We start from the raw sequence: 65,556 nt of genomic DNA on the forward strand, positions 1-65,556 counted from the left end.
TTTGGAGTCAGATACGGTCAGAAGCAACACCGTTTTTCGACCGTAGATTTGGACATCGTCATTTAGTGTCTAGTATACTCTTAAGCAGAAAGTTATCTGCCACATTTCCCCTGCACCGACCAGTGGCACAGGGCGAAGGGGGAAGGAAAGGAGGGCCACTCCTACCTTTGGTGGCGTCATCACGATGTAACCGTGTGTTTGTCCTGCTGCAGAGCACATCGGCCTGCGTTCCGTTTGACGACGGTCTTCAGGAGGACGAAGAGGAGGAACAGCCCAAGACCCTTCTGGAGGTAAGCGCCCTCAGAGCCGAGCTGGGGGGGCTCCACAGGTCCCCTCCCCGGGGCTTCACACAGCCCTGCAGCCCCGGATCACAACCATGTTTATTCTCCAACCCGATAGGACGCCCGGTTCACTTCACATCAGGATCACTCAGACCACAGCGCTCATTGTTAAGAAAATATCTGTGTTTAGATTATCAGCTGATATACCGATCATCTTTTATTTCCTAATATCGCTCTGGGCCCCTAAAGTCCAGCATCGGTCTGGCCCTAGTTTGTCTTTATGCTGTCTGTCATTGAACCGATGGCTTTATAGCTGGTAGTCAGGGTGCTGTCCATTTAACCATTTATTGGAGACATAACTTCGTACTTTTAGAACTTTTAATTAAATAACTTTCAATTGGAAAACGTGATGTAATATCGTTCTCCCAAGGACGACCTGTTTCAAGCCAAAGTGACTTCTTTTCGCAGATGCACCAGGAGAAGATGAAGGAGAAGAAGAAGAAAAAGAAGAACAAGAAGAACAAGAAGCACGGCTCTGACAGCGAATCAGACGATGAGGCGAAGAAGAAAGAGAAGCTGATTAAGGTAGTGCGTGTGTGTGTGTGTGTGTGTGTGTGTGGATGATGTGGTGTGTGTGGTTGTCTGGATGATGTGGTGTGTGTTGGTGTGTGGATGATGTGGTCGGTGTAGGTGGATGGGGGTGTGGTTGTGTGTGTGTGGTTGTGTGGTTGATGTGGTGGGTGTGGGTGGATGGGGGTGTGGTTGTGGTTGTGGGCGCGCAGTGGTGTGTGTGTCAGGGTTGCATGATTATGGCAAAAATTATAATTGCGATTATTTTTCCTGATATTTCTATTCATCATTTTGATAAACATATCAATTAGACATTCTTTGGCAACAAATGTATCTATAAAAAAACAATGATTAAGCAATATAAGTTTGCAATTCGGTTTCAACAGGCTTACAAATCTGATTTATTCATGTTTTCATCATTTATCTTTTAAATGACGGGCCATAACCCTATATGGAAGAAGAAGATGAGGATGATCACCTATCTGAGTGCATCAACCACTTGGCCCTCGTCCTGTCCCCTCTCCTAACCTCCTCCTTGGCCCTCCACTTGTCCCCTCTCCTAACCTCCACGTCTCATAGGCCCTGTCCCCTCTCCTAACCTCCTTGGCCCTCCCCTTGTCCCCTCTCCTAACCTCCTCGTCTCCTAGGCCCTCGCCCTGTCCCCTCTCCTAACCTGCTCCTTGTCTCCTTGTCTCCTAGGCCCTGGATGCGGAGTGCCAGAGGCTGAAGCGCGTGGACGAGATCATGCTGCTGGACGAGAGGAAGCGGCCGTACAGCAGCCTGCACGAGGTCAAGCAGCCAACCGAGGAGGAGATGGAGGCCTTCCGCATGAAGCGGGGCCGCGAGGACGACCCCATGTTCGCCTTCCTGCACCCCCCCTCCTGAGCCTCCTCCGCAGGGCCTCAGGGTACCGGCCCCCGGGGGGAGGTCCCCCGGTCTGTAGGGTCCGTCGACGGGGCAGCAGCCGCCTAACTCACAGGACCCACCGCAAACTCAAACCACACAGTGTAGGGGCTTCTTAAAATGATGTTTGTTTATGCTTTTATGGCCGAATGAGGACGGTTGTTGTTGTAGGGCTTTTTTGTTTAGGAGTCATTATTCCACGGTAAATGGGGAATTACCATTTGTGCGCTTTGTAAATATCAACTACATATTCATTAAAGGCCATCATTCAAATTTTGTGATACTGAAATAAATTTGTTTGTAAAATTAACCGTTTACTCATTTTTGTTGTGTTTTCGAAACAATGGTCAGCTGTATGGAGCATCTCTAAAACGTATGCAATATTTACAAAGGGTGTTTGCCAGGCAGTCATATAAGAATAGCGACACCGCGTGGGCAGATGATACATGAACTCCGCACTGCAATAGATCATCTCCCATCAAATCTAAACCAGGAAGTTTGAGGTTATTAGAAACAGACTCCACCAATGTCTATTTTGAAGGATTTGACTAGTCATTTTTCCATTGGCTCAGATTTAACGTATTAATCATCTTTCTTTTTATACCTTCAGAGCAGACCAAAGCACCAGAAGTAAAACCAATACTTCCAACCTTAAATGGATGTGGAGTAAAGTGGATACCAAAGCTCGTGGTACATTCCATTCTGTATATATGTCCATTGTTTCTTCTATCTACAACATATTTAAAAGGCTCAGTATATCAGCAGGCCATGCTTTGATGCAAGGACTTAACACATGCATTATGTTCCCCTAATACTGTTGTTTCCCCCTTCTGCTGCCTGCTGCCAGCTACAGCACATACACATCTGTTAATAGTCATAGAATAAAGCAGTTTCGCCCCATCAAAATGAATAGCTTCTCGCTATCTTGTGACTCACTTCGAGCTTAATCTAACCTCTGATATGGATTATAATGACTAATACTTGCTCAAACAATGACGCACAGTTTAGGGCTTCGTTCCATGTAAAAAATTTCAGTGGGCCACTTTGATAGCTATCGGAAGAAGCATATGACATCACTGTCAAAGTATTTTACTGGCAGTGTTTTCAGCAGGGCGGATGTTAGGGTTTGCGTGATTCACTGTTGGTGAGTCTCTTTAATGCTCTATCACACCAGTGTTATCTATCCCCAATACTGGAAAATATCATGTCCGAAACTTGGCAGACGACTACTGAGTAGCGTTGCAGAATGTCCACAGCCTACAGTTCTCCAACTGGTGAGTTGATATGCATCATAGCCTCTATGTTCTCGTACGGCCACTACGCCCTCAACCCGTTCTTCCATTGCTCAGATTGTTATGCGGCATCAGGGGATTGCATGGAATGAATCATAACATTTTCTGTAAATATACTGCATACAAGCTACAAGCCTATGCTTTGCTCGGGTGTTGCCAGTCTTCCCACTTTTGTACCGTATGCTTTATGCACATTATTGGGCATACATATTGACCCATCTTTAATACCGGCCAGCCATAGTCCAATCTCAGAGGTCCATGGTCGTGCTCTTCCTTCCTCAGGGAGAGTGACGCTCCAGACATGCATGCTGCTGTGTTTGGTGTCCGTGGCATCCTGCCAGTCGCCGTCGCACACGCACAGGAGAGGACGGAACCTCACCATCCATTCCTCCCAGCTGGTGTGCAGTCTCCCGGGCCCCCAGGGGCCTGCGGGACAACCCGGAGCCTCTGGATCTCCAGGGGCTATGGGCGCACAGGGGCCCCCAGGGAGAGATGGCCTGGATGGGAAGGATGGAGAGAAGGGCGACCGGGGCGACGCAGGTGAGGCCTCCGTCCATCTCGCGGTCTAACGTGTCGTGGTTACTGCAGCGATGTGCATGACTCCGTTAGTTACCGTAACGCTGATCGCTCTCCTCAGCTGAGCCCGGGAGGCCAGGGAACCCCGGGAAGCCGGGGCCGAAGGGCAAAGCAGGCGTGATCGGCAAGGCCGGGCCCCGGGGGTTCAACGGGCTGCGGGGCACCCCAGGGGTGACGGGCAAGCCCGGGAGGAAGGGCCCGCCGGGCGACGCGGGCGTGGACGGGGCCCCCGGCGGCTGCAGCTGCGGGGACAACAGCGCGCGCTCGGCCTTCTCCGTGGCGATGACCAAGAGCTACCCCCAGGAGCGGCTGCCGATCCGCTTCGGCCGCATCCTGCTCAACGAGGGCGACCACTACAACGCCACCAGCGGGAAGTTCGTCTGCGCCTTCCCCGGGGTGTACTACTTCACCTACGACATCACCCTGGCCAACAGGCACCTGGCCATCGGACTGGTCCACAACGGGAACTACAAGATCAAGACGTTCGACGCCAACACGGGGAACAACGACGTGGCGTCGGGCTCCACCGTGCTGCAGCTGCGGCGCGGGGACCAGGTGTGGCTGCAGATCTTCTACTCCGGGCAGAACGGCCTGTTCTTCGACCCGTACTGGACGGACAGCACCTTCACCGGCTTCCTCATCTATGCCGATCGGCAAAAGCAACTGCCGAAAGCAACTAATGCTGAAGATTTGAATTAGGCTTATTTGTTGTGTTTTTCTATTGCTTCACAGTATTTACGTGGTTGATTTCCATAGGTTGACCACTTTGTTGCATTCAAAATGTTTAGGTGTAGGTGTGTTAGCGTGTAACTGCATAAACTGAAAGACATGGGACGAGGTCAAATATAATCGGACACCAGATGGCGCTCTGCTCTTGGGACCTGGAGGGATCGAAGAACGGAAAAACGTACTAATTAAAACTAAAAACGATTAAAATCCCAAATGGATAGACATACAGACAGACAGCGTATCATAAAGACGGACCGTCAGACAGATGAATAGATAACATTCCGTAATTGAATAAAATATAATTGAATAAAACAAGATTAGCCTATTCAGAACTTTGTACTCTAAAAAGTCCCATAAACTAGCGTGTTTATTAAAAATAAATTATTTATTTACTTTTGGACATGGTTTTTCTCGCGGACGTCGTAACCGGACTCTCCAGTATCTTTCCCCGGTGTTTGTAGTCCGGATATTGTAGTCCTGTGTTGGACTACAACTCCCGTGACCACCACCGTTCTCCACGTCGAGCGCACGAGCCTCCCTCGCGGCAGCAGCTGGCGGTACTTTGTTAGCGCGGCGCCGAGGCGGCGGACGGGAAGATCGCTGGGAAAAGTGTCAACACTTTAGGAAAACACCGGAGCAAAGCGCCCGTTAGTCGGTACGGAGGTGGCGTTGTTCTGACCGCCTGACGGAGGATTCGACCCACGTTTTAACCGACCTTCGGGGGAGATTACCAAGTTCCCCGGAGAGGAATCCCCCGTCCGGGATGCGGGACTGAGACAAAGGGTCTGGGGCTTCCCGTCGGGCTGGTGAGTGGCACGCCGCGATGGCGACTAAAAGTTTACCAGGCTGATTGTTGATGGGAGAAAACCAGTGTGGATTAACCTAGTACGATGAGCTGTTTTCTGCAGTTTTTTTTACCCCCGGGAAGCTTATTATGAGCAGTGTTTTTACCAGTATGGCAAGTTGGGTGGCATGGCTTATAGCGTCTTAGAGGTCGAGTGGATGAGACGCGTGTGGTAAATATAGTATAGTGGGTTCGTCCTTTACCAGTATAAGGTGGACCAGTATAGAAGGTGTACTGGTCCTTCACGCTGGCCACCCAGGGATACGACATCAGCGGGCTGCTGAGGTCCTCCCTGCCCGTGGAAGTGGTCAGAGGAGGGGTATGGAAATGTAAACTTTCTGATCAAATGCTAAGAATCCTAAGACTTCTAAATTATTTGTGGTGAAATCCTCTGCTTCTACTTTGATTAAAAAAAACAACAACATGCACTTATGTTGTATCCTCCACTTGGACAAAATACATCTTGGATTGGAGTGTTGCTCAACTCTTGACAACAATGTGTGTTTTTCCATCATGGTAATCCATTGGTATGGACACGTTTTTGGGTTGTACTTCTTAAACCACCTTTCCACTGGGATTGTAGCCCATTGTATGGGTGGACGGTCAGCTGCTGGGGTATTTACACACATGTACCGTTGTATTTCAGCAGGAATAACTTCATCCTTTGGGCTTTCTCTGGATGGGAGAGATGGAAAGGGAGTTGCAATGGTGGAAGGGACAGCTCGCAGCCGATATCCATCAATCCCTCCGCATCAAGGTGAGTCTTAACGCTCTCAGTCCAAACAGTTTTCTAACAGAAATGCTATGAATGGCCCAGCCTGTGTTTATTTATGTGATGTCATGATAAGAAACCGTTTTGTTCGAAGTGTAAACAAGCCCCTTGTGTTGGGTTACATGAGAACTCGGAAATGTAGTACATCACACATGAAATGGTGAATTATTGTGCTTCAAAGGGAAGCAACCGCAATTATTACCAAAACACACTCCCACCAACACACCAAACATAATGTTTTAAGCTACCATAGGTTCACCACAGCTTTTTACAAACGATTCAGCCTTTTATCTTTCGGTGCTTTCTGCACATCCCAACCATTTTCCATTCAATTGCAAACTGCTTGGTACATTTATTTAACGGCTACAGCATAAAGCCTTGGGGCATAATTCTCTCCACATCATCCAAGACCCATTAATTTAATCTAACCACTGGTATGTTCTTGAAGGGCCACTGCTTGTTTCTGCACACTGGTTCAGGTTGGGTTAATAGACATTGTGAGCAGGCTTACGTTGTCTGACTCAGTGAGCGTGTGTACTTTACCTTTACAGGCCGTATGTAATACAGTCCCTTTTGTTTGTAGAGCCCTATAGCCTCAGATGCTAATTATATGCTAATTATTAGACAAGGTACCGCTGAAGCACACTTCCCACCAGGTTACATGACGGGATAATAAACATAGCGGGCTGTTGAAAGAGGCCAACGCCACTGTCAGATCTTCACACGATGTTCAACATCTCTGTGGTGGCTTCTCCGCCGCCACCCACACGCCATCCGGCCATGCTGACGCTGGCTGCCGTGGCGATGAAGCCCTGATGGGGAGATAGCAGCGGCGTGCGGCATGTGGCAAATTATCAGACATGCAAATCAGGCCGCAGAGGCAGCTGTGGAATTCTTAATTACAGCGGCGCGTCTCCACAAAGGCACCTCGCTACCCCCCCCCCCAGGCCCTCCTTTAACCCCCAGACAGATGGGGGTGATGGGTCTCTGGGGTGGAGGGGGGAGAGGGCACTGCGGAGGCACAGCAGGAAGGGTTCTCCTTTTGGAGGAGTTGGTCGGGGAGGGGGGGGGGGGGGGTGTTTATCTGGATTCCATTGAAGTGCCGGTCTGACGGTCACAATGGTCTCAGAGCGATCGCTTTACCCTCCCGTTTGAACGTGCTCGTCGACAGAACATTTTCTCAGTGGGTAGCGGGTTAATGGTATACTATTGATTAATCAGCCGATGTTGGATTCTATGTTTAGCGCGAGATTAATCACACGCTAGAATTAGTGTGATTACAAGGTTCCCAAATTGCAGATGATTGTATTTTATATGAAAGATGGGACGGCTGCTTGGTTGGTTAAGTGTTATGACTTAATTATGAATTCAAGTGAATAGTAATGACCCAACCTGCTAGGTTCATTTGAATATGCTGTATTTGTTAGCTTGGTTATCACTCGTTGGTCCAACGGTGGAGATTTACATGAACAAACAATCATTTGTTTACAGAACCAACCCGCCTAAGAGCAGGGGCGTTCCTGTAGCACGGTCTATCAATCGTGCTGATATTCGGGGGGGGGGGGTCACCTTGTATGTTGACCCCTGAATGGTTATGCGAAAGAGATCAGCGATCCCCAATCTGTTTGATCAGCAATCCCCAATCTGTTTTCAAAGCCAACGTCCCGTGGTCCTGGAAAGAGTCCAGAAAATATAACATGGTTTAATAAAAATGTTTGTTTGTGGATCATAAGCTGCTTACCATTTGGGTCTTTGTAAAATTCCCAACACGCGGGTCAGTTTGTTGTTTTTCGCCCACCAGCCAGAGAGTGCTGGGTCCCCCTCCTCCTCGGTACCCAGCTAAACGGGGGTTGATTTAATGGCCATGCCCGCCGGTGTCTTCAGGCCTGCTGTGAGACACTACCAGCTAATTGAACATGAATAGGAGATGTGGACTGGATGAAACCTCATCCTATCTCCTGCTCCCAACTCTCAATGAGGGAACCATTTCCCCCCACGCACACACACGCACGTTCACATGCACGCACACACACGCACACACCTAGATGGCTTGCTGATCGCAGACCCCTGCAAGGACCTTAATTAGCATGTCATGATTGCATGGATACAAAATGAGATGGGAAGTGAGCGGCTGCTGAAGCTTGATGAGGAGTCTTTATTGGGAGACAAAATGGTATTCAGAGTGATCTGCATCTCCGGGCCATCTCCCGGCAAACGCGGATTAAGTGTTTTTACGTGTCATTAAAATATAAAGGAATTGCAGGCACTAAGTTTGAAATATGAATGTCAATGTGTACGACCTCAAATTAAATGTCACTTGCCCGACGGCGATATTCCCCCTTAAAAAAGTGAAATTCTCGAACCCAGGTTCTCTGTATCAGAACAGGACGGCAGGAGATGAGCGCTGCTGACTATTATCATGCATGGACCATAACAACCCCCCCCTCCTCACCTCTGGGCCCCTCCAACCCCCCCCTCCAGGAGCTGAAGCTACCGGCGTACCGGGCGCTCTCGCCACAGATCGGGATGCGGCGGTACTTTGCGGACCTGCTGGCCATCCTGAGCAACCGCTACCAGCTGTGCCCCACCGCCCGGCACCTGGCCGTCTACCTCCTGGACCTGTTCATGGACCACTACGACGTGGCCATCAAGCAGCTCTACGTCATCGCCCTGTCCTGCCTGCTCCTCGCCAGTGAGTCCCGTCCCCGTCGCTCTGTACCCCTACCCCCGTCGACGGGCATCTTTTGTGGGGGATGGTTTGTGTGGTGGGCGTACTCCCCAGTACGGGTCCCAGGTGAACCCCGCTGTTGGCAGGGTTGGGGATCGTTTGGTGGAACAGCCGCTTGGTTGTGGACCGGTCGGGTGTTGAAGAAGAGAGTCTGGTTCTCAAAGCTGTCCTGTGACCCGTTTTAGGTGATGGTTCTGAGAGGCTCGAAGCTGTTGGGATGTTTGGAGCACACCAGAGTCCGACAGGACGCAAGGCAACGTTTAGCCAACGCTGGTACGTTCAGCAGTGAGGCTCATCAGCATCCATTAGTGGCGCTCCACTAATCCCCTGCTTTCTCAATTCTGGGGTTGTCATTTCCATAATGTATTTTTAATTGTCCGCTGGAGGTGAGGTTATGGCGAGAAAAGCAAAGCTCTAGAAGTCTGCATGTGCACGTGCCCTTCCCTGGGAGTAGGGCTGGCCCTCTCTGTATGTATGACGCCTGCGTTGGCACCAGCTGATGCCAAACCTTAGATCCTGCCTTTGATAAAACACTTGTAACAGCTTCCATGGCTCCACTACCTGTCGTTCAGTGTCCTCTACTCCAAAGGTGGGCGGCTGGGTTACTGCGGCGGCTACAAGAACGCACAACAGCCTTTCTTCATTTCTCCTGCACAAGTCCTATGTGGCTCTCAATTTATTTCCCCGCTGGCCTTTGGCGGGACTATAATGGGCTTATCACTTCAAGTGTCTCTGTGTCTTCATAGAGATAGATGCACGGTGTGCTGTGTTCGTTTGCATGGTAGAAAAAGAGGTCCAGGAAAAGGGGAAGACATTCCTGAGCTCCGTCCATGTCGCCGGTCTGCCTGCTGGGAGATGTTGTCCAAGGCCTCAGCCACCGTGTTCAGCAGCCGTGGTAGTGGGGCTCTTCTTCAGGGGTTTGTTAATAGGTAACAGTGTTTTGCGGAGGACCCCGTTGTGTTCTCAGCTTTATGAACACACATACACACAGACTAACTTATGAAAGGAAAGGCAAGGTTGTTTGTTATTTCTGCCTTCTGCTAATGATGCTGCAAGTGTTGCAGTGACTCCCCATGATTTACCGTCTGAAGCTTCTATACATTAAAGCAGCCCTCGGCATCATGGGTAATTAGACTAATGATGCCGTCAGAGAGGGAGTCTGGGGGGGGGGTGTGTGTGTGTGTGTGTGTGTGTGTGTGTGTGTTGGGACACACGCCGGCTGTGTGCAGATGAGACTCTGGTTGAATAAAATTGAACGGAGCTTGAAAGCGGCTCTGGTTTAAAGTAACGTCATGAAGCGCCGAGAATAGCTTTGAGATTCCACTCGCTGAGTGGGGGAAATATTATCAACTCAAACTGGTCAGAAGACCCTTTGATAAATGAAGTCTTCTTTTTTAAGCTGTGATTGTAGCTTTCTTTAGCTCTCTTTCTCTCGCTCTCTCTCTCTTCCTCTTCCTCTCTCTGTCTCCTTCTCTCGCTCTCTCTCTCTTCCTCTGTCTGTCTCCTCTCTCTCTCTCTCTCTCTCTCTCTCTCTCTCTCTCTCTCTCTCTCTCTCTCTCTCTCTCTCTGTCTCTCTGTCTCTCTGTCTCTCTCTCTCCTGTCTGTCTCTCTCTCTCCTGTCTCTCTCTCTCTCTCTCTCTCTCTCTCTCTCTCTCTCTCTCTGTCTCTCCTCTCTCTCCTGTCTCTCTCTCTCCTGTCTCTCTCTCTCTCTCTCTCCCTCCGTCCGTCTCTAGCGCCCTGTTGCTCCGATGTCAGAATCCTCCATGACTCCCGGGTATCTGAGTCATGATTGATGAAGGCTTGAAAGCGCTGCTGGATTCAAAGTTGTCTTTGGTTTGCATCTGGCCTGAGGTGCTTTGGAGCCCACCTATTGAACCTGCTCCCCGGACCCTCTGCCTTCTCTTTGACAGACGCATTGTCTTTGTTTAAAATTCCACCAGCTTCCGAGCACGGACAATTAATCACCAGCTCTATTATTATATTTCAGTCACTGTTATAACCCTGGGGGCTCGCTCTCTGTGAGAGATTTTATGCGTGTGTGGTTGCGTGCGTGTGTGTTTTGTGTATGTGCGCCTGTACGAGCATGTGTTGGAGACGTCAGGCCTCCCGAAACAGTACCGAACGTCCTTGGAAATACAATGTAATCTGTTGGTTTGTTCCAAAACCGTGCATGGGGTTGGATGGACGTGGCAGGATGTTGACTTTCCATTGTGTTGTGGTCCCATTGAGGCCCTGATGCATAGAGAGCCCATCACTCCCGCTGACATCCCCGCGCCCCGTCCCCCGTCCCCTGCAGTCCGAGGGCCGCTCACTGCGGCCATTTGTCCCGCTCGGTGACCTCATGGTCCGTGTGACTCATTGTGTACGTCTCCAGCCCCTCTCCTCGCTGTAATCAGCCTCTCTCTCTCTCCCTGGGTCCATGGAGAGGAGCAGAGCCCGCCGCTCGCTGCTCTGTTTGTAGACGGGCTGGGGTGGCACCGCGCCGGGCGCCAGCCCCAAGGCGGTGACGCACGGGACGTCGGCCACGCCGCCACCTTGTGCCGTGTATCTGCCGGCGAAGGACCTCAGTTTAAAGCCGTGTTCTCTGGTTACTCTGCTCGTTTATCGTGGGGACCTTTCTTCCGTTTCGTGGAAGTGGAATCAAATCCCAATGGTGGACAGAAGTGTGTGCGTGTGTGTGTGCCCGTGCACGTGCGGGCGCAAGACTATCATCATATGTATCAATGAGTGCAAAGTATGAAGTAAACAGTGGAAGGTGGAAAGAGAGCATTCAGTGTCTCTTTGCAGACCAGTACGATACGGTGGCCGGGACAGAGCTCGCACACACACAGACCCCTCGGCCCCGGGGCCCGTAGCAGGAGGAGGAGGAGCCCTGAGGGCTGGGGGGCACCTGCCATATGCTCTCCGAGTCAAAGCTCAAACAAAAGCCCCACGACACTAGCGGAGCAGCTAGCCCCATGCCGGGTGGGGGAGGTGTGTGTGTGTGTGTGTGTGTGTGTGTGTGTGTGTGTGTGTGTGTGTGTGTGTGTGTGTGTGTGTGTGTGTGTGTGTGTGTGTGTGTGTGTGTGTGTGTGTGTGTGTGTGTGTGTGTGTGTGTGTGTGTGTGTGTGTGTGTTGTTTGAACCCCGCGAGCAATGATTACTAAATGTCATTGCGAGTGGCATGACAACCGTCAGAATCTGCTTATAGGATCGCGGAGGCATTCCGCATCGCTGATTGTTCCTGATGCGGTCGCTTGTTGTGCTACTAGAGAATTGTTTTTAAGGGCGAGGGCCAGAGACAATCACATTTTTATTGTCCTTGCCTTGTATTGTGTCGTCATGAGGTGGAGATACAGACTTATCACCCGGATTTATAGTTAGAGTGAATTACGGTCGGAAGATATGCACTCCAAATTATCGAAGATGAGCGAGAACTAGTTTACTTATATTTTTTAGATTAGATTAGATTCAACTTAATTGTCATTGCAAGGAAGGAAGGAACACCAGTCAAACAAAATATTTCCTTATATGTCTGTGTAACGCAGTCAGTGTGACTGTTAAATAGAATTTTGAATGCATAACGGAAATCAATAATGTGAAGAATTCCCCTCAGCGATCGTTATCATGAAGGCTCTCTGTTCAGCCGGCCCTAGGGGATGTAGACCAGTGGACACAGAGCAGGAAGTGGATGTCTCCCAGTCCCAGCTTTGGACAGAGCCACCAGGGGTACCAGTGGGACCAGTGATAGCAGTGGTACCTGTAGTCCCAGTGGTACCAGTAATACCAGTGCTACCAGTGGTACCTGTAGTCCCAGTGCTACCAGGGGTACCAGTGCTACCAGTGGGACCAGTGCTACCAGTGGGACCAGTGCTACCAGTGGGACCAGTGCTGCAGCAGCATGAGGGCCGTGGTGGGCCCACCGCCGCTGCCCTCCATGGCCTCTCACCCCGTCGCTGCCGGGTCATAACAGCCCCAGGAACGGGGTAAATGCAGGCCCACGTCCCTGGGGGGCCGGGGAGCGAGGGAGGGGGGCTTCAAAGGCAGGTCGGACGCTGACGTTAAACAGTGTCGAAGGAGGGGGGGCGGGGGGGGGGGCACTGGAGCAGTGAGATGGGACGTATTAGGAATGAGGGGGCTCTGTAGGCCGCTCTGATGTCAATGTAGATGTATAGCGGGCGCCCCCCCCACTGTGAGCCCCACTCCCCCCCCCCCCTTTCCCCATTACATGGTCCGATGGTAATTCTGATGGAATTACCACGCAAGACCCCCTTAATTAAAATAATTATATCTCGTCTGGCAATTACTGTAATGCATGTCCGTGCTTCAAATTAGGCATACTAATGCAAGTTTCAGATGCGGCCAAATCACCCATTTATCTGCTTATTAAAACCCGTTCAGTGTGTTCGTTATAGTATGGACGGTTATCGTTGGTGTTATCAGTTGACTGTTGAGCTGCGCTGTCGTTCCCTGAGGCCCTGTATGGGAGGGAGGGACACACACACACACACACACACACACACACACACACACACACACACACACACACACACACACACACACACACACACACACACACACACACACACACACACACATACATTCCTTGTCCATGTCACTCCACAAAGCAGTCCCTTGGCTCTGCGCTGGCAGAGAGCGTACCCCCCCCCCCTAGCCCTTAAGGGGGGTCGGGTCCCTGAGATTCTCCCCGGTCACCCAAGCGTTGGCGTTGGGGATCAGAGGTCGGCCTGGGCCGGCATTGTGTGAGCCGTGGGGGCCAGGGGGTGACAACGCGGGGGGGGGAGGGGAGGGGAGCTGTGGTCAATGTCACACCAGTAGAGACACACCAGTAGAGACACACCAGTGCATAGAGACACACCAGTAGAGAGTAGACACACCAGTAGAGACACACCAGTGCATAGAGACACACCAGTAGAGACACACCAGTAGGGAGTAGACACACCAGTAGAGAGTACACACACCAGTAGAGACACACCAGTGCATAGAGACACACCAGTAGAGACACACCAGTAGAGAGTAGACACACCAGTAGAGAGTAGACACACCAGTAGAGACACACCAGTGCATAGAGACACACCAGTAGAGACACACAAGTAGAGAGTAGACACACCAGTAGAGACACACCAGTAGAGTAGACACACCAGTAGAGACACACCAGTGCATAGAGACACACCAGTAGAGAGAGACACACCAGTAGAGACACACCAGTAGAGACACACCAGTAGACTAGAGACACACCAGTAGAGACACACCAGTAGAGACATACCAGTAGAGACACACCAGTGCATAGAGACACACCAGTAGAGAGTAGACACACCAGTAGAGACACACCAGTAGAGAGTAGACACACCAGTAGAGACACACCAGTAGAGACACACCAGTAGAGACACCAGTAGAGACACACCAGAGACGAGCCGCCACATTAAAAGAGGTTCTAAGGCGGGGAGTAAAGCGTCCGTACGATTTTATTTTTATACTCCGATCTAAAAATAGGGCTTGGGTGACGGAGGACGGAGGACTGCTGATGGCTGGGGTCTGAGGGCTGCTAATGGCTGGGGGCTGAGGGCCGGGGGGCCGAACGCTGGAGCTCTGCATTGTTTATTAAGCTGCTGGCTGGTTTCATTATTGTTGTTGATATCGGAGCCAGCGGGAGATTAGGCAGAACCAAACGGCCCCGCTGAACACACAGCCGCTGACACAGTGACCCGCGTGGGAGAGCTGCTCTCGGGTTACTCCCCCGCCTCCCCCCCGCCAGCAGCAGCACACCTGGGCGGGAGCCCCTCCGTCCCACTCTTACCTCTCCACGACCCCCGACCTCTGACCCCGCCCTGACGGTTCAACCACCTCCTCCCTCCCTCCCTCTCTCGTTTCCTCGCTCTCTCGTCGTTGTCGTCCGAACCCAGCGGCGGCCGGCTCTCGTTCGTGTGCCGATGTGAAGGCAGCCGCCGTGAGAACGCAGGCGGCGTTCCTGAACGCAGTCGGCGTTCCCGAACGCAGGCGGCGTTCCCGAACGCAGTCGGCGTTCCCGAACGCAGTCGGCGTTCCCGAACGCAGGCGGCGTTCCCGAACGCAGGCGGCGTTCCCGAACGCAGGCGGCGTTCCCGAACGCAGGCGGCGTTCCCGAACGCAGTCGGCGTTCCCGAACGCAGGCGGCGTTCCTGAACCCTGATCTCAGGGAGCATGCCGCTCCCCTGTCGTCACGCCGGCTACTCTCCGGAGCGTCTGGCAACCTGCATTCCAGGTGGCGGAGGAATGCACCCCCCCGTCCCCGGCGCAGGGATGGGCAGAGGAACCCGGAACGCCGGGACCTTCTCTGGGGAAGAGCTCCGCGGGCCGTACCACTCAGCCACACCTCTGAGGGGTGGCCTTCGAGGGGTATCAGTGGATCTGCTCGCTGCTTTGTCTCCCGAGGGTCCGGTAGTAAAGTGAGTCGTCACTGTAGATCAAAGAGCACCGTGGGGACGGGGGGGCGGCGGCGCTGAGCTGGGTTTACGGGGGTGTCTGTGTGTGCCTAGTGGTCTACAGGCAGACCCAGGCCTAGAGGACACGGGGCATGTGTGGACAGAGCCCAGGGTGGGGGGGAATAGCCCTCTTTACCTCTTCTGTCCAAGGGTTTCCGGTTCTGGTGTGGAGACACCATTACTGCCTGTGTGCTAATTGCCCCTCTGGCTGCTTGGGCCTCTGACACCCCCTCCCTCCCTCCCTCCCTCCCTCCCTCCCACCCTCTTCCCTCCCTCCCTCTCTCTCCCCCTCTCCTGCTTCCTGCTTTATGGTAAAGCAAATTATCAGCAGTAAAAGTCACGCTGGAGGTGGCCCGCCTCCCCCCTCCGCCTCGATGGGTACGCGTGAGATCCTGAGCACGAGACAAGAAGCCGAAGGTAGAAGCCAGCAGGTTTACAACAGGGCCGCTCGTGAAAGCTGGTTTTAAGGCTGAGGCCGTCAGCAGTGTCGTCCTCTGCACTTTGGATGACATGTTAACACGGTCTCAGAGTAGAACCCACTCCCAGCAGTGTCGTCCTCTGCACTTTGGATGACATGTTATCACGGTCTCGGAGTAGAACCCACTCCCAGCCGTGCAGTCCTCTGCACTTTGGTGACATGTTATCACGGTCTCGGAGTAGAACCCACTCCCAGCCGTGTTGTTTTGGCGGTTGGTCTCTCAAAGCCGGTCCACGTATTTGCTTAAGTGATTGTGAGTGACGCATTTGTTCCCCTAGGACACGGTTGTGTATAGGCCCGTGATTACTTGATACTTTGCACATTTCAAAGTAGGTTAACGGCTGATTATGTGCGTATGAAAGGCTGAGCCATGACGGAAGAAACAGGGATCTCTTTCCCTCTGAGATGTGCTTTCCTCTATGGTGGTGTCTGTCTGGCATGTTTTCAATAAGCCGTTGCTTGAGAGAAAAGGCAGGAGCCGTCAGGTGGAGCGCACCGTGTACGCTCAGGACCTGAAGCTGCTCCACCATGCAGAGTCACCTGCCCCCTGCGACCCCTGGGCTGAGCTCTGCTTTCAGTGCGGGGGGGCGCGGGGGTTCTGGGGGGGGGGGGGGGGACCCTGCGCCCGCGTAACCCGACTCCCCCGCTCCATCTTAAAGTATAGGGGGGGGGGGGGGGTGACCCGGGGATTAAAGGCAGAATCGCCGCCCTTCATTGGCTGCACGGGGCCCGGGGGCTGTTGCCATGGAAACGGAGAATGTCTTTTCGGGAGCGGGGAGGGGTGGCCCCCGGGTGTGCCGCCGTGGGCCCCCCGAGAACGAGAGAGCGCTGCGCGGTCGTTCATCGCGGGGGGGGGGGGGGGGATCAGGTTGATTGGCTTTGTTTTGAGGGCCGTCGGGAGCAGTTGTGTGCGACAGTCAAGTGCCCCCCCCCCCCCCCCCCCCCCCCACTGCCCTGTGAGCCATTGCTAGCTAGGACGCGTTGCTCCAGGCCCGGTGGTTCCATGACCAGATGGTGTGTGTAAACATCTACTTAATTGTCGAGGCAGGAAGCAGTGACCGATGGCACTGCGGCCGATTCCAGAGAGACCCAGAAGCACATGTTGTGCTCTTTGGGCTGGGGAGTCAGACTGCCTGTACGCTGGAGCCCTGGGTCCGAGCCCTGGCTAACCCTAACCCTAACCCTTTGTTGTTTAAACTACAACGGTGAAGCACCGTAGAGTTGTTTATTGGAAAGCGCTTTGGATCAAAGGATCCCCTGGGTGATGAAGCACTGCGCGCAGAAAGCGCTGGAAATGAATCATAATTTTCCCGGCTTCACAGCACGCTGAACCACGGTTTACGCTACAAGCCTATGGTTATGTTTTCCTAATCTAAGGGTAGGTATACTATCAACATACAGCTGGCCGGGGAAGCCTTTGAAGAGAAAGCCCACGCCTTAACCTTGAGAAGACAGCTCACACACCACCATCTAATAGCCTGGGTATCCAACAGCACACAGCACAAAGGGCCCGCTAACCAGCCCTAAGGTTTCACTGACCTTCCTGTATTGATCAACGTTTAAAGTCGCTCCGTTACAGATGGAGCCAGCCAGGATGCCACCGCAGTAATTACCCCGAGTCCGGCACTCCAGAAATGTAGATTAATTGCTGTTCTTGTCAATCTGCTCACCAGAGATTGACGATCCGTATATTGAGCCTGATTTTCACTTGCTTGTCTGAGCTTGGATTCCTCCGTTTAGGGAATGGGATCATTTGGAAAACGCGTATCATGTTAACTGATTCGAGCTGGCCTATACCTTCCCTCTCTTTGTACTGGGTGGGGGAGGTAGAGAGGGTTGGCTAGTAACCGGAAGGTTGCTGGTTCGATCCCCGGCTCGGAGTGTCGAGGTGTCCCTGAGCGAGACACCTCACCCTAACTGCTCCCCACGAGCTGGCATGGTTGACACCGCTGTGAATGTGTGCATGAATGGGTGAGTGTTAATAATAATGTACAGAGCTTTGAGTGGCCACTGGGAAGATGAGCGCTATAGATAGATAGATAGATATCTATCCATATCTACAGTCCATTTAGCATTGATATACCTGTGTCTCTCCAGGTAAGTTTGAGGAGAAGGAGGACCGCGTGCCCAAGCTGGAGCAGCTGAACTCGCTGGGCTTCATGTGCAGCCTGAACCTGGTGCTCAACAAGAAGGACCTCATCAAGATGGAGCTGCTGCTGCTTGAGACCTTCGGCTGGAACCTGTGCATGCCCACGCCGGCCCACTTCATCGACTACTACCTCCACGCCTCGGTGCAGGAGGGCGACCTGTACAACGGCTGGCCCCTCTCCTCGCTCTCCAAGACCAAGGCCTTCATGGACAAGTACACACACTACTTCCTGGAGGTGTCGCTGCAAGGTGAGCAGGGGGGGGGGACATCCTGGAGCTCTCTGCTGCTGGCCGGCGCTCCAGGAGTTCATTCACAGTATGGGGGCTGAGGATTTAACATGGAGGATAGAAAATCTAAAGCCTTCGGCTTTCAACATCTAAGGGTGTCGTTGCGCCTTATTTTTTCGATAACCAAATCAAAGCTAAATGCTGGTGTGGACTTCAAAAGCGTTGAAACCCTTTTGCTTTTCACTTCATCCAGTGGTTGTGCTAAACGGTATCCAACAGTCATTAAAATAATCCCGTTGAAGTCCGAGAGTAGCATCAGGTCACACAGGATCAGCAGTGCGTCTCATGTGTTTCACCGTTACTCTCTTCTATATCATTGTGTGAGTCTGTCACTGGAGCTGTTCCTAAGGTAACTCCTCCTCCTCCTCCTCCTCCCCCTCCTCCTCCTCCTCCTCCCCCAGACCACGCCTTCCTGAGCTTCCGTCCGTCCCAGGTGGCGGCGGCCTGCGTGGCTGCGTCTCGTATCTGTCTGCAGATCTCCCCCAACTGGAACACGGCCCTGCACCTGCTGACGGGCTACAGCTGGGACCACCTCACGCAGTGCATCGAGCTCATGCTGCTGTAAGGGAGACGCACGCACACTCACTGACACGCACACACTCACTCACGCTGCTGTAAGGGAGACGCACGCACACTCACTGACACGCACGCACTCACGCTCACACGCACAGTAACTCTCACACACACACACTGACTCACTCTCACACATGCACACCCGCACGGACACTCACTGACACGCACGCACTCACTCACGCTCACACGCACACACGCACGGTAACTCTCACACACACACACTGACTCACTCTCACACATGCACACCCGCACGGACACGCACACACGGACACTCACTCACTCACGCACACACGCACAGTAACTCTCACACACACACACACACTGACTCACTCTCACACATGCACACCCGCACGGACACTCACTCTCTCACTCACACACTCACTCACTCACTCACACGCGACACTCACACGGACTCACTCACTCACTCACTCACTCACTCACTCACTCACTCACTCACTCACTCACTCACTCACTCACTCACTCACTCACTCACTCACTCACTCACTCACTCACTCACTCACTCACTCACTCACTCACTCACTCACTCACTCACTCACTCACTCACACACAAACACCATTACCAGCTCTCCTCTTTCCTTCGCCAACGTGTTGTGTACGTGTTGTGTACGTGTTGTGATGTTTTATTGGGCTGCACAACCATGGATAGTGTAGACTGTAAGTCCATCCATGTGACATCAATCCGCAGCCATTTAGTGGTTCTGTTCTCCGCACACAATGGACTGCTACGTCCGCGCCGGTAATCGTGGTGCATTTGAATTTGTAAGTATATGTAGGAGGAGGAGGTTGATAGGGCATCATCTGTGTTCTCATTAATGCATTCATCCAAGCTGTTGCCATGGTAGTCTGCCCACTCTGCACACCTAGCCGTCGTAATGAGTCCCCCCCCCCCCCTTCCTTCTCCCGTTAGGCTCCTTATGTCGCCTTGCACTCAGAGCACTTAAAGGTTAGCTGTTGCCACCACACTGTCCTTTAAATGTGTGCCTAGAGAGCCCCTTTCATGGTGACAACGCCCCCGTGGAAACCCCTTTGACTCAGCCGGCTGTCTCTGAGGTGTCATTGTTGCCTGCGTTCAGGTTTCAAACCCATTCTGGTTCCTGGGCTCCGCTGTGTTGGGTCCCAGACAGAGGCCGTGGTCGTTGTTTTGTGTCCCTGTTCTAACGACCTCTCCCCGCGTCGCGCACCGCAGGGCCCACGACAACGACGTCAAGGAGGCCAACAAGACCAAGTCCACGGCCCCACAGCGCCTGGGCTCGCTGCAGCTCCAGCCCCAGCCCGCCCACCTGTCCCCCGTCTCCGCCCTCCAGCGGCCCGCCTCGTCCTCGTCCACGCCTCAGCCCATGCTCTACCAGCCCGAGGGCTTCCCCCACCTGTCCCAGCACTCGCCCTCGCTGTCCCAGCTGCAGATGATCGCCGACGCGCGCGCGCTGGGCCCCGTGGTCAGCGTCTCCCAGGACTTCCTCCAGGGCCACCGCATGGGCCTGCTGGCCGCCGCGCCCTCCATGACCCCCGGCGGCGCCTTCCCCTCCTACCCCGGCCTGGGCTCGGGCCTGCAGCCGGGGCCCCGGCCCCTGCCGCTCCAGGGGCCCATCTCCATGCAGATGGCGTTGGCGGCGGAGCCCCGGCACTGCCTCACCATGGCGTACAGCGGGGGCTACCTGGGCGCCCACCACGGCTTCACGGCCGGCTGCTTCGACAGGTGACGCCAGGAGACGGAGAGGGACCCGGCCACCGGGCAGGAGTGCGCCCCCATGTACCCCACGCAGCTCCCGCCCCCCATCACGCCCCTGGCCGACCTCCTCGCCCTCTCCGTCAGCAGCGTGCCGGGCGGCGCTTGGCCCGACTCCTCCTCCTCCTCCACCTCCTCCTCGTCCTCGTCCTCCTCCCTCTCCAAGCGACGGCTCAAACGCAAGCAGCGTTCCCGCGGCAACATGGACCCGGTGGAGGTCATCACGCTGACGTGAGCGCCGGGCCGACGGGCGCGCTCCGACGCCACAGCGACACCCACGGAGGCCCCGGGGGCGGGTGGCCCGCCGGGCCGTCTGTTATCACTGTGAGCGCGGTTGGACCGCCGAGCCCGACGGAAGAGGACACGTGGAATGATCTAGACTATGTACGGTTATCTCGCTGCTTTAAATCTGATATTAAATCCAAAATGCATTAACCAATAAGGAGAGGAGAAACAGGCCAGTAAATAACGCATTTCTTTTCAACCCTCCACAAATATCTATATGCTTTAAAGGAGCCCGTAGCCGCATGGCCAGGGAACAAAGAAGCTACGCCATTTAATTAAATTACAGAATTCCTTTATGCGCCGGTCTGTCGACGTGAATGAAATGCCGCTCGGCTTAGATGGAGCTATAGAGGTGGAGCTATAGAGGTGAGGCTATAGGGGTGGAGCTATAGGGGTGGAGCTATAGGGGTGGAGCTATAGGGGTGGAGCTATAGGGGTGGAGCTCTAGGGGTGGAGCTCTAGAGGGCGATTGTGATTGGCTGCACCAGCCCTCAGACGGTGCAGTAAAGGTCCTTCCTCAGTTACCAGCGTGTGGTGTTCCATCACGGCTTGGTGAATCTCTCTGGGATCTAATCTCTTCTGCAGCCCCCTCTTCCTCTGCCCATTCCCTGTTGCACCCAAAGGACAGCCTGTACGGTCAGCCACCGCCCGCATCTTCCAGGACCTTGCCGTTAAATATCACCAGAAACACTCAAAAGACATTCGCTGAAATGGCAGGTTGGGATTGGCTACTAATGGGGACCTAGACATTGGATCTATAGCTACTGATGTACATTGGCTCTATGGCTACTGATGGACATTGGTTCTATAGCTACTGATGGACATTGGTTCTATAGCTACTGATGGAGATTGGTTCTATAGCTGTTCCAGGGGACATGGCCGTGTGGTTCTATAGCTACTGATGGAGATTGGTTCTATGGCTTCTTATTGACATTGGTTAAAGCTGTTCCTGGGGACCTGGACATTTGGTTCTGGGGTGTGTACATATGAAATGCTGCTGCCTTCTTATGAACTGTTGGTTCTGTGTCTGTGTTATTGACTCCAATGTTTACATGAACCACAAAGTTGCAGGGACTTGAACAAATTACTTGAATATGATGCCATTGAAACGTGCTGTAGCTTTTATTTATGACACAGCTTTTTCGCGATATTCCTTTTTTTTTCATCTTTTTTTCTATATATTTTAGTGTAGTTTGTTTAACCAACCATAGTACCACACCCTGTTTAAAAATATAGTTTTTTTGCTGTGTGCTATTGTATGACAACTGTATAATTAAACTCAGGTCTAAAGGTAGCCACTACTCAAAGCCCCCCCCCGTTCTATTTAGTGTGCTTTAATTGGATGCTAATACAGCACCCATGGGGTCTGGCGTATCGCCCCTCCTCACCCAGAGCTCCACATGCTGCTGAGACGTCGATGACGAACTGCTGAGCAAGTCTACGAACCCCCCCCCCCCCCCCCCCCCCCTCCCCCAAAGGCCCTATATATTCGCATCGCCGTGGAAACAACCCCGGAGTGAAACGGGTTGCCATCTGCAGCTGATCTGCTCAAATTGCTTCCACGGTTTCAAAAGCGGGCAATTGCTCGTTTTTTTTTTTTCCTCCTCCACTTCCTGCTCCCCGAAGTATAAACACATCCAGATTCCCAGTGTTGTTCGGCAGCAGTGTTGGGCCCCGTCCGTTTCCATGGCGACGGCTCCCCCGTATCCCAGCAGCACCTGATGTGCACGGCGAGTTGTGTGTGTTTGTGTGTGTGTGTGGGTGGCGGCGGTAGTGGTGGTGGTGGTGGTGGGAAATGAAAAAAAAGAAAACCCGACGGCAGTAAACGAATGCTGTGGCCGAGCCGTCTCCTCTTTTAGAAACTGACACAACTGTATTTTCTCTGGCGGCCGGGTGCCACTTTTCACACCCGCCAGAGGACTCAATGAGCTCCGTGAAAAATAGGTTTGCCCGCTTCTACTTACGGTTCCAAGGGTTGCCGGAGACAGCTCACCGTGCTAGTGCCTTGTCCGGCTGGTGGTGGACGACTGGGGTCATACAGCCAGAGACGACGTTGTAAAATGTAACGATAACACTACGACATGACCTCCCGCTCTGCCTTCCACCCGACGCACCCACCTATTCCAGACAGATGTTTGTGTTGTTTTATAAACCACTGTTGAGGACATTTTGTGTACCTTTTCTTTTTTTTACCAGACTTTTTCTCCCGTATTTTTAATGATTTATTTTTTCATGGTTTGTTTTTTACATTCCTTTATATAGGTGCATTATAGTTTTAAGCTTGTTTAGTTAAAGCTTTATTTCACATTGACGTTGGTATGAACACGGTTTTTTAATGTTTTTATTTAAGACAATAACCTGCTCTCCCTCACTAAAAAGAGCAACCACCCACTGAATTCTGCAAGGTGCAATATGTTTATTATCTGTTGTATAGCATTGTCACAACCATCACTGTGTATTGTTCACCACTGGTAGATCTTTTATAATTTATTTTGATAACTGACTTGACCTGGCGTCGATTGATCACGGCCAGCGGCTCTGAACGCACCACATATGTTGCATATTGCAGCCCTTTTCATTGAGCGATCAGGTACACACTGATTTTTGTTTTTCCTTTCTATTCCGATCAAGACACCACTCCACTAAAACACAAGACGTCTCTCATGAGAGGTCTGGACGGCACAAACTTTGTATTTTTATAATATTTTGTTACCATATGTTAGTTTGGTTTAATGTGACACATGATAAAGGAAACGTTTTTTTTATCGATTGTGGCATGGAAAATAAAAAAATAAAAAAGATTGAACAGAACGTGCAAAGCAATGAAATAATGTTCCAATGACATGTCTTACGAGATGTGTTGTGCCACCCCCATAACCCCAACTCTTAATGCAATGGTCTGGGTCAGACCATTCCATTAAGAGGGTGGTGGCACAACAAATCTCTTGGCTTAGTGGTTCAACAGGTTTAGAAACTAGCTATAGGCTACTTAGTGACTAATGATCTATAATGTTGTTGCAAGCTTTTCACCACAGCCACAGAGCATTTAACAAGGGAGTGCTGATTTTCGCAGTCCTTTCACTTTGGATTACTAACCAAAGCCAAATGATGACATTTATAATATTAATCCCTCGACCCGTGGATTGAATCATTTATGGTGAAATGGCATTAGACTACTCTTTTTAGGGTGCTCAATAGGTTCACTTAGTTTCACTTCTGTGAAGGTAGATGTAGATTTGCATTTTGTTTGCTTTTAGTAATCAGGATTAAATCGTATGGCATTTAAATTCCATGCTGAGCAAATGAGTAGGCCTGTCTAATCTGTCCTCTGATGAGCTAATTTAAAGCATGTATTTCACATACCCATGTTCATCATAACAACTGGTAAGATGATGTAACGGCCTAAATGACAAGTAAATTTAGAGAGGTCAAAGTCAAGTAAGGATTATGTAGGCCAGTGTGTTCACCATAACAACTGGTAAGATGTAACGACCTAAATGACAAGTATAATGAGAGAGGTCAAAGTCAAGTAAGGATTATGTAGGCCAGTGTAGCCTGGATTTTCGATGTTTTTCGTTAGTTTTAGATTTTATTTCCCAGGCAGGCACTGGTCGGGTTGGGGACAGGCGTCGCGGTGTGTTAAAGCTCTCTAGGGTTGCATGGTCCATGTGTTAATAGGGGGTTGGGGGTTTGAGAGAGATGGGTGTGGGACCGTCAGTTTGATAATGGATCTCTCCTATTTTACTTCCAGCCTTTGTTTACGATGCAAAATTGCAAGGGGTGCGGGCTTCCTTTTAATTGGTCTTTAATAATGGAGGGGGGGGGGCCTGTTCCTCTTCTGTGGTCGCCGCCTCAACACACGTGTTGGAACCCCTCTCCGACCACCACAGGCCGATCTGATAATAGATGCGCGTATCTTCCGATATAGCATTACTGTCGTTCACATTCACATTGTAAATCAGAACATAAGTAGGCTATCCCATTCCAAACGATGAATCCCTTGCTGCTGTAACCAGTCCATCCCACCCAGGTGAGAGCTGGCTGCAGCAGTGGTGCATGGAAGACGAACCACTGTGGTTAACAACAGTCAATATTCTGAGCTAAAACAAATCTTATTTTCCTTGCCGATGTATTCCACGATGGAAACTTCGGCTCCGACTTTTATCCAGGGTCGACGAATGAAAAGCTTCCATCTCCAGGCTGATCATGTTTAGCCTCATCGACCCCGGTGGGCTATGAAGTTGTTGCAATGGCGCCGTTTTGTGGTGAAAGGATGACAGTACACAGCTTTACAAAACAAGAGTCCAACGCAGAGAATCCCCAGCTCTTCATGATAATACCATACATGGGGTTTACATGCAATGGAATATATAGACACCACTGACCACTGTTTTGTTTGCCTATGTCTGCGTAAAGACATATTAATGGGGAAAATTTTGAATATAGGCTATTTTAAATTTTATTTGGGAAATGAATGATTTTCCCAAACAGAAACAGCATTTTATGAGCGGGTGAACTATCAAGAACGAACACACGGAAAAAATTGTGATACATTAATAATGAGATAAAATAAATTGAAGAAACAACATAACTTTGATTTATGCTATTTATTTGTATTTTCGGCCCATTCGCTCTTCATCCCGACCTACCTAAATGTTTCCGTCTCTTACTTCAAAGAGCTGTGTACTTCAGTGAACAGTCCTCGAAGCGGAAAAGATAGGAACATGACAAGAATAATTGCTGTGCGTTGTGCCATGTTCTACTTCTGTAACATACAGAATTTGTCATATATCTTGTTATCATCAAAGACGGCTCTCTGTCGGAAACGGAAGTCCATCTATCAAAAGTCCCTCCCTCTCGGCTCCAATATAAAAACCCAATAGTGTAGCTGAAAGTCCCGCCCCCTCTCATCTCCTTATTTTATAGGTCCATGGGAGGATCCCGTTCCAGGCTTTCCGTTGTGGGATGAAAAAGTCTGGCAACGATGTTAAAAGTTATATTTGTCCCAATTGGAGTAGATATTTTTTTTGTTTTTCATCGACATCGGACCACATCAAGAAGATTACAATGAGATATCGTTATATCAGATCGTTTTTAATTATTTTGTCATATCCGATGTTCAGGTTGATCAATAAAGTTTTCAACGACATCAAAGCCACCACGCATGCCGCTCGTCCGTATTTGTTCACCTTTAGCATATTTGATTTTGATAGCGTATAGGCTAAGGTTAAAGATAAGTAGGATTTCGTATAATCCTTCTTTTGATTCGGAAAAACCTTCTTCATCAAATACCGCAAAACTACTTGCAAGCTGATCTTCATTTGACAGGTGCGTCACAAGCCTGCAGCCCCGCCCATCTCAGGTGATTTACCGGCCCGCAGTCCCACCATCTCAGGTGAGTTACCGGCCCGCCGTCCCTCCCACCTCAATGCTCTGGCCTGATATTTAGGAGTCCGAGCAGCAAAGCTGCTTTGTCCTCTATTGTTTCTATACCGTTCATTTTCCTCCAAAATTTTGTAAAAGTCATATTGCATCCTATACCGTAAGTCGAAAAACACTTGAATTTTGTCATTGTATCTACGACTATAGGTATACCATTAACACAGATCTGTACTCTTTTAAGAAAGCCCTTAATTCTCTTGAGAAATGTGTGCTTGGAGTTTTCTTGATGTTTTGTGCTTATCAATAGACATTTTCACCGTCTGAATGAGGCTTCATGTCGTTCAGGAATGTCAGTGGCTGAACGCGATTATGCTTTGTTCTTCTTAGGTTGAGAGTTCGAATCCCGATTAGAGAATTATGAACAAGCTGAACATGACATTCCGCCATTGCTACAGACAATCAACATTCCGGCTCATGAGTTTCCAAGAATCTGACTGCCAAGACATAGTATGGCATTAAGGGGAACTTCTTCTTAACCATTTTTCCTTCATAATTAACTCTGTCATATTTCTATTTCTTCCGTCAGTGTTCTTGACTGCAAATGTTTAATTTCCCCAGAAAATGAGTTTTCAGGTATATGCTTTTAAGATAGCCCTTAATTCACATAGACATTTTCACCATGTGAATGAGGCTACATTTCAAGTTTTTCAGTGACTCAATGCGATAATGCCTTGTACTGGTGAACCTTAAGTTGAGAGTTAGAATCCCGATCAGGGGCCGTATTCACAAAGGATCTTGGGGCTAAAAGTAGGTCCTAACTGGCGAATTTAGGAGTAACTCCTAAAAATAATGGGCGTGTCACTCTTAAATTTAGGACTCCTAACTTTTTTCACTAAGAGCAATTCACAAAGTATTTTAGGACTAAAAGTAGCACCTAAGTCTAGGAGAGCTTAAAAGTCCTCAAGAGGACTCCTAACTCAGTAAGACCTATTCACAAAGAATCTTAAAATGCCTGCGAGACGAAATGTTAGGGTATTCAACTTATTGTGGAGTTAATGCGCGATGCAATAACATCCCCGACTAACAGGAATAATCCGATTAGTCCCGAAATAAAATGTTATAAAAATTATAAGTTATAAAAAAATATATATAACTTCTAAAAAATAAAAATAATTGCGCCATCAAAAGACAAGGACGTGTTCGTCAATAGGAAGAAAGTGCATTCCATCAACACGCAGGTTGTTTTTGATGCAAATTTTAACATAGCCTACTGGATGTTGTTGCAAAGTGGCCTGGATCTTCAGCTACCCATGATTCGCGCATTTTAATGGTGAGCGGTCTGAGGCAGCTTTTTGAGATGTAGGAGTTGGGTGTCACTTGCTGGGTGACAGTGTGACTATCCATGCAAGACGTGGCTCTAGACAACCTACCTTAATCCACAACCGGGAGCACAGTTAAAGTGTAACATGTAAGTGATTACGCAGATTACGCTTAGTCCTATGCGTAAAACACATCGTATTGGCTCTTTGCGAGCACACAAACATACACGAAATGTTGTGGAGAGAGGAATTGGGCAGATGAAACGTCGGTTTCATGTCCTCCACGGCGAAATACGCCTCACCCCAGAGAGGGCAAGCACAGTAATCACTGTATGTGCCATTCTACACAACCTTTGCAAGCGGAGGAATATTCCACAGCCAGACGATGACGATGATGATGATGATGGCGATCAACAGGACAATGAATTTGGCCGTGTGGAACCGAGTGGACTGGCATTTAGGGATCACTTTAAAAACACATTTTAGGTAAACACCTTGGCAAAAATCAGTCAACACTTGTGTAGTTCATAACATTTATTTTCTTTTAAATTTTACGTATTTTTATTGTTTGCTTTCTCTCTCTCTTGAACGTGCAGGCTACAACGTCATTATCGTGGTCTGCACAAAATTGTCATCATGCGTGTATTCTGCTAACTGCACTATAACTACTTAATAGGAATTCATTTCTAGCCTAGGCTATTTCCTTGTTTTTCGGTGATTCAGTGGGCTCGCCTGAACAACCAATCACCGAACTGACTGCTTCTAAACTCGTGCACGAGAATTGACGTAATCCATAGCAACGGCGCGTCACTCTTAGTTCACTCTTTGTGATTTATCCTTAGTAAGAGTAGGTCTCAGCGGCTTTGCGAATAACTTTTAAGAAAAAACTCCTACGTAAAATGTTTTAGCGCGAGTTAGGAGCACTCCTAGCGGTAAGATAAAATGCTTTGTGAATACGGCCCCAGAGCATTATGATCAAGCTGAACTTGACATTCGGCCATAGCTCTGCAGCCCACTCACCTGAAAGCCGAGGCACAGTATGGCATGAAGGGGAACATCTTTCCTTCATGAATATATGTCATATTCACATATCTCCATATATATTTTCAATTAGTGTGTGTTCTAGACTTTTCATTTAGCTTGGACCCCGTTAATCACTGCTTGCGCTCATATTAATTTGTTTGAGTTTGCTTAATAAGTGAGAACATTTTAAAGTAAAAGACAACCAGAATGTGAGTTAATATTTGAATGTGAAGAAATTGTATATCTTCTGCCTTTAATACTTTTATTTTGAAGAGCATTGTACCTATGTAAATACCTTGGAAATAGTAATGCATTCTTGTCGATGCAACGACAGAGAGAGCACCGTGTCGAGAGTGATTATATCTTCTCCCTTTTTCAGGGTGTTACATCAGCGAGACAAACATTGAACCCTTCCGTCTTCACCGGACTGTTGGGGCTGTTGATCGCTACAAATAATCCAAAGCAGTGTCTCCTGCGCATTCAGCATTTATATTTCTAAACAAAAAAACGAGGTCCATGATAACAAACGATTTAAAACTTGTATTACTAAAATATACAAAAAAGGGCAGCAGAGGTGTATACATACAGCGACCGTACCCTGGTCTACAGTAGTGGTTCCCGGGTCTACAGTGGTGGTACCCAGGTTTACAGTGGTGGTACCCAGGTTTACAGTGGTGGTACCCATGTCTACAGTGGTGGTACCCAGGTTTACAGTGGTGGTACCCTGGTCTATAGTGGTGGTACCCATGTCTACAGTGGTGGTACCCAGGTTTACAGTGGTGGTACCATGGTCTATAGCAGTGGTACCCGTGTCTACAGCGTTGGTACCCGTGTCTATAGTGGTGGTACCCAGGCCTTAAAAAACATAATTTGTGTTTGTGTCACTCAACTATTCCTCTCGTGCCCCTCCTCTGACAGCAGCCGGATTGTAAAACGCATCTCAGAATGTCATCATCAGACATCAGCCCTTGGACAACTGCGCATTACCTGAAGCTTAACCTCAACAGTCCTGAGCTCCTCTCCGTACCAGTCTAGCTAGCGTTACCTGATGGAAACTATCCATCGTAGGCCCATTCATGACAGCAAATATTAGTATAGTCAGATGCTGGGGACGTGCGAGCACGCACTCTCTGTGCCGGCAGCATCGATGGCGTCCCAGATGGCCAGTCCTTTGAGCCTCACCCCCCTGGGTTAATCGCTGAACCACGTGATCCTCGAAAAGATGAAAAGACAAGGTGTGGTTGTATTTGTGCCCCTAAAGCGCCCCGTTTTGGTTAAGTGCACCTTTTGTTCCTCACAGCTTCTCTAACACCGCAGTGGAAAGCAGATGCACTGAAGGGTAATGTACAGTGTTTGTTTTTCCAAGGAAGATTGGGATCGCCAGCTATAAGCCAATGAGCTTACACAGTCTTCATCTAGCGCTCAATACATTGACTGTGAAGTCATGTAATACAATCTGTACACACACACACACACACACACACACACACACACACACACACACACACACACACACACACACACACACGTTGTAAACAACTTACTGGACCAAGCCCATCATAAGTTGACACCCACTGCGTTATTTCGTATAAATACCATATTCGACATTTGCTGAGTCTGAGAGCTTCTACCATCTGGGTGGTCAAACTGTGGTTTTAGTAGCAGCTGCTAATTTCTACCTTCCCCTCATTCCCAAAATGATGAGGACTGTGGCTCTAATTCTGGGAATGGTTGCGTTGATGGAATCAAGCGAGGTAAGCAGTGTTTTTCTTGGTTCGGTTTCTGCTAAAACTCTGCGATATTTAGAATAACTTGTCCAATAGTCCAGTGGCTGTGTTCACGTATTCACAATTCGGGAATACTTTTCTGATTTCATATGTATGAAAATAAAGCTTTTATTGTTGCATCGTGGGTGATGAGATGAGATGGCCTGCAGATGGTAAAACCAGATGAGAAAATAAAGGTTATGTATTTGTGTTGTTACCAATGATACTAAGTCTGGTTCTTCAATGCCATTCCCTAGTCCAACGGTGGAATAAAGAAGACCTTTTTAATATGCACTTAATATTGACTTGAATATTATGGATTTACCATTTGTCATTTCTAATCCTTAATTAATCAAATAGGAACACATTTCAAGTTAAAATCATGTCAAATTAAAAATCGGAAAACTAAAGGGGATCAGGTATTTGTTTTTACAAATGGTCTTTGTAAATGTATACTTTATTTGTTATATTTAGAAAATGATCACTTTTCATTTCTATGATAACTTTGGCTCCTAATGAGTAAGTTACCAACTTTCCAATTTCTATTTGGATTTGCAGGAAATAGACACAAACACCACTGTGGCCCTTACAACAACAGGAGCTCCTACTACCATGGCAACGGGAGCTCCTACTACCATGGCAACGGGAGCTCCTACTACCATGACAACTAGAACTCCAACTACCATGACAACGGGAGCTCCAACTACCATGACAACAGGAGCTCCAACTACCATGACAACGGGAGCTCCAACTACCATGACAACGGGAGCTCCAACTACCATGACAACGGGAGCTCCAACTACCATGACAACGGGAGCTCCAACTACCATGACAACAACAGCTCCAAATACCATGACAACGGGAGCTCCAACTACCATGACAACAACAGCTCCAACTACCTTGACAACGGCTGCTCCAACTACCATGACAATAAGTGCTTCAGCTACCATCACAACGGGAGCTCCAACTACCCTGACAACGGGAGCTCCAACTACCATGACAACGGGAGCTCCAACTACCATGACAACGGGAGCTCCAACTACTATGAAAACGGGAGCTCAAACTACCATGACAACGGGAGCTCCAACTACTATGAAAACGGGAGCTCCAACTACCATGACAACAGGAGCTCCAACTACTATGAAAACGGGAGCTCAAACTACCGTACTGCAAAACTCTGGTGGTCAAACGGTCCGAGTGTTTCTTCTGAGCTCTGTGCTGCCACTGGTGCTGACCAAATTCTGCCTTTAAGATAAACAGCGCCCCCCTGTGGCCAAATGGAAAGTGACGCATGTGTTATATTGAATGTTCTGAGAGACTGATTATGGCGTTCCCAGTTGAAAATAAACATTTGTGTCAAGGAGTTACTTAGCACACTTTAGCACATCAATCTGGGCCATTGAGTCTATCACTATTAATGTCACCTCACAAGTTGAGCACATAAAGGGAACACTACAAGTTTGAGCTAACCAATAAGTTAAAATTATGGAATATGTAAACATATGCAGACCTTAATCGCAATACACGTAGCATAACATATATAGATTGTAACAGTAGCGATGCTTCCCCTATGTATGATTTCTTAGCTCAGCTTGCCTCTCACATTTTCAAGGAATGCAGACTTATGCAGGTTATGATACCAAATCAAGCCCACACTTTATACTGACGTCGGGGGAATATAATTAATTCTATGTTCTTAAATGTTTTCTGTATTTAATTCTAGTTCTGTTTTCATTGCTGTCCAATAGCTTTGTTTGATTGTATGCTTCTTTGTCAAAATAAAGTATTGAAAAACAGTAATAGTCTTATGAATAAATACACTTAAGTCATGTTCTGCACATTTTGCATTCATTCTCAAACATACTTGTTTAAATTTTTAACTCCCTAAAATAATAACCTCTCAATATGTACTTACACGTGTTTCAAACAGAGGCTGTATAAAATCACTTTCTATCCCTCACACAAGGTCAAACTCAAAGAACTACAATTGAGCGAGAATGGACGCAATCTTGTCTTCCACCTAGACCAGGGGTCTTCAAACTCAACTTACCTTGGGGCCCCTGAATGTAGAGTCTGGGTCAGGCTGGGCCACATCAAGTATTCCACAAAAAAAAGTAGCACAACTGACCCAATCTAAGTTAATGATCGGGCTATAATTAGATCACGTTGGCTATTTAATCGCTGACAACAGGGGACATTGATTGGCCGAAACCGGGACATTTTAGCGTCCTTTGGCTTTTGTCGGGACTCAGGACACGCAACTCAATATTGGGACTGTTAACCCTTTTTGATTACATTTCTTAAAAGGTTAACCCTTTTATGGTAGGTCTTTGTATTGCTCAGATATAATGCTTAAAATGTGATTACTCCTCATGGTTCATAGGTCAGTATCTAAGTTCAGGGTCCACTGACGTCCTGCGCATATGTAACTCTGCAGGCCGAGAGCTCTCCAATAATGGGATTAGTCTTATTCTCCATAATGTAAACGTCTATACATCTTGTGATCTGACCGGAAAAATTGACGTGATGCTGAAGAAATGTAATCAAATCTTATTTGCAGTTATCTCAATTATTAGGCCATGGTTTTCCACTGGTGGTCGGTGAAATAAGACTTTTCAGGTAAAGCCCTTAATTGAGAATGTGTGAGAAATGTGTGCTTGGAGTTTTTTTGATGCTGTGTGATTATCATTAGACATTTTCACAGAGTGAATGAGGCTAGATTTCAGGTTTGTCAGTGGCTCAATGGGATAATGTATTTTAATGGTGATCCTTAGGTTGAGAGTTTGAATCCCCATTAGAGCATGCTGAACATGTAATTTGGCCGTTACTCTGCAGCCCACTCACCTGAAAGCTGAGGCACAGTTACGGCATTAAGGGGAACATCAACATCTTCCTTCATAATTATATATCATATTTATATATCTTCCATTTATATCTTCCATTAGTCTGTTCTTGATTTAGGCCTACATGTATTCTCCTCGTTTCCCTACAGTATGCTGCACATATGTGAAAGTAGGATTGTATTTATTTTATATTGATGGAACATAATGCATCTATTCATAGTGAGAAATTCTATGCATTCTCTTGAATATACTTATTAATGAATTTGCTGATGCGGCCTAACATACAAACTCTTTAAAGTACTCAACAAAATTGTTAGAGGTTTCAAAGTTGTAGAATACTTTGATTTTAACAACTTACTGGATGTTTAAGTATGCATGAGATACTAAAGTAGTCTTCACGCTGACTGATGGATTTAAGCAGTTGTGTTGATGTGTTTGTTGGTTCCTTCTAAAGGTTAAGACATTCGACTGAACGTTGTCAACTGTTGAAAAGCTGGTGATGACCCTTGAAGGATGTAAACAAAGACCTTTATTCAGAGTACATGGCAGGGATGAGTATCACATGAATCATTGACCTTTGGGTTACATTTTCCTCAAGATGAACCACGTGGCAATGTACTCATACCCATACATTACATTTAACTTCCACTTGTATAAACATAACCGGCAAGGTTTATTCAAGGTTAAAGGTTTATGCAAAAAATAATTCCTGTCCAAACTGACAAATAAGGTTGTATCGTATAGATTGCATAAAATGGGTACCATTAGCTGGTGTGAATCTGGAAAGTACTTGTTAAAGGGTAATTCCGGTGTAAAATGGATTTGGGATATGTTTTGTATGATAACGAGTTGAAATGTTCGTTTTGGAGCACAAAAAACGCATATAGACGCTTTCTTCAGTTGGCTGTTTTTAGCCGATTCTATCGAAACGCTATAACCTTGGAACGATGGGGGCACTGGTTATGGTAAAATCTAAATCGCTATTTTTAACCACTTAAAAGGCTAAAAGTAGCCAGACACTTCTTTGGTAGTATAATAAGGGTCTTAACATATAAAACGAGGCATTGAGAACTTTGTAAATGTACATATTGTTTATTAAAAAGGACATTTTATACACACAATACCATCAGTAGATCACCCGTCTACGCCATTTTGTTTTTAAGTCTCGATAGGTAGACTGACGAACACAGAGATTGTGACATCCGTCAGCAACACACAAACTTGCCAATCTACTTATCGAGTCTTAAAAACAAGTCCTTTTAAGAGGTTTAAAATAGCGATTTAGTTTTTACCATAACCAGTGCCCCCATCGTTCCAAGGTTATAGCGTTTTGATAGAATCGTCTAAAAACAGCCAACTGAAGAAAGCGTCTATATGCCTTTTTTGTGCTCCAAAACGAACGTTTCAACTCTTTATCATACAAAACATATCCCAAATCCATTTTACACCGCAATTACCCTTTAACGGACGGCGACGTGGAATAGTGTCCAAAGCATTTTATTCAAGGAATTAACAGAAGAATTATAAATGTGTGGTTTTGCCATCTCTATAAAGTTAACTAACCTAGCGAGCCAATAACACTCTGTGGTTCCAGCCAGACCGAGGGAGGTCTTCGTCTGGGATGTGAGGGAAAACGTGATGTCAGCCGTGGTTTCTTTTGCACGGCCAACGTCTGGCAGACCCGTCGTGGCGGTACAGGACCGAGACTGATCTGGGGAGCCTCATGTCCTGGTGTTGACTCGCTTGAACACCAGGCCCGTGTCTCCAGGAGTGGTGCAGTTCTACGAGTGGTTCAGATACACACAGGAATAATACGTTTAGAACGCTTAAATCATCGACTGACAACGTTCAGGACTATCGCTGTTCTTAGTTTGAACCTTTGGGTTAACGAGTGTTAATGAAACGGTTATGTGAAGGATTGTTTACATACAAGGAATCATGTGGCACGAAGGAACATCAATATGATCCGTATTCTTACCATTTCAAGCTTGTCTTCAACGATCTCTGCTGTAAACAAGTACTGGGGGAATTGTATTTTGATCTTCCCACCCTCCATGGTCACATTAGCCTGGAAAGAGGAACACATAGAGAAGAGTTGTTGTGTTAGGCTCTGCACGTGTGTGTGTGTGTGTGTGTGTGTGTGTGTGTGTCTCTTTGATTTTTTGGAACCCCTCCCCTCTTATTTGAGGGGAATTATCACATGATTATTGAGCTGAACAGAAGTCCATTTGTGTTCTACCATTAATGACATACAGTTACTGCAATGCACGTTGGGACGTGTGTGTGTGTGTGTGTGTGTGTGTGTGTGTGTGTGTGTGTGTGTGTGTGTGTGTGTGTGTGTGTGTGTGTGTGTGTGTGTGTGTGTGTGTGTGTGTGTGTGTGTGTGTGTGTGTGTGTGCGTGCTGGCGCGCTGTGCACCCACCGTGAATTTGGCCCCCGTCATTGTCTGTAGTTCACACTCCTGTCCGATGGTGAACTCGTTGGACCAGGTCCAGTTGGGGATGGACTGGGTCCAGGTGAAGTGGTCGCCATCCTGGACCACCTCTGTCACTACCTTGTGGTCCGTCTTAGCACTGAGGAGGCCTGTGTGAGAGCAGAGGGGGGTACCAGGGGCTTTAGAGAGATCTACAGCACACACACACACACACACACACACACACACACACACACACACACACACACACACACACACACACACACACACACACACACACACACACACACACACACACACACGAATGAAAGCTTAAATGAAGGTACCAATGGCTTCCAGGAACTGCTCGTAGTTCTCCTGGCTCTCCAGAATGTATTTCCCTGTGAAGGCCATGTTGTTGGTGAGGAGCCGGCGGGAGAGTGGAGCTTAGAAGGACGCTGAGAAATGAGGAAAACTTGAACCAGGGCGTGTCTCTCTCCCGGATGCACTCCTTGTCTTTATGCGCTCGCTGAGTCACTCCCGAAACATCCTTCCCCCTTCTGAGTCCCAGCCCCCACAGGCCAGATGTCAGGCGCTCATTGAGAACATTGACTTGTGCAAACATTCAAAACCAATTTCACTTCCCAAAGAAGTGATGTAACGTTGGTACAGTCAAATCCAACCGTCACCCGCAGAGCGGAAATACCTGGGGGCTTTTTTTCCCCTGCGAAGTTGTGACAGACGAGGATGTTGACGATTATGTTAAGTAGTACAGAGGCAAAAGAATGCTGTTAAGCATCTAATCAGAAGTGCAAAACAGTTGCAGAATTTGTACATGTCGTGAAATAAGTAGTGAGTAAGTACAAGTCATGCCCGTAGAAGATGGATACAGAATGAGGTGTGAGCTAGAGATAAATACAGTAAATAGCCAGGGAATACAGGGAGTAAGCCCTTGCAGGTTGCTGCATGTAGTTCGCGTAGAGCTGCTCTAAACCAAAGCCATTATCACAGAGCATGCCCTGACTTCATTTAGAAGTCAGAAGTGAAGTTAGATTTCTCTCTGAACATGGTTCAGTCCATAGGAGGAAGTGGTGGTTGTTGATACCTTCATCATCATTCCCCTTTAGATAAGCACATTGTTGTCTGTGTGAATGAAGATGTAAAGGAGAGGGAGATAATAATAATAATGTAATAAATGTTATTATGGTGTTCTTTTGATACTCGTGAACATGGTTTATATTACCTTTGGGAAAAACACTAATGGATTAGGATTTGATTTCTCTGCCATCCACCCCTTTTCAAAGCAGAGCTGCCTCGTTCTTGTTTGATACGTGTTGCGGAGATGTGCTGGGTCAAAAATATATTTGTTAATAGAATTCCAACGCTCAGTCGCTTTCTGTTCCCTCCCTCTGAGCGGCGCGAACAAAGGGAAGGAACAGTCTGTGTCTCACGGCTTTATTTAGCTCGACGGAAGAGCACTCCCACTCCCTTACCGACGCCCGCCGGGCCCTGTCGTCTATGTTCTCAGCACGAGGGCACACAGAGCTCTCTGTCCTTCAATCTATGAACAAGAAGCCTTTCCCAATTTCACAGATCCATATATATTCAGATGTTCTGTAGCACGATGCAACCTGAAGGGAAACTCCTTAAAAGGAGAAGATCTGGTTCGTCAAACCATCGTTACCATCGCTCCTTTGGTCTTATTGTAAGGTGCTTGTCAGTCGATTCGTTGTATTCGTTCTTAAACTCCTACTGAAGGGCGTACATTGATTCTGAAAGACTACAGTGTTATACTGCCGTGGTTTACAGTAGTGGCAGGCGAGCTTGTGCTAATCGCTGCTCGGCCGAATCTGAGAAAGTCCTTTGGAGTAATATTGGTAACGGATGTTTTACTGAATCCAGGGGGGAAGGTTACGATGGTTTGATCCACAGGACTGCTACTGCCCTTTAGCTGAAGATCTTCAACTACAGCGGACTGTAGTTGAGCTGTAGAGGCCAGAAAGCCTTCATGGAATCACACTCACCGATATAAGGAGGAGACGTCGAAGCAAGAGGCCCTCTGTGATGAGCTTCATCCTCCTCTACCTCCTTCTGACTCCAGCCCTCCTGCAGGGAGTCCCCATGAGTCCAGGGTGTTTGAGTGCCACTGGTTCAGCCTGGTGAGAGATCATCTGACTGTGTGTGTGTGTGTGTGTGTGTGTGTGTGTGTGTGTGTGTGTGTGTGTGTGTGTCTGTGTCTGTGTGTGTGTCTGTGTGTGTGTGTCTGTGTGAGAAAGGGAGATTATAACCACAGTCGTAGTTGATTCATCACTGAGTTATCTTGGCGTTACTGACGGTAATTAGATCGATGTGTATAGGAGTAACTGACGGGTCATTAGATTGATTGAGTTTACCATGTGGTTGGTGCTAGCTAGACACTAGTATCCTTCACCATAAGACTGTACTAACATTAATATAAGATGTCACATTCATCTTTCCATCTTCTGGCAATGATTGTAGAAGAACTTTTAGGTTCTTCATCCCAATGGAAAAATGAATGTAGAGCAGGTCCTTAATGCTCTGAAAGGTTTCCTGCTAGGAGGCAGTTTGACTTCTCGTACTGCGTGTGTTACTGTCTTCCCCATGTGACAAGACGCCCACATTCACAACAAACCAACCTCAGGCATGCAGGGATAAACCGGGTTATACTTTATTTCCACAACATACCATGAAAATATCAAGGAAGAGAAACTCAAACACCTGTTACAGTAAATCCACCCATGTGTACAACTGTGTCTCCACAGATTCATAAGACAGGCATGGATCCAATCACCAACACGACTTAAAATGATGTGCCGGATGCATTATGACGCCAAGTTAAATAAGTTTCCTTCTGAAGTCTTCTGTTCAACACTATGCATGCACTGGACTCTCTCTTGACTCTCCAACCCCGTCCGACGCCGCCGTGAACCGTAAACCCCCCGGGGCGTGGCGGTCTGTCTCTGAACTGAACCGGCCTACGAGCCACACTCAGGGGGAGCCTGGCTTCCTCTTCTCTGTACAGTGGCAGAACATACAGTAACACAGGCCGACTCACACCGCGGAACACAGCAGCTTCAGTTTAACCGTCTGTAGTGGATAATCCCCGGGGGACCACACACCCTCTGTCCCCCACCTCCCTGGACCCCACCCCACCCCCCCCCTCAGCCCGAGTCCTCCCGGGTCCTCTCGCCTCCGTCGGGGCCGAAGGAGAAGGAGAACACCCCGCAGGAGGTCTCCGTGGCCTGGCCCCCGTCTCCCGCCCCCGCCCGGAACGAGCGGCCCTGGCATGCGGCGGTTGGGCTCCCGGGCAGGTTACCGTGCGTGGCCGGGCTCGCTCCTCCACCTCCTCCTCCTCCTGCACCTCCTCCTCCGCCCCAGACGTAGTGGCCCTCCCGCCGGGGGCAGGGCGGCAGCGGCGTGGTCATGTAGCTGGGGCTGGGGCTGGCGGAGGACGGCAGGGTGCGCTGGCTGCCGTTCAGCCCCCCCGAGGTGGGCTCCGCGGAGCCCTTGCGGGAGTTGGCGGAGGAGCTGAAGTTGGAGGAGCGGTAGTTGTAGGCGCGCCAGCCGGGCTGCTTGCGGCGGTGGCACTGGCAGCGCAGGATGCGGATGAAGGCCATCTTGAACTCGCGGCTGTAGCAGGGGTAGATGATGGGGTTGAGGCAGCTGTTGAAGTAGCCCAGCCAGAAGATGACCTTGAAGAGGGCCTCTGGGGGGCGCAGGTCTGTGTTGAAGGACCCTGAGAGAGAGAGAGAGAGAGAGAGAGAGAGAGAGAGAGAGAGAGAGAGAGAGAGAGAGAGAGAGAGAGAGAGAGAGAGAGAGAGAGAGAGAGAGAGAGAGAGAGAGAGAGAGAGAGAGAGGGGGGAGAGAGAGAGAGAGAGGGAGAGAGAGAGGGAGAGAGGGGGAGAGAGGGAGAGAGAGAGGGAGAGAGGGGGAGAGAGAGAGAGAGTTGCAGTCAATCAACTGGTATTTACGTTAGCCAACGTTCTTGAATAATGAGGGCATCGAGGAAGCCGGCGCCTCGTCCAATCGGAGGGACTGTTCAGCCGGGTGTGAGCTCAACAGGCATGATACAGAATCCTCTGATCAGGCCGAGGGTTGTTCAGCTGGCTGCGGTTCACATGTTTGCTCAGCAGGTGGCAGCGTTGCACAAGCTGAGAGAGAGGGTGCACGTGCAACGTGCAATTATGAAGTATTGTTTTCCCTTGACCTCCCAGTAGGTGTGTCATGGCAGAGACTTGCAGACTGTTTCTAACAACACACAGGGCACCACGGAAGGACCCATCATTCCTTAGTCGGACCGCTGCACTTTAGTTGGGGATTTTATCTGATATGGGGGGGGGGCAGACTTTGAATGTGCCCTAAACTAAGCTAAACTTCAGGAATAAAGAGGTGAGGCAGCTCGATGGTGTGTTTACCTCTGATAAAGTCTTATTTCTTTGAACACATGCACAATGTATTATGATTATAGATATTTAGACTTCCTCACAGATGTTTGTAACCGAGAAATAGAAAGGGAGAGAGGGTTTCAAAAGGGAGAACGGATGAGAAAAGAGAAGAGCACATTGCAGTTGGATTGGCTCTGTGGATGGATTGGACCATTTTGGTTTCTTTCTAAATCAAAGCATTATGATTACAACCAATTTCCTGCCACATTTCTGTTGGGGGTAATGAGTGTGACTGGACTCCGTCACGGAGGTAAACAGTAAACACCCTATCCCTCCCTGCTGCCACTCTCTTTATACCGGGGGCCAGCCTCTATATTCACAGGGAAACTAATACATAAATAATCAGTGGCAATGGGGAAAGACTGCAAATGGGAACTGTGTGTGTGTGTGTGTGTGTGAGTGAGCCGATCCTGATTTAAGTCACAGGGTAGATTGACAATGTCAAATCAAAAAGGTGTATTTTGGGCTTTCGCTAAAATTACACGGATTACTCATTTTCCTTTCTAACCGATGAAGTTTTGGCCCGGAGGATTTCGACAGGCGCAACATGTGGTTCTGCCACCCACGAGCTATCTGTAGTCTGAGGAGGAACAGCCAGACACCCACTGGGAGCAGGAAGAAGATGGCCGAGGAGTGTGTGGGCACGTTGGGGGCTGGCCAGAGACAGGTCTGATTCACGTAACATGTAGAAGAAATGTGTGTGTGTGTGTGTGTGTGTGTGCGTGTGTGTGTGTGTGTGTCAGCTACCCTGCTTCGAGCACATCGTTGAACACTCTGCCTAATTATCTTCATTTAAAATGTCCATTTTTTAAGAGGTTTTAGAGAGTATTTTACCCGCAATTCATTCAGACTACAGTTTAAAACTAATGGCCTGTTAATAGAGCAGTCAAGTGGAATTGAAGAGATTTATTAAATGGCCAGGCTTTCATTTCCATACCAATCATAGGCATAACTTAATCCTGCGGTTATGTAATTGTATCAAAGTGGCAGTGAAAATAGCATGTGAAAATACCGACCAGTTTGAAGAATTCAATTTATCTAAAGTACAGAAGGCCAAGACACATACGGAGAGCATTCCCCATCCTTATCTCACAGCAGGACCAATCAGAAGGCACACACACGCACACATAAACATACAGCTGCACACGCACGCAGGCACACGCTAGAGCACACGCACTCACGCATGTGCATGCACGCACATACGCACACACACTCAAACACATGTGCAAACATAAACTGGTGAAAAACACATTCACGCATACACACACACAGATACGTGCACATACACACACACATGCTCTCATTGAAGCAGTACATTGTCAACATTCTTCCTTCTTATGCTACCTACTCATCAGCATACACATGATTATCCACCAGAAGAATTACGACAAGGTCAGTCAAAGAAGATGACAGAATACTCCTAAATCCCATCTCTGTACAGCCGAGTCAGGGGGGCCAATGGAAACAACCCGATCGATGCTGTTGGTATCGGAGGGTGGCTGGTTCTGTGTGACCTTGATCCCACTCTACAGGTTATCCGTACAGAGTGACATTTATGTGTGTTGTTGTATTGGATCACGTCTCGAGTGTGTAACAGTAGCACAGGAACTGGCTCGGGGCGCTTGGAGGACGTGATGTTTGAGCATGGAGCGCCAGGTGAAGATGTAATCGGACTATATTGGAGCATAGCTTCTGAGGGGAGAGACTGCTCTGAGCCCAGACCAACATATGAAAGGGGCAGGATAACTCCTTGTTTCCTGTTTTGGTTCCAGAGGTATTCTTCCGAAGAGACACTTATCCGCGCGAGTGGACGAAGCTTTCAGAGCGGGGTCTCAGTGCGTGTTTCTACAGCGGCCCGTCTGCACAGTGTTGATTTAAAACCTTAAACTCTTCCACGGACAACTGGTGCTGATTGGTCTCTGGTCATCGCCTCACAGATCCACTGATTCCAGCTCTGGATTGGTTGAAGAAATGCACATTTACATTTAGGGCATTTAGCAGACGCTTTTATCCAAAGCGACTTACAACAAGGACATTTGTCAGAAGAAAGAGGAACAATACATCTCTGTCGGTACAGGAAAGATATTCATAACAAAACAAGTGCTAAGGATTTACAGTTGCTAGGTGAACCCCTTCCCCGTACACAACAAGATAGCTAGGATAAGATGCTACACAATGCCAAGTTCTATTTTTAAGTTCCAGGACGTACAACATGTGCGTACATTAAGTGCCAGGACGTACACCATACAATATGTGTGTACATTAAGTGCCAGGACGTACAACATACAATATGTGCGTACATTAAGTGCCAGGACGTACAACATGCAATGAGTGCGTGTGAGGGGTGTTTTCAGGAGAGTAAGGCAGGGGGAGGGGCAGTGAGGGGGGGGGGGGGGGTACGGGAGAAGGCAGAGTCCAGGTGAACTCTGAACACATTGAGACATGAAGCCAAGGAAGAAAAAAGATCCTGAGCTCCTCGGCCATCAGAGATTAGATTAGCCATCTGCAGTCGGCCTTGTGAGGCCGTGGGCAGGTGCAGCAGGTCCCGTTCATACTCCCCACTAACACGCTTCAGGGATAAGGTCCGGACTCCACAGGGAGCTGGACTGTATATGAAGGAAATGTACGAGGAAACGACGATTACTACAGCAGGGTCTCTGAGGGACCATCAGAATGGCATGAGACCCGCCTGCGAACTGGCAGAAGCCATGCACACCCGCGCACACACACACGCACGCACCCACGCACGCGCGCGCGCGCGCACACACACACACACACACACACACACACACACACACACACACACACACACACACACACACACACACACACACACACACACACACACACACACACACACAGACACAGACACACACATACAGAAACACACAAACATACTGAAACACACACACATACATGCAGAAAGACACACACACATACACATACAGAAACAAACACATACAGAAACAAACACACACACACACACACACACACACACACACACACACACACACACACACACACACACACACACACACACACACACACACACACACCCAGACGATGGCTACTGCTGGTCACGGTGGCTGTTTTAAACAAACTGCGGTCCGGGGATCTACATAAACAGAGGCTTTGTGTTGAGTGAGAGGATGTGGTCTGAGTGCGCCGCAGTGAGTGTGTTTATGTGTACGAGTACAGGTTGAACCTGTGAGGATGCAGGGGCTTGGCGACGGGACAATAGGAGGACAGACGGCCGGAGGAGCCATTGTTGCCGGTGTTTTCTTCACCGACATCTTCCCGCGGAGCCTCTGAGCTCCGCGGGAACATCTCCGCTCGGCTTCCTGTTATTTGTACTTCTGTCCACACTTACGTACGCATGACCTCATACTGTACGGACACACACACACACAGACACACTTAAGCACAGGAAGTTAAACGGATACACATGCACCTGCCCACGCACACACTAACTCACACACACTTAAGCACAGAAACTGAAATGGACACACACACACACACACACACACACACACACACACACACACACACACACACACACACACACACACACACACACACACACACACACACACACACGCACGCACGCACGCACGCACGCACGCACGCGCGTACCAATAACCACAGACACAACAGGAATTGACGCACTCCCGCACAAACTTACAGACCCCCTTAAGCACAGAAACCGAAACGGACACGCATACTCACACACATACATACTATACATACATACATACATACATACATACACACACATATACATACATACACACACCCATATATACATACATACATATAGACACTTTAGAAAAGCAACTTAAATGGACACACACATGCATGCATGTACACATGAACGCACACACAACCACAGACACACACCTGTGCACGCACGCATACACACACAGCTTGTTGCATCACCCCAGGCACGCGGTTCAGCGTTCATGATGCGACCAGACAGAGGTATAATTGCCGTCTCAAATCGCTTGGCCATTGAGTTATTTTGAGCGCCAGTGTTCTGGATACTGATGAGGGCCCGGCCCCTGGCCCCCCTGGCCCCTGGCCCCCCCTGGCCCCTGGCCACCGCTCAGCCTTCTCGTTAGGCCGTTATCTCTCTGACACTTTGCTGTCTTATTATTCCTGAACCTCAAACACCGTTTCAATTACCCCTGGAGCACAGGGGCCAGCCTCTCCGGCACGGAGGCACGCACATGTGCACACACGCACACACATGCACACACGCACACATGCACACACGCACACACATGCACGCACGCACACACATGCACACACGAACACATGCACACACGCACACATGCACACACGCACACACATGCACATGCAAACACGGAATGCACAAACAGAGTAACACGTGCACAGGTGCATGTGCACACTCGCACACAGACACAGTAGCACGTGCACAGATGCATGTGCACACAGACACGCACACACGTGTGCAGACACACACAGGGCCGCAGTGTTATCAGCTAAATAACCCCCGCACATAAGCAGGAGACACATCTGCATTACGCGTTCAAACCAAATGTTGGTTTCTCTGTCACGTCTGTCACGTCTGTCAGTCTGCGGCCCGGTCGATTAACGAGAAGCACTCCAGAGACGTTACTGTAGCACAGGGCCTTCATTCATCAAAGGAATAGATGTACCCTGGGGGAATAAGGATTGTGCTTGAGTAGAATCCACAGAGGGACCTGAGCATCAATGAGGACCTGAGAGCCTGAGGTCTTAGGCGTTTCCCCAGAGAGCTAGACTGTGTCCGCGCATAAACACCTGGTGAGGGAAATATATCGGTTGATTATGAAGCATGCAAATGGACTAGATGTGGGATCGAACATGGAATACTAAGTGCCATGAGGGAAGACAGAGAGAACGCCGTATCCGTTGTTGTATTTTAGTTGGATGGGTGTTGCGTAACACAAATGCTTTGTGTTTGCATAATGTGATGAAAATTTCTCGCAGTTATTGGTAAAAAAAGAAGAAAAAACGTTTTCATTTTTTCGCACACACTCCCGCCCTCCACCCCAACCCTCACTGATCAGATAATAGTAGATAACGTAATAAAATAATTGAGCATCCTTTTAAAAAGGCTCTTTCTCCCCAGCCTTTCAGCAGTCACTCTCCTGACTGACTGGCCCGGCTGCCTCATGTCTCCGGGTTCGCTCCGCCGGGACAATGGAGGAGCCTTGATGGGGCGGACCAGAGTCGCAGTCGCCACAATTAATCAATCAGCAGAAACAAAAAGTTAATTGCTACATTTTTTCAGGCAGACTCTTGCGCCGACAGATATTGCTCACGACATTAGCGGAGATGCAGAAGATAAAGACGGCTAGTAATGAGTCAGGGCAGAACATCTCTCTCTCTCTCTCTCTCCCCCTCCTCTCTCTCTCTCTCCTCTCTCTCTCTCCTCCTCTCTCTCCTCTCTCTCTTTGTCCTCTCTCTCTCTCTCCCTGTCTCTCTCTCTCCTCCTCTCTCTCTCTCTCTCTCTCTCTCTCTCTCTCTCTCTCTCTCTCTCTCTCTCTCTCCCTGTCTCTCTCTCTCTCTCTCTCCTGTCTCTCTCTCTCTCTCTCTCTCTCTCTCTCTCTCTCTCTCTCTCTCTCTCTCTCTCTCTCTCTCTCTCTCTCTCTCTCTCTCTCTCTCTCTCTCTCTGCTTTATGTGGGTGGTAACTAATGGCGGGTAGAGCACTGCCCACTGCCCCCATCAGACAGCCAGCTCTGGGGATAACTCAGGACGATGCGCTCTAAACACCGGCACCCTACAATCGAACCTCGACACTGACAAGAATCTCTCTGGGAAATTACTGGTTGGTAATGCACTCGCTTCCCATCGCCGTGCACAGTGTTGTACGTATGGCATTCCACGCATCCACGAGAGCCAGTTTACCGAGCCAAAAGTGTAGGGGTGTGTTTCGTTGTGAAAATGGCAGCCATATGTCAGGGCGCTATTGTTCAATCATCGTTAACAGTAGCAGACCGGCAGATGCTATTCCAGGAGGATGGTGGATGCGTCTCAAAAACAGACCATTCCTTAAACACTCCCAGCTGACGGGCGTCCACATCATGGGAGATCAGCCCGCCGGAGATAAGGGTGGAAGGGTACATGGGAGTGTCCCGCAGGCCGGGGTTCTGATGAAGCGCTCCGACGCGCCCCTGCTGTGTGACATCAGGGGGATCTGTCACGGCTGTAATGGGGACTGCTACGTGCCCCCCCCCCCGCTGCTAGGTGTCTGCGCGCTGCGTGGTGTAAACACGCGATAAGAGTCGGATTAGGGCCCGCCGGAATCGCTAGCACGCTTCGATAGGATTTGTATCCCTCCCTCCTGCACAAGTGTGTGGCTGTAAACGCACACGCCAGAGTTCTGAGTTGACGTTACAAATTGGCAAGCAGGCCCCAACACACACTAATGCATGTGCACGCTCACTCACACACGTACACACGCATACACAAACACGTACACAAACACACACGAGTACATGCACAAGTATACTCGACCACACGTACATACACACAAGCACACATATGCATACATACACAACCACATGTACACACATACACACAGACACACACACACACAGACACATTCATTCACACGTACAATCATGCACACATACTCTCATGCACATATACACTCATGCACACGTACACTTACACACACCTATACTATGACAAATGTGTAGAAACACACACATTCACCCACTTAAACACACACGTGCACTCATGCACATATTCGACCACACGTACACACACACACACACACACACACACACACACACACACACACACACACACACACACACACACACACACACACACACACTAGGGACTGCTCTGGGTTAATAACATGGCCACAGGGGTCTGGGACTCGTTGGAGGACGACGGCCCTGGCTGTCTCTGTGTGTTCTCCCACCCTCAGGTCACTACAGTAAAATACTCTGCATATTTTCCTGAACACCCTTTCCCCTCTCCGAGCCGCCGTCCCAACGCCTCCGTTACGCTCCGCATTCCACCGCAGCCGAGGACTTTCCATTTCCTCTGACGTTCCCTAAGGAACATCAGAGCCACCCGGACGCATCCCGGGTCGCCCGTACGGGCCCTGTGGCCTCAAGGTTGTGGAGGGGGGCCTCTAGTGGGGACCCCCAGTAACCCCCCATACCGCCCCGGTCCATGGCGCTATCGGACTGGGACATCTGTTTACTCACTAACGCACTCCTCGGGGAGGAGGGGGGAGGGGTTGGAGGACCCTGAACTAAACCTCTACAAACGGACCTCTCTTAGTAGTGACGCCGTCCTCAGTGTTTTGAAACGCGGTCGTGTTCCACCTCAGAAGAGAGAACCAGAATTAACGAGAGTCAGGATGAATGAAGACATCAACGGAGGGCAAGCAAGCCACAAACAAAACGAATTATTATTCACGGGCGATGAGACTACAATAATATAAAAGCAGTACATGAATATATCGGCAGACCACAGAATCTGAAAATGAACTGAGGCTCACCTCATAATCAAAACTGTTCGGGGTAATTGCTTTTTCTTCAGCACTTTGCTGAACAAACGCCCCTGGGAAGGCCTGCCACCCCTAGTGCAGCTGATTAGAACGAGTGAGCCATAACCAACATTCCTCTGGAGATATCTTATTTATGTTTACCGGGGTTAGAACCAAATGTATGGCAAAGCTCCAGAAGCAACATCAAATCCCTTCAGAAGTAATTAACTGATAAGTGCGAGCGACAGAAAGGTTTGATACACGGAGATGTGTTGTTGTTCTTGTTGTTATTTTGGCTCTTATAGCCCAGCCTGGTGTGCACCTACCTATGGGCAGCGCCAGGAAGAAGGGAAGCCAGCAGAGCGTAAACATGCCCACCACAATCCCCAAGGTCTTGGCGGCTTTCTTCTCCCGGGAGAATTTAAGAAGTTTCAGAGTCAGGGAACTTCGCGCCTGATTCGCGCGGCCCTTCCCGGCCCCGGAGCAGCTCTGGTCCTCCTGCACCTGAGAGCCCTTGTGGATCCGGAGCGTCAACTCTCCCGAGTTCATCCTCTCCCGCAAAACGCCCGCCTCCAGGTTCTTTGTGGTCCGCTTGGCGACGATGTACACCCGGCAGTACATGGCCAGGATCACCACCAGCGGAATGTAGAAGGAGCCCAGCGAGGAGAAGAGTGCGTAAAACGGCTCCTCCGTGATTGGGCACACCGTATCGTCCGGCGACGGGGGCTGCTTCCACCCGAGCAGGGGACCGATGGAGATGACGATGGACAGCACCCACACGCCGAGCATGGCCAGCAGAGCCCGCTTCTCGGTCACTATGCCCGGGTACTGAAGCGGGTGGCTCACTCCGATGAAGCGGTCGATGGAGATTACGCACAGGCTCATGATGGACGCGGTGCAGCACAGCACGTCGAGCGCAGCCCAGATGTCACAGAAGATCCGGCCGAACACCCAGTAGTCCAGGATCTCCAGCGTGGCCGACACGGGCAGCACCATGGTGCCGAGGAGCAGGTCGGCGATCGCCAGGTTGATGATGAAGTAGTTGGTTGGGGTGCGCAGGTGCCTGTTGCACACCACCGCCAGGATGACCAGAATGTTGCCCACGATGGCGAACACGATGAAAGCGCCCAGCACCAGGGCAAGCGGGATGGCTCTGGTGAGGTCCACCTCGCTGGGCTCCGTCTGGTTGCCCGTGGAGTTGCTGGTAAAGTTGACCGAAGCCAGAGAAGACGTGATTGCTCCGGAGTCGATTTTGGAAGAACCATGATCCCACACGCGTGTGACATTGTCGAAGCTCTGATTCATTTTGAACGGAGCGGTCCTCCATATCAGGCGTCAGATCACTTGCGGGTTGAATACTCCGAACTGCCCAACATGGTGCGTCTGCACATGGCACCCGGCAGCAGCGTGCATGTCGGACAAGTGTCCTCCTCACACAAGTGGTCCACCGGTTACGCTCAGTCTCTCAGTGCGCACAATCCCCAAACCAAGGAAAGAGCGCGCCTGCACGACTCTGCAGCTCAGGCAGTCTCCCCTCCTTCACCACCACTCTCTTCCAAGCTAAGACTTCACACTACGGTGGGGAAAAGTTGACCTCATCTCGCACAAAGTCTACTTCACGATTCAACCGACTTAACAAAAATATATATAATCATTACGAGAAAATAGACACAAATACACGACTAATGTTATAATGTCCTACGTCGATTTGGGAACGTATCCACAGTAAAGCGCATAACTTGAGGTTCCTCGGCTGCCTTTACGCGCAGGCATTCTTTGCGTCTTGCAGACTTGTGCAGGAGTTGCGTGAGAGGAGCGTCCCCATGGCTCGGCTGTACGTAACGTGGGAAAGGCTCCTCAGGAGTGCCTCCAAGCCAATGGCAGGAAGGCCATTGGGCTTCATTCACGTTTCCCTCAGCTATATCTTACAGTTTATAGCTGAGGAAAGTTTTTTTTTTGCTTAGCAACGACAATGCAAACACAACGGCCATGATCACTATATAGGCTATATATAGCATATATATATATATATATATATATATATATATATATATATATATATATATATATATATATATATATATATATATATATATATATATATTTATATATATATACATATATATATACATATTATATATATATACACACACACACACACAGCTTAGAAATAGTGTATTGTTATCGTGCCACAAGCCCTAAATAAATGTCAAACAATAATTAACACACAAATAAACAAAAATGTACGCTAAGTGCTTTTCTCCCTTCTCCACCCTTTAATATAAATTATAATTATAAGTGTAAGCATAAGTTACGAGTAAATATTATACCTTATATATATATATATATATATATATATATATATATATATATATATATATATATATATATATATAAAATAAATAAAAACAATAGGCCTAGTTAAGTACTGTATTTCTTATTTCACTTTGGGCTTCCATAAAGCACAAACCAAGCCAGCTCACTGTGCCAAGCGCTCCCTGGACCTTCCGTGCTTTCTCTCTGCAGAGCAGCCCCGCTGAATACCAATGACATAACCCCCGGCGCCCGCTCTCAACCGGCTCAACCGTCCCGCTCAGGTCATGCTTAGAGCGTTGGTAAATCATCCGCTCTGAGCGAAGGTTTCCCGAAGCACACTCGATCTCCATTTCCATACTCGGTGTATTTACCATCCACTCGTCTAAACAGATTTGACCCTCAGCCGTTGGAGAATGTGTACTTTCAGGAGGAGGGATGTGTTCAGAGAGGGAGGGGGGGGGAGCCGTGCGCTCCGAGTTCAGAAGGCTTTTCATCAAGCACAGCTATTTGAACTATTTCTCGTCCGGCTATTTGCATCTCATTAAATCACTGGTTCTTCGTATTGGGTGTCTCTAATGTGGGCTGTTTTTCTTTACTCTAAACGACCAGTAGGCCTAGGAGGTTCCTTTTATTTGGATGCTGGTGTCGCAGTGAGACCCTCAGTCCATACATTCCTCCGTGTTCCCCTCCTGAAGCAAAGCATCCTGTGGAACGCTCTGCGAGCTATTTTAACAGAGGTTCTGTTTTTAACTGCACCTGTACCGCTATTTAACCTGCGGCGTGACACCCACGACCACGTTGAACTTACACCTTCTTACCAACAAACTCACAACATTCCCAAGATCACCAATGCTCCAGAAACGTAGCCACACAGGTGTCGCACTTATGTGTTAGTCTGAAGTCGTAAGAGGCTGGACACCGGAGAGGAGAATGTACATGTAAACAAACGTTAACTGTAGTACGCTTTCAAAGGCGGGCTGACGGCAGGTCCAGCTGCTGTGGAGGTGTCTGCAGGCCGCAAGCAGCATCTGGTGACGGCCGCCATCGTACCGTTGGACCTGCCTGCTGGCCCTGCCTGCTGGCCCTGCCTGCTGGCCCTGCCTGCTGGCCCTGCCTGCTGGCCCTGCCTGCTGGCCCTGCCTGCTGGCCCTGCCTGCTGGCCCTGCCTGCTGGCCCTGCCTGCTGGCCCTGCCTGCTGGCCCTGCCTGCTGGCCCTGCCTGCTGGCCCTGCCTGCTGGCCCTGCCTGCTGGCCCTGCCTGCTGGCCCTGCCTGCTGGCCCTGCCTGCTGGCCCTGCCTGCTGGCCCTGCCTGCTGGCCCTGCCTGCTGGCCCTGCCTGCTGGCCCTGCCTGCTGGCCCTGCCTGCTGGCCCCTCTAACAGCGGCCCGAGGCCCATCAACCTGCCTGTGCTGCTGGGACTGGACCAGTCTGAACCGGTGTATCCGTAACCATTTATGGTACTTAAAAACACAAATAAATCCAGAAAATATATATTTACTCAGGACTCAGATTTCCTCCTGAGTACCATTTATGGTGAAAGGAACACACTGATCCGAAGATCAAGACCGAATCTATCTGTTTATCTGTTTATCTATTCATCTATCCATCTATCCGCCTATTTATCTATCTATCCGTCATCTTTCTTTTATCTAGTATCTTCTATTATCCTTCTTTCGCGTATGGCTTGATGTCTAACGAAGCTTTCACAATAAACAGCCGTTTGTCACCCAGGCTCTCGTTCTCCGAGGTATAAGGGCATGTTAAACAACAGAAAGAAACTTCAAATATGTGCGGAAGCGCAGCATATATCCATATAGGGAGGTCTGAGGAGGTCAATGCTAACGTGCGCATGGAATGCTTTAACCTGACGTGAGGCCTGTAAATCCACAGAATAAGAGAACACAAGAAATGAACTCCATCGGCTGGTGATGCCTCCTCGTTAAGTCTTCCCCTTCCCTCACTGGGGGACAGAGTGAGACAGGTATAACATAGATATATTCTGTAGCTGTCATGGCTTACATTTACTGTACATTTACATTTAGGGCATTTAGTAGACGCCTTTATCCAAAGCAACTTACAATAAGTACATTTGTCAGAAGAAAGAGAAAGGATAATATATGGCTGTCTATCCGTTAAATCAGCCTCAATGCGCTCACTACCCTTCTGGAGACGGCGCCCCAGTCTTACTGAACCGCTCCAATGACCCTGAACCAAGAGTGCAGGAGGGGTACTTTAAAGGTCCCATGACATGCCACCAGGTGTGGTGTGATTAGCCGTTACAAGCCGTTTTGGAAATCTGTCCCTTATGACATCACAGGTGGGCGTGTCCACCTAGGTGTGTGCTGGATAGATCAGTCTACCAGCCTACCCAGTGGACTGTAGCAAACGTTGCTCATCTATCCGTCACACATCTAGGTGGACACGCCCACCTGTGATGTCATAAGGGACAGATTTCCAAAACGGCTTGTAACGGCTGATCACACCACACCTGGTGGCATGTCATGGGACCTTTAACGTCAGGTTGGGGGGGGGGGGGATGTGGACATTGTTGCCGTTCCCTGACACACAGACGCACCGTTCCTGTGTCTGTTGGTGCAGCTAGCTTACGGCGGGCTAACGGCACATGGAAACAACGACAGCAAATATGATGCAACGAGCAGTTGCAAATTTTACAGTTTAACATCTGTGCAGACGCCACAACGTGAGCTATTAACCGTCATTAGTCTTCCTATTGGATGTTGCGCACAGTGTGGATTTATGTGTTGTTGTTTTGCCGGCGACGTTAGGAGTAACCAAGGGCGCGCTGTTGAAATCCTATGATGGAACGTCTCTGGATTTAGTTTTTTCAAGAAGAAAGCTGGGGAAATAGTGATTATGTGTATTTTTCAATAACGGTTTCGTGTTTCTCCCCTGGTGGATAAGTCGTTAGGGTTTGAATGACACCTGATTTAAAGAAGTATTTTCCACATAAGAGGACAAAAAAGTCATTTTTGGTTCCTGGTGTTCTAGCCAGAGGGAGCTGGCTGGACTCCAGGCCCTGGGAGGGTGAATCTTCTGTGGAGGACTCGTTTCCATTTCACCATTTCATCATCCACTCAGCGACCAAGTCATATTCATTTCATTTGATTCTTCCCTCATTGCAATTCTAGTTTTATCTTAGTTTAATATCCCCCCTCCCCCTTATCCCCCTTCATCCCTCTTACACACTTATTTTATGTTGTATGTCCATGCATTTAAAAATAGTACTTATCATTGTGTAGCATCTATCCTAGCTATCTTTGCTTTTTACAGGGAATGGGTTAACCTAGCGATTGTTAGTGCTTGACACTTCCACATCCTTACTGTAGGCCTACCGACAGCGATATATTGTTCTTTCTCTTTCTTCATACAAATGTAAGTCGCTTTGGATAAAAGCGTCTGCTGAACGCCCTAAATGTAAATGTAAATCCATCCAACTCTCCATGATTCCCCCTCAGCTTGATGTCACTGGAGGAGTGTGCTCAATGATTAAAGTTAAACGCACACGCCCATTCTATCATCTTTAATACACCAAAGTAAACAAAGACTGTAGGCCATACATTAGCGGGTCAACTCAGCCTTATCATAATGCTCGGTTCAACCTTACGATCACTGGATTTAAACACGGTAGTTACACTCATAAAACTAAACCCATGGTCCCTCGTTCCTGGTATCTATCTGTTTGATCAGACTGAGGTTCTGTGCGCTCTGTCTCGGTGGTCCCTAATGACCCTGAGCTTTGCTGTGATTGGCCGCCCGCCATGGATCACCTCAGCGTGGACGACGTACCCCACGTCGCCCCGCGGGCCGACAAGCGGCAGAGGCCGGCGATTGTTTTGTCTGTCGCTAAAACGGATCGGCTCCACAAAGAGCCAGACGGTGATCTTAGCCCTCAGCTCTCAGAGGCCCTCTTCATTTTTCATTTCCTTTACTGCGTCTTGGAATCTTCTCGCTCTCACTGTAGCTCTTGCTCTTTATCACACTCTCTCTCTTCCTCGCTCTCATACTTTCTTTCTCTCTCTCTGTCTCTCTCTCTCTCTCTCTCTCTCTCTCTCTCTCTCTCTCTCTCTCTCTCTCTCTCTCTCTCTCTCTCTCTCTCTCTCTCTCTGTCTCTGGCCAACACATAAGTGAAGAGTAAGAGCCCATTCATAAAAAAAGATATAGGTATTTCATAGAAACGCCCTGCGGGAGCATTTATTGCCACACACAATTTCATCACCTGCTGGAAAAAAAAGCGTCTGGCAAAGACAGCGGATGAAAAAACCGGATGTAAAAACGCAAAGACAGCACTTTCCAAAGCAGCGTTTATCCTCCAATGAGGGGACTCGGAGGCAGTGATGAACGCCGGGCTGCACTTCAATCTCCCAACACCTTTTGTGTCTGTCCTCCAAAGGGAATCTAAGGCCCATCACGGGGGGATCGATGGGGCACAGGGGGGGGGCGGGCTGCCCGGCCGGGGGTCGGGCCGGGGCAGGGGGCTTTGTGTGGGGGTCTTGATGGAGGGTGGTTGGGGTGGTGCCCGGGGAGCCTCCATCACCCGGGCCCATCACGTCTGGCCGGCTGGCGACGCCCAGCCCTGACACACTCAGCTGCTGAGTGGACGCTTTGCGGCGGAGTCCACTGCAGGCATTAGATGATTGCCTCGTGCCTCCGTGGTCTCGTGGACAGGAGGGGACCTGTGAAGTCTTCTCCCCCAAGACGGAACCAGCAGATTGATCTCTTCTGGAATGGTTCCCTTCTCCTCTTTCTTTCTCTCTTACTTACTCTTTGTTAATTTTTTCCTCATTTGTTTTTTTGTTTCTTATTTTTTGTTTGTTCGTTCTTTGTTTGATGGTTCGTTAGTTGGTTCGTTTCCTCTTTCTTTCTCTCTTAAATGGCCGATGCACATGTCGGAAAAAACATGTCCAAAATCAGACTGCTTTTTATTATCTGAACGGTTCCCAGATTAGAAAGTAGCTGTCAATCATTGCTGTGTCTGTGCAGATTATATCTGTGTGTGAGTGTGCTTGTGTTTGTGTGTTATGGGTGTGTGCGTGCCTGCGCGCGAGAGTGTAGCGTGCACATGCGTGTGCATGGGTCATTTCTGTGATAGGGAATACGTTGACTAGACAGACCAGAGTTGACACAGATGGGAAGAGACGGGAGACATCGTCATAACCTCCACTGCTCAGCGTTCGGTGAACAAGTGTTCCCTGGTTTCAGGAATCATTCAAGAGCAACTTTTAGTCCATTATATTATAGATATGAATATGTATGTAGAAATAGGGTGCTGGTGCAAAACCTCTGGCGCAGTCCATCAGGGGAATGGCTCTCTTGGACAGTGGACACTGGGACATAAATTGTGGCTGTGGTTGGCAGTGTACTGTATATCCTCAACATGAAGTACCTCTGCTTATATTTTTAACGATTACGTCATTGTTACAATGCATTTGGAACAGGGCCACCCCATAAGGAGGAAATTGAATTACTTTGGGTGACAGCTTTTGAGTTAAAATCATAATCATGGTTTTATAAGGGCCCCGGAGACGTTTGCTGTTATTTTGGTGAGGAGGAGGTGGTGTGAATCACATTTGAGATAAAAGGCTGAAAACTAAAGGGAAAACTTTCTGGCTCCAAAACGCAAACGTTGGAGAAAATATGTGTTGCTATTCTTCACTCTGCAACGTCGACCGGTCTCCCTGCTGTGTTGCACAGCGAATAGTACGACGGAAAACACGCTATCTGCATAAGTATTCACAAACAGGTGGTTATTTAGCTGCTTGAAAATGAAGCTGTTTAGTGATTGTACTAGCTGAAAGTATAGGTAACAAAAAGGTATTCATTTCGAATACTTTTTATTTATTATTAATTATTATCTATTATACATTTGACTTTTGCGCCGATGTGGTCAAAGGTAAAAGCGTTGCAATACACTTATGCCACCAAATGCGAGATATTCAAGGGAGTGAATCTTTGATATTCAATTGATGACCTTGCGCGATATTGTTCTGTAAAGTTCTTTTCAGTTGCCCGGAATAATCTCTAATGAAATTGAATGATGTTAAATCCATGTTAAACCTCTGTTCTCCCAGTCAGCATTGCAGATCGGGAGCTTTTGTCCTAACAATCCGATGGACTGAGTTCTTCTCAGGTGCATTAGGCATTGGCAGCGTCTCAAAAGAAGTGAAAGCCAAAAAGACGCCCGTGCCCAGTTCCTCTCCCCCGCTCCGCAGACGGTGGGACGCTGCCGCTCGTCTGAACGGAAGCCAGCCGCGTCGGGGAGGAGCCAAAGGTGAGCTCCGCTGCGTCAACGTCTTCTGCTCTCTCAGGAAGTTCCTTTTGTAAATCGATTCATAAACACTTCAGCCTCCTGGCTCCGTGGAGCACGAGGTGAACCGCGGCCGGCTGGCATGGAGCGGACCGGGCAGGAGGAGAGAGGGGCCGAGGCTGAGCGGCCCGGAGTGTAAACACCCTCTTACGTGATTAGTGTGTCCCCTTGTCACATGAAAGAGAGAGCGAGAGTCAGCCCCGTCATGAGGACGAGAGACATCTGGGCTCCTATGGCGTTCCAGATGGTCCCAAGATTCCCCCCCCTCCCCAACCCCCCCTAGATACAAACACAGCATCTTGCATTCTTCTCCTCGATTTATTTGTTTTGATCCACAGGACACCGTCCATTAATGTATGACTTATCTCCAGCAGATATGGTGCATATGCATGGCAATGGGAAAGGCCGCGCGCTGTTTTTCTCAGAGCTCGTCTCTGATGTCAGACTTGGGGACATTAGGGAACGCTTGAAGGCAGCAGGATGTCTTTTTCCAGGACCTTTGCATCTCTTCCGTCTGATTCATCAGGCATGTCCTCCCAGTAGGAACAAACATCCCAGGGCTCTCCACAGGGCCATCCCATTATCTGTCAGACGGCGTGCAGTGTGTCCCAGTGGGTCCCAGCCAGTTATGTATCGACAGCAGCAAGGAAATCTTATTCAGCCCCTTATATCCCCAACAGGAGCTCTCCACGCCACTATGTAAATGGTGTCACTGAGGCAGAATACATGCAGCATGAATGGATTATCTACAGCAGGCATGAAAAGGCATGTGCAACAGCACTTCTGTGAACACGCATCATACAAGGGGTAGGGAGCGAGAATCATCTGGTCCGAGTGTTGGGTAGAATCCATAATCAATCAAAGGGTGGCGGACTCGAAAGTGTGGGTGCGTGTGTGCGTGTGTACGTGTGTGCGTGCGTGTGTGCGGGCCTGCCTGTGTGCGTGAGTCTGACCATAGGGTTGGTTCATCTCAATGTCATCTCAATCGCAATGACCGGCTTGATGTTAGAAGCATAGAAGCATTTGAGTGTTGTGAGTTATGATGCAAATAGTCATGTTTGTTGGCCATTGCTTAGTGGTTGATCATGGAATGATTTTGTCATGTCCCCGTTCTGTTATATTTCAGTTGATTAAGGGTTTTACAGTACCTCAACTCTCTAGAGACCGATCAACATGGCAGACTATCCCAAATAAAGAATCAGATGATTCATTTTGATGCACAAGTTATATTGGTTGGAAGAGAAATGCATTCCACCCACGAATCTCCTCCTTAAGGTAGGGCTTTGTGTTTATGGGTTGTGTGTTCTTAGTGTGTTATTAAGGCAAAGCCGCCGGAAGTGGCGGTCTTTCCTGAAGATTTGATAATGAAGATGCAGGTTCAATCTGATCTTACTGAGATTTGTCCTAATTCACTCTATATTTGTGGTTCATCTTGGATTTATCATGACTTGTGTCTCATTTGGGATTCTGTGGGAAAATCTCTTGTTGTTGTGGATAAACAATTGGGTTTTGATTAAATGCTTCAGGCTCCGCAGTCCGAGGAGGTGATGTGCACAGAAAATACCGGCATGATAGGGGATTCACACACACACACACACACACACACACACACACACACACACACACACACACACACACACACACACACACACACACACACACACACACACACACACACACACACACACACACAAACACGCATGCAAGCGGGCAAACACATAAAAACGTACAAGCACACACATGCACAAACACGCACACAAACACATATAAACACACGCATATATACACATGCATTCACACACACACACGCACATGCACACATGCACACGCACAAGCACACACATGCATACACACGCACACACACAAACACAAAGGCACACTAACACACACATATAAACAAACACACACAGCCACATACAAACACACTCACACACACAAAAACACACAGACAAACAGACTGTGACCACAATGAGTAGAAGGACGTCTATCGTATGCTGTCATTCAGTTTTATGTTTTGGATTATCTCTCAAACACAGATGCTGGAAAGAGCATTATTTTTCCGGCACGGCATTACACCTGTGGAAACTACAGTAGCAGCATATATCTAGGTAGACGTTATCTCTGGCAGTGATAGCCAGGCTCCCACAGCCTGGCTCCGCCGTTGGACCAGGTCGGCTCCAGTCCGGCCAATCACAAACTGGGCCCCATACCGGATTTGCATATTACCTTCAATTCTGCCAGGCATGCAAAGAACTCTCATTGCGTGTGTAGAACATTCCAGAAATAAATGCATGCAAAACACTCCACGGTCTCACTGCGGCCGACATGTCTGACGAAGTTTTAAGATATGTAATAGGGGGGGCGGTTTTGTTAGTGGTACTCGTTAGTTTAAACAAACATCAAGTCATTTAAACAAATATACAATTTCAACACTAGCTGATGTATTTAGCAACTCAAAGAAGGGATGCTGTGTGCCTTTTAAGTTTTCCACTGGTTAACAATCTGGAAAATGGCAAAACGCAGCGGCTAAAGGTTTATTTACAGTTATCCCCTTCATGGAAATATTCACTGATTGTGTCTTTTTTTTGGCTTCTTCTCCTCCACCCCTACTTTAGGAACCTTCAGTCCCTGAAAGTATCGAAACGTTCCCTCATAAGCCTTCATGCACCTTCAATACAAACTGTTTAATCTTCAATACAGTGATGGCCATGGTTCAAACACATTTGGATTTACGTCTATATACATCCATACACAAGCCACTTTGGATAGTTTCCTCGTGCCCGTCCAGAACGCCACATGGACGACCTCTGACCCAGACAGCCTGGCTCTCCTCCTGTTTTCCGCTTAACGCCTTCCTATCGGAGGTCTGAGAACTGTCGGAGACGAGAGGACGTTTAAGAGACACAGAGGGAACAGACTCACCAATGAAAATAAACCCACCGCAGACATTTGTAAATACATCCCAAAATAAAAGCCAAGCAGATAGCTCTCTTGACATCGTTCTTCACCGAGGAGAGAGATATTTCCATCATCCTGAGAATCGCGGATAACCATGAGATCGGACCACAGAGAGACTATATCGAGTACTTCTGCTGCCTCTTGTACGTTTATATATAGAAACACGACAAAGAGATGGATGAGGATGACTTGCATGTTCTGAGCTGGGGACATGCTTGTGGAACATGGAGGTAATCCACTAGAAGGTCCTGGGTCTCAGTTTGTGCTGTGTTTGCTTCATGACGCTGGCCTGTGTGAACGGGAGCCTGAGGAACAGCTCGTGGAGTGTAACACAACAGTGCTCTTCTGCCTGAACATAAATCCTGCGCCTAAATCGAGTGCCTGTGTGTGCATTCAAGGTAACCGCCGTACTTCTGCTAATGCACACGTAAAACTGTACAGATGACTTTTAGCTCTGCTGCTCTAATAACACAGGGAATGGATATATATAGAGCGAGAGATATGTGCATGCGAGTGTGAATGTGTGTGTCGGCGCACGCCTGTGTGTGTGTGTGTGTGTGTGTGTGTATGTGTGCGTGTGTGTGAGTGTGTGTTTGTGTGTGTGGGGAATGAATATGGATCATGCAGCCCTGTCTAGTCTGTCTTATTTTAAGAGCAGCAATAAGTTTGAGTAAGCCTCTCAGTGGGTATTAGTCGGCTTGCTTCTGCTTTCCTTCCATGTTTATAAACTAGGAGACATCTGTGTGTGATCACATGGCCCACTGGCGTGCTCTGGGAAGAACCACAATCCCAAACCACTGGTTGCGTTTCAGAAGTAGGGGTTTGCCCGAGTGAGACATGCAGACAGATATGATGTCATAACCCTGTGATTGTTCCTGAAGAGATATGACTCTTTGTTTTGGCTCCATTGATTGACATAAATGCGGCAGTGCCCTTTCTGCAACTCAGTCGGCGAGGTCCAGGTGAATAATAGGTCTGAATAATTTATTTGACTCCTCAGATAAGACCATTTGCATTTCTTTTCTTCTTCACTGCTGGTCTCGCGTTCTCTCTCTCCTGTCTCTCTGGTTCTCTCGCTCTCTCGCTCACTATCCCTCATCAGTCTGCCACCATCCCTCTCTCTCTCCTGTCTCTCTCGTTCTCTCGCTCTCTCGCTCACTATCCCTCATCAGTCTGCCCCCATCCCTCTCTCTCTCCCACACACTGTCACCTCTCTCTACCCCTCCCTCTCTTGCCCTCTGTCCCTTTCTCATCTGTTAAATGACTCACCTTCACCCACCGCCTCGATCTTTCTCTTATGTATCTCACCTTCATTCTCTCTCTCTGTGTCTTTTACCCCTCTCTCTCTCTTAACTCCTACCCTCTCTCCTTTACTCTCTCTCTGTTATTCTCTCCCTCTTACTCTCTCTCTTCTTTCTCTCTCACCCTCTCTCTCTCCTTTACTCTGTCTGTCTCTCTGTTATCGTCTTCTTTACTCTCCCTCTCTCTCTCCTTTACTCACTCTCTGTTTTTCTCTATCTTCTCTCTCTCTCTCTCTCTCTCTCTCTCTCTCGCTCTCTCTCTCACTCTGTTATCGTCTCCTTTACTCTCCCTCTCTCTCCCTCTCTCTCCTCCTGTGTGGGAGCTGTGCGGGCTGATGAGGCTGGTTTATTTGCGTTAATTAGAATAGAGTGGTACCGTTCGCTTTGAGCCCGGGTGATGCCTGAGTGCGTCAGGTGACAGCGGTCTGGATCCCTCATTTCAAGGGACGTTGGTTCCCAGAGAGCCCCGGCTTGGAGGTTGAATACAAATACATTCATTCTCATTAATCACGTGTTCAAGGAGAAAAACCAACAACTATACACATACATTTCAGTGTATTTAATAAAGTCTGGAAACAGGAGATCTAGGGGTGATGTTGGGGTTGGTAAATGATTTAGTGCTGAGCCTGGTAGTCGAGGTGTTGAAGACAGAGGACGGCTGCAGGTGCTCCTGCCGTCCTTACTGGGGGCTTTCTGTAACTTGGCTCCGGTATTAATTGCATGCTTTCATCGTTCCAAAGTTGGACAAATTAATAAATAAAAACATAAATAAATGTATTCATGTGGAATAATTGTTTGGAGTCATAACGACTCACTGGGGCCAAAACTTTATGAGGATTTGGAAAAAGGACAAAATATTTGGAGAAATAATTAGGAACACAATAAGCAGAGTGATAATATTTAGTCTCTCAAGTATGTTTGCGATTCAAAAGCCTTCAATGTACTAATAATTCACCACGGCATATCTGCATTCTGCGTCTGTGGCTCTGTGGCGCTCTGACCCTTCGACTGTCATCAGGGTTTCTGCTGAGGTTGGGGCCCAGACAGCAGCCACTCTGGGGGTCAAAGTGGGTTGCGTGTGGTTAGCTTCATCCACCCGCTACATGGCTGTGTTCAAGTCTCCCAAATGGAGTAGAGTCATCCACTTTAATATAAAGTGGATGACCCTTATTGATGACTGAACCAGTGATCTGAATAATGCCCCCTAAACTGTGGGGGTATTATTAACCCTTCTCAGAAACCATGGTAACAGCAGAACCCGGGCATCATGGGTAACGCTGTACCGGAACCCGAGCCGCTGTCTGCCTCTCTCAGCTGTCTGCCTCTCTCAGCTGTCTGCCTCTCTCAGCTGTCTGCCTCTCTCAGCCGTCTGCCTCTCTCAGCTGTCTGCCTCTCTCAGCTGTCTGCCTCTCTCTCCTCCTCCCGAGGTCGGCTCATTGTTAACCTCCCGGATCATTACCTCGCTATCATCAGCGCGCATCGCTGATCACAATCCCCAGAGAATGCGTTGTGTTGCTTATCTGATGGCCAGCTCAGCTTATTGGACCGGCACACACATTTCTTGCTGGCAGGATATTGGATATTATTCAAGCCGGGAGATTAAATGTATTGAGAAATAACATTTGGGTTAGGGTTAGGGTTAGGGTTGACACGATTGACACCTGTTGAAATCGATTGAGACCTGTCTCTGTTCCCTTATTGCCCCCGGGTCCATGCCTGGGACCAGTCGGTCTTCTAGGCTTTGACAGAACCTCTGAGAGAGACGGCACACAGCCTTGTTTCCTGTTGGATATTCTACTGATGGGAACTCATTAGCGCGAGTGGAGGAAGCAGATGAATTTCTACAGTGGCTTTGAAAACTTTAATTTCTTGATTTCCTTTGAAAAAATCGCCTCTTTAAGCCCCTCAGTTTAACACTGAGCTCAACGTTTGGTAGTCAACCCAGAGACTAACTGTTTTTGGGTTGATATCTTGGGAGAAAACGTATTTTTTTCGATGTATTTTTTCTTTACCAAAATGCCCTCCACATGAAAGCAACTCTGAGGTCAGAGAAGAGTTACGACGGAACATCACATCCACTCATGAGCTCAAAGAGCACATCCCTCTTTACGGATCGCTTGAAGGGGCACAACAGGACAGATGGACGTCCTGTCGGCCTGACATGGTCATGAGGGTCCATGAGTTTACAGGACCAGAGGGGTCTGTGTCCGGGACATGGACTCCTCTCAGGACCACAGAGGGGTCTGTGTCCGGGACATGGACTCCTCTCAGGACCACAGAGGGGTCTGTGTCCGGGACATGGACTCCTCTCAGGATCATAGAGGGGTCTGTGTCCGGGACATGGACTCCTCTCAGGACCACAGAGGGGTCTAAGGCGGTCTGTGTCCGGGACATGGACTCCTCTCAGGACCACAGAGGGGTCTGTGTCCGGGACATGGACTCCTCTCAGGACCACAGAGGGGTCTGTGTCCGGGACATGGACTCCTCTCAGGACCACAGAGCGGTCTAAGGCGGTCTGTGTCCGGGACATGGACTCCTCTCAGGACCCGGAGCGGTCTAAGGCGGTCTGTGTCCGGGACGTAGTCTTCCTCCCGTGGCCATGCTAGAACTGTTCGCTGTGTGGAAGTGAACCCGGTTCTTCTGTCTCACACAGGGCTCCACAGGCCTGCTCACTGCACGGGGTCAAAGGGCAACAATGCTGCTTGTTTGGCAGCCAGCGGACGTTCACAACAAACACACAAACCGCCATACGCTGACGGATACGTTCAATTCAAAGCTCATTTGGCAAACGAGATGGCAATTCGCTTTTTTATTTTGTATGTTCTATTTATTAATTTATTACGACGCTTAAATCAACTATATTTAGTTTGTTCCGTCTCGGGATGCAGATGCTTCTCACTGATTATTGCCCGAGGGAGACATCGAGGGAGACAGTAAATACTTCTAGCGAGTTGAGTTTGTGAATTTATATTAGAACCGGCATTCCGATACTGCAGCAAATCTTAAGACTTTAACTCTCGCATCTTTTGCCAAAGCATTTAGCAAAGTGGATCTTTTGCTAATCTGTTTTTTCCCCTATTCCTTTTGCCTCTTCCAACCAAACCGATCACACATTGCATTCTAATTGTGTTCCCAGAAGCACATTAACAATCAATCACATGGTGTTTCCTTCTAATGGACCTGTATATATCGCCTTCAGCCATATGTGAATGAAATCGTTCGAACTAGCCGTTTGCAAAGTAGTCAACTCTATTCTTTAGTTTTGTAGGGGGCAGTGAAATCATTTAAATGGAGCCGTGTTCATTTCTCTAAATTTGTTTCGGACACCAAAAAGACGCTGCCTTATTTCTGAGAGGCGTTTGTGGGTTCTTCCCTCACTTATTTATAGCTTAAGAACACCCTGGACACCATCCACCTAAATAATAACGTTTATTATGATGCAGTCATGTCTTGCACCAGAAACAGAGGAAATAGGGGCTTTAAAAGTGCTACGTGCGCATGCAACATCTGGCTCTCACCCCCTCTAGAGATGCTTAAATTTAGATGTGTCTTGTAAATATTGAGCAGGAATGCATCGATGGGTTGGCTATAAGTGAACTGTTATTTTCCGTTGGTTGTCGCAATCAATTTGTGTCCTCAAGCAACTCTGTGACTTTGTTTCCATATAGGCACGTATTCGTGTCATGGTTGGTTTAAAGGGTGAAATGACTTTGTAGTAAGTTAAACACAATCTGAATCCCAATGGATTTAGGACCAGAGAACCCACACAGGGTCTTTGTTTGCGTATTTTGTTGCAAGTCAAACTGAATCCTGAAATACTACGCTATCAGCAGAAATTGAGCATTGAGAGATCATAGTCGTAAAATGGAAGTATCTTTGTTTAATCTTTATGTGACCAGGCGGTTTACTTTGTTATCAATAAATAGCTGGAATATCTAGACTCTTGGTAGAAAGCTAAAGTTGTGGAGGCTAGAGGCGATCGATAATACATCGATACACACAGCCTGAAGTATTATCTGAACAGCATGCCGACAGCAAACAACGGCACTAGACTCAGCTCCGCATGTTTGTATAATTTCATGCACAGCATGAATCCATTTTATTTGGTTAGAATAGAGACTTTACAAATGGATATTTTTATCCCGGCTCTTCTCAGGGTGTGACACATTGGACTCACGCATGTTCTTACCCTCATACAGAACATCCTCCATTCAATTGTAATTCGTAACATGAAGGTTTTTCTGCAGCTACATCTGTTTGATATTTATATAAAGTATCTCAACCCTTCCATGCTCGTCTGCATCAGTGGTGGGGGGCTTCACGCCACTCATCTCAGGGTTACTGACGGTACTTTATACATTTGAAAGGGCTTGTGGTTGGGCACTCCATGGCAGTAAAACGGTCTAAACATTGTCATATTTAGCCATTCTGTTATATTTGTGTCCATAGGGTTGTTTACACAGGTAGTTTCTCATACTCATAATGGTAATGTATTTATTACTAAGCTCCTGTTGGCCCTTGGCACCATGCCAACGTTGCAGGAGTAATTCCGAAACACAAGGTAGTGAAGGAACGATGGTAATGTACGTTTTCTCACCGAAGGCGCTTCATTATTCTGCCCGGTTGGGGGACGGACAGACGAGAGCGTCTGTATGATCCCTGAGGCGGCGCCAGCCTCATTGTTCAGAGGAGAGGAGGGTGAGGCAGAGTCCTCTGAGTCTGTGGCATCACTCAGGGCTGCGGTGTGCCATGTGCTTGCCATGCCACTAGTCATTCATTGTAATGGAGCTGGGGCAGCACTGACAGGGTGGGTTAAGGACGATAGAAACCTAATTCAGAAGATAGAAGGTGCTGAGCAAGAGAACCACACTGATGCAGTCCATTAGAGGGGAATGCTTTAAAGGATCGCCCCCACCATAAAGTTTTATTTACTTATTTAATTGTTACTTTTAATGTACTGATACAGGCACGCACCCACACACAGGCGCCTACAGGGTGTACTACTTCAACACGCACGCGCACATGTACTCCCACATGCAGAAGCAGGCACACGTGCATGCACAACCACACAAACACACACACAACCGCCCACCTACCCACACACGTACACACATGTACATGTACACACATGCACACACACAACCACCAACCCACCCACCCGCACACACACGTACACACACGCACATGCACTTGCAAAACGCACATGCACATGCACGCACACACCCACACACACAGTCCCACACAAAATGGGCGTTTA

The 65,556-nt window shown here is 48.6% G+C and overlaps 5 protein-coding genes across 6 annotated transcripts in view; 3 read left to right on the forward strand and 2 right to left on the reverse strand.

Moving 5' to 3' along the window:
• The window catches only part of slu7 (SLU7 homolog, splicing factor), a 7,131-nt gene extending 5,080 nt beyond the window's left edge, over positions 1-2,051 (forward strand). Inside the window, exons 13-15 of the mRNA XM_056600814.1 lie at positions 213-290; positions 750-866; positions 1,551-2,051. Coding sequence (XP_056456789.1) covers positions 213-290; positions 750-866; positions 1,551-1,736 — 381 coding nt within the window. The 3' untranslated portion in view covers positions 1,737-2,051. The remainder of the gene's footprint in view (positions 1-212; positions 291-749; positions 867-1,550) is intronic.
• A 78-nt stretch (positions 2,052-2,129) lies between these two features.
• c1qtnf2 (C1q and TNF related 2) lies at positions 2,130-4,734 on the forward strand. The gene is made up of 3 exons (XM_056600830.1): positions 2,130-3,028; positions 3,329-3,586; positions 3,684-4,734. Exons 1-3 carry the CDS (start codon positions 3,001-3,003, stop codon positions 4,319-4,321), a joined length of 924 nt encoding a protein of 307 aa, XP_056456805.1. The 5' UTR covers positions 2,130-3,000; the 3' UTR covers positions 4,322-4,734.
• Positions 4,735-4,849: 115 nt separating this feature from the next.
• ccnjl (cyclin J-like) lies at positions 4,850-21,067 on the forward strand. 2 transcript variants are annotated; one of them, XM_056600820.1, is made up of 6 exons: positions 4,850-5,157; positions 5,842-5,952; positions 8,449-8,659; positions 17,731-18,030; positions 18,471-18,630; positions 19,850-21,067. In XM_056600820.1, the coding sequence occupies exons 2-6, from the start codon at positions 5,875-5,877 to the stop codon at positions 20,361-20,363; spliced, it is 1,263 nt and encodes a 420-aa protein (XP_056456795.1). In that variant the 5' UTR covers positions 4,850-5,157; positions 5,842-5,874; the 3' UTR covers positions 20,364-21,067. The 2 variants fall into 2 exon arrangements, with proteins under 2 accessions (XP_056456795.1, XP_056456796.1); XM_056600821.1 differs by having other exon boundaries at positions 5,845-5,952.
• An 11,796-nt stretch (positions 21,068-32,863) lies between these two features.
• LOC130390802 (gastrotropin-like) lies at positions 32,864-35,923 on the reverse strand. The gene is made up of 4 exons (XM_056600953.1): positions 35,768-35,923; positions 35,430-35,590; positions 34,986-35,075; positions 32,864-34,788 (listed from the first exon to the last, which is right to left on the reverse strand). The coding sequence occupies exons 1-4, from the start codon at positions 35,832-35,834 to the stop codon at positions 34,729-34,731; spliced, it is 378 nt and encodes a 125-aa protein (XP_056456928.1). The 5' UTR covers positions 35,835-35,923; the 3' UTR covers positions 32,864-34,728.
• Positions 35,924-38,602: 2,679 nt separating this feature from the next.
• On the reverse strand, positions 38,603-49,323 carry LOC130390291 (alpha-1A adrenergic receptor-like). Its single transcript, XM_056600152.1, has 2 exons — positions 47,727-49,323; positions 38,603-39,177 (listed from the first exon to the last, which is right to left on the reverse strand). The coding sequence occupies exons 1-2, from the start codon at positions 48,703-48,705 to the stop codon at positions 38,603-38,605; spliced, it is 1,554 nt and encodes a 517-aa protein (XP_056456127.1). The 5' UTR covers positions 48,706-49,323.
• Positions 49,324-65,556: the final 16,233 nt, after the last annotated feature.

Source organism: Gadus chalcogrammus, chromosome 10 (genome assembly GCF_026213295.1).
Source record: "Gadus chalcogrammus isolate NIFS_2021 chromosome 10, NIFS_Gcha_1.0, whole genome shotgun sequence".
NCBI lineage: Eukaryota > Metazoa > Chordata > Actinopteri > Gadiformes > Gadidae > Gadus > Gadus chalcogrammus.

Coding starts and splice junctions, on each gene's coding strand:
- c1qtnf2 (XM_056600830.1), top strand. CDS start 3,001: ATGTCCACAGCCTACAGTTCTCCAACTG. Junction 3,029..3,328: donor AGCCTACAGTTCTCCAACTG/GTGAGTTGATAT, acceptor TTCCTTCCTCAG/GGAGAGTGACGCTCCAGACA. Junction 3,587..3,683: donor GGGCGACCGGGGCGACGCAG/GTGAGGCCTCCG, acceptor CGCTCTCCTCAG/CTGAGCCCGGGAGGCCAGGG.
- LOC130390802 (XM_056600953.1), bottom strand. CDS start 35,834: ATGGCCTTCACAGGGAAATACATTCTGGAGAGCCAGGAGAACTACGAG. Junction 35,591..35,767: donor GCAGTTCCTGGAAGCCATTG/GTACCTTCATTT, acceptor GCTCTCACACAG/GCCTCCTCAGTGCTAAGACG. Junction 35,076..35,429: donor TGACGGGGGCCAAATTCACG/GTGGGTGCACAG, acceptor TCCTCTTTCCAG/GCTAATGTGACCATGGAGGG.
- LOC130390291 (XM_056600152.1), bottom strand. CDS start 48,705: ATGAATCAGAGCTTCGACAATGTCACACGCGTGTGGGATCATGGTTCT. Junction 39,178..47,726: donor CTTCCTGGCGCTGCCCATAG/GTAGGTGCACAC, acceptor TCTCTCTCTCAG/GGTCCTTCAACACAGACCTG.
- ccnjl (XM_056600820.1), top strand. CDS start 5,875: ATGGGAGAGATGGAAAGGGAGTTGCAATGGTGGAAGGGACAGCTCGCA. Junction 18,031..18,470: donor CCTGGAGGTGTCGCTGCAAG/GTGAGCAGGGGG, acceptor CTCCTCCCCCAG/ACCACGCCTTCCTGAGCTTC. Junction 18,631..19,849: donor TGCATCGAGCTCATGCTGCT/GTAAGGGAGACG, acceptor CGCGCACCGCAG/GGCCCACGACAACGACGTCA.